Here is a 72089-nt window from a genome sequence, read left to right on the forward strand (position 1 = left end):
CATTAAACAAAATAGTTTAATTTGAGCAGTTAAAATTAAATTAAAAATACGTATCATTTAATCAAATGTGTATATGAAAGAACATATATCTTGCATTCATTCTTTGGTTTAAATACTGTAACGGCAAAATGTGGATTATATATATTTACCGGTTCAAATTCTGCTATAGATAAAAGTTTAGTATTTAAGTTGAGATGTTAAATTTTTATTTTTATTTTTTGGTGCGCGCCTGAAGTGGACTTTGTATAGCTTGAATCAAGATTGTACCCTCATTTGGATCAATTATTCCTCAAACTAGGATTACAAGATCAAAACTTCTCCTTCATAAAGTGCCAATAAATATTACTTCAAATAACACAAGAGATGTAATTTCTATGTGAGAAACAAATAGCCAATGAGTTTCTTTCTTTTTATTTTTTCCTCAATAGAGTGGATAGCTAAAATAGCAGATTAGTTTTCCTCCAAAGTGCCAACAAATGTTACTTCAAAGTTTCATAGTCCTCTAGTTCAATTTCTCTGAAGTTAAAGGGGTTAACCATGAATAAATAAAGATCAAATCCAGAATTTTTATGCATTTATTGTTAAAATATGGCCCTTGACAGGGAATTATGGAGGTCGAGCATTAAAGTTGTAGGTTAAGGGGAAAGTTGTGAATATTTCTACAGCACAATAGAGTGAGACTAGCCAGTTAGGGGTTAGACTAAGAATGTCATTGGTCGGCTATTGATGCAGGGTTTTACCTGCTAGTTTTACTATACCAGCTATCTATTTCGTATTTTGTATTCTGTATTTCATATCTCTTATATTGCTGTTATTTTATTATGCATTTTTATGGCACTAATATATCGGCTCCTGTTGCTTTTTTGAGCCGAGGGTCTCCTGGAAACAGCCTCTCTACCCTTCGGGGTAGGGGTAAGGTCTGCGTACATATTACCCTCCCCAGACCCCACTTGTGGGATTATACTGGGTTGTTGTTGTTGTTGTTGTTGTTGTTGTTGTTGTTGTTGTTGTTAAAATAAGAGAAAATACATAAGTTGCCCGTCAAACTTGTTCGGAAAAATCATTTACACACCTTAACTTTACGGGCGACCTATGCCCCCCTATTCTTGTTTGGAGTGAATTTAATACTCCATTGGTAACACATAGTCAGTCTTGTGGTGGGATGTGTAGTACACGCGCGCCACGTGTCAAAAGCTGCTTTATTTTTTTCCCACTTATTTCGTTACTTTTTCTTGAACTCTTTTTTTCCATGTCATCTTCATCATCGCCTACACTACCATGGAAGATCTAACACTTTCAGCTTTAAAAAGTAGGGGAAAATTCCTCGTCGAAAAACTGAAGCCGGCAAATCCCAAACTTTTTAGCCAGTTAAAATCCCGCAAGCTTCGGCAAAATTTATGTCCAAACAGAAAAGCACTTTCAAATTTCAATAAATTGTAACTTATCGATGGCTTCAAGGCGAGCTATTGATCCGTAGGCCATTCTATGCTCTTCCCTCTTTCAAAAGACCTTTTTGTGGGAAATATTTTACAAAAATCTCAAGCTCTTAATTTGACGCTAAGTAAACTAATCTGTATCATCTGATTTCAACATCTGCACTATTACTCCTTTAAGAAAAAAACCACAACAATATTTTAAAGAGGCCAGATTACACTATTTATTCAATTTTTTCAACGAAATATTACAAAAAATAAATTAGAAATACAGGATTGTTTGTAGCTAGTACAAGTATATATGTGTATGTATATACATATAGGGGTGTGGAAAGTACACATGGTATTGCTATTGTTGAAAGATGGTGGAGAGTATTTCTACTCGGGTAAAGAAAAAGTAGAAGAGAAAAAGAAGAAAAAAAGAAAAAAAGTAGAGGGGATGGAGGCAGATACAATGGCGGAAAATGGAGATACAGTAGTATCTTGGATGGGAAAAGGGAAATGGTGACAGGAAGAAGAAAAGGTAGAGAGAGAAAAAAAATAAGAAAAGAAGAATTAAAAGAAAAATGGACGCAGACAGTAAAAATATATGTCTATTTTTAATCATTTCCCTCTTACACGCGAGTTTTGGAGAGTGAAACTACTGCCTTTGTCATGTCACCATTTAGGGTGGTATTAAATTCACCTCAAACAAAAATAAGGGGGACATAGATCGCCCGTAAAATTAAGGCGTGTAAATAATTTTTCCGGATAAATTTGATGGGTAACTTATGTATTTTCTCTTAAAATAAAATTGAATTTTATTAAACATTGGGGAGCATTAGTTGTGACGTAAAAGGGATCATCAATTAGTCTCCAAAAGAAGATGAAAGTATAGAATTTTGGGCAGGAAATCATTCACGCATCTTCATTTGCACATAGAGAGACTTTGCGTGAAGGCAAAAGCCATTGTAAGAAAAAAGGATGTCTCCTTTTTCTTCTCTCTATTTTCCCCTTCCATTTCCTTTTTTTTAAATAATGAAATAACAACTAATTAAAAAGTTTTTGGATGATTTCAAATTAATTGCCTGAAGAAAAAGCCCTGGCGCAACTGCTCCCTATGACTAGGATCTCACGTAGGCTTGTACATTCAGATCGGATATCCGAAATCCGAACCAATCCATTCAATTTTGAATTTCGGATTTCGGATTGGATCGGATTTCGGATTATGTTTATTAAAATTTTGGATTTCGGATCGGATTTCGGATTGGTATATTTTAATCCAATCCAACCGAAATCCGAAATTACTAGGACATGTATAAATACTACACTTTAATTTACATCAACCTCCAAGTTATTACCTTTACAATTGCTAGATTTAGCTATATTGGCACCATACTACTCTCATAATTGCATAAACATGATTTTTTCTTAATGTATTGCCTCCTTTACGAAGAAAATATACATATTAGTTTAACTTTGAGGCATAATAATACGATCCGATATCCGATCCGATCCAAACTTTAAAATCCGATCCGATCCGATATAATTCGGATCGGATTCGGATTACATTTTCTAGAATCCGAAATCCGAAATTCGAATCCGAAATATGTTAAATCCGATCCGATCCGTGCACAGCCCTAATCTCACGGATTCAAATTAATTGTCTGAAGAAAAGCCTTGGCGCAACTGCTCCCTATGACTAGGATGTCACGGCTTCAAACAGTGAAAATGACAGATCTAACGCAGTTCAGCCAAGCCTGTAGCATGTTTGGCCAAGCTTTTCCAAGGCCAAAACAATTTTTTTTTTCTTTCATATTTTTTAAGTTAAGGTTTTTGGTCAAGCTTTTAGAATAAAACAATGTGCTTTTGAGTAGAAGCAAAAGCAATTTTTAAGAAGCAGAAAAAAATAACTTCTCCTAAAAAGTACTTTTGAGAAAAATACACTTAGAAACATTTTTTAAAAGCTTGGCCAAATACTAGTTGCTGGTGAAAAGTGCTTTTCCAGAGTAATTAGCCAAACACAAACTACTTCTCACTAAAAGTACTTTTTTTTAAAGCATTTCTCAAAATAAGCTAAATTTAGACGCTTCGCCAAAGAAGCCAAATAAGCAGGTTTTAAGGACAGTCTTTCATGCTTCACCTACTCATTTCATGTTTCTACACCTCATGTAGTAGGGCATGAGCTACAATTTACTGTCCACACAAGTACATGCCGCAACTCCACCAAATCGCAATTGATTTACAACAACAAACTACACCTCAGTCCCAGACTAGTTAGAATCGGCTATATGAATACTCACGGTCCACATCATTTAATTAAGCCTGTCTCAGTCTAATATTATAAAAACTGAAATCAATTTGATGCCACATAAAAAGAAGTATCAATGTATTTGTCTTTAGATTGCCTAAACTCAATGCACTCGCAACATGCAAAAGTGTTTCCAGCTAATGGAAAATGTTACATTGTATTCCACTATCATATATTAACTGAGATAACCAAGTTTTGTCTCAAAAAGAAAATGTTCTCATAGCTTTTAAAAGTACCATAATCGCGTTCAGGTCATCGACTACACAGTGGACATGGCATCCCACGTACAAGAATCGCGTCCACAAGCTTGCCCTGATGATGTGGCAACATTCTCTTGCTTTACTTTGCATCCTTCAACATCAAGAAATAATCCAATTATATTAAGTATAACCACACTACACTTAACCATGAATATAAGGAGAAGCCAAAAAATTCACCATTCTCACCTGGCATTGTGGCTAACGACGGGAACTCATGTAATGAGCTTCCGTCGATAGGGGCATATTCGCTAAACACTGATGCAGAGAAATGACTCAAAGGAGAGATTGGATCGGCATAAGAATTGTCGACTGCATCACCAAACGTCTCCTTCTCTTGGTGTGAGTTATCGGTTGAAGCTTTCATAGTATGTGATCCGTAAAGCATAGCGTCCAATAAACCACTGTTCCTAGGCGACAGATCGCTACCCGATTCGCTGTGTCCAGCCGGAGGGGAATGAATCAGAGTATCAATGGACTCTAGTGAAGGAAGAGGGGAAGATGGTGGGCCCCAATTCGCCGTCTGATTTTGGAGTGAAGGGAGCTCCTCCGAAGAAGAGGAATTGCCATTTAAAGGGGCATGGCTGCCTGGAATTACAATACTCGAGAATGGTAGGTGATCATCATATGTTACATTATGATTATTATATGAAGAAAACCCCAAGGGCTGACCAAGCAAAGAACCACCATTTGAACCGAACATGGATTCTGATCCTCGTATACGCTTAGATGGATGCATTGTCGAAAGGAAAGACGTACTATTGTAGGGAGGACTATGACCCTGGGCGAGAAAGCTACTTACCGTAATATCGAGCAGGCTATTAGAAGGAATTTCAAAGAGTGGTGGTGGATATAATGGCCGATTGAGTTCCAAATTTTTGAACTCTACAGCAGGAATATCAAAATCATTAGTTCCCGAGACATCAGGATTTTGTGCATCTGCAGAGGAGAATGCACTCAACTCCTCATTTTGTTTGTTCTGACTTGCCAAGAAACAAATATCTGGAGGGTAAACTGGCAAGCCGGCACGCTGATGTCGCTTTATCCTGGTGTTCCAGTAGTTCTTTATCTCATTATCTGTGCGGCCAGGCAACTGAAAAGGTAAAAAAGAGCATAACGAAAGCTAATTAATGAATCATATACCACCAATCATCCAATTGAAGTTGAAGAAACCATACTCCTGATTATTTAATTAGTACTACCTCCTGTCAAATATCCTGATTCTTTAAAAGTTATCGCAATAAGAGTTGAAATTTCTATGGTAATTATATAGATGTGGATCTAAATGTGGAAATAGATAGATGGTTTAAAGAAATTGAACAGCTAATCTGGGGCCAAATAAGCATTAAACTTCATACAATGTCATGAAAGTTACAGAAATAGGTATTAAAAGGGATGAAATTCCACATTTGCTAATCTGTAAATTTATAAGTTCTAACAAACACAAAAGCACTATTCATTATCGCAACGAAATATACTGCATATATTATCCAAATCAAAATCATGTGTACCTAGATAATGGAAGAATGAACTTTTGACTATTATAAAAAATAGCAGATAGTATAGAGAAAATCATCATCGGGAGGAAGTGGCTCGGACAATGTGGTGTTCATTATTAGTAACTTCACTTCTCACCTTTTTACCAGGCAAAAACTTTTGTTCACCCAAAGGAAAACAAAAGATAGAATTTGAGATATTATTGTTACAAACAGGGGATACAGGAAAGAAAAGCTAAATCTGATTCAAAATGATTTGCACAAATCAAGATTCCCCGACACAACTGAAAATATATAGCAGAAACTCACAATTAGAGGACGAACAGATCAAAATGATACTAATTACTTGGTCAAAATTAAATACTTATATAAGGAATACTTATCCAAGACTACTCGACATTGTTTGGAAAGAGTTAGGAATAAGTATTAATAAGATATGGACTGCGTCCGTAGGATTAGCAGTGACCTTGAATTTATTGTTGGCTGGACGCCAACTTAAATAGGAATTAATATGAAATAAAATCATCAAATGAAGGATGCCAGTTATTTCCTAGTAGTGTAACAATAAACTAATGCTTAATCATTTTACCTGAGAAAAATCAGTTTGACGATTTCCGCCAACTTAACAATAAACAATGATGCTTTTAACCAAAACCAAATCTTGAACAGTCATTTTTAACAAATTCTAGATAATAGTTTAATAAAGACGGGGAAGGCAGCAGGCATTTATGCCTTATTATTAACTAAGCAAAGATATGGAGCAAAATAAGACAGCTGCAAATAGTTGTCAGTAACCATTAGTGACAGAAAAAAGATTGAGAGATAAAATGAACCTCAGCAGCCATTCGTGCCCATTTGTTTCCCATCTTAGCATGCAACTCAACTATTCGCCGCTCTTCCTCTGGAGTAAATGCACCTTTCTTTAAATCTGGTCTCAGGTGATTTGCCCACCGCAGACGACAACTTTTACCACAACGAGCAAGTCCTGATTGCTTCTGGACGGCATTCCAATTCCCCTCACCATGTTTCATGACGTAATCCATTAAAATTGCATCTTCCGCGGAAGTCCAGGGACCTTTTTTAAGTGGTTCACTTCCACCGGCATTTACTCCACCAGTAGCTTCGTCGGGCGAATCCACGTCTACTTTGGATGTCATCATGTCATCGGTTTCAACAGTGATGCTCATATCCTAAAATGTTAAAAAGTCCGTCCCAATAGTTTAGCCTGAAAAGATAATAAATAAAAAATAGCATGTAACTGCCAATGAAAGGAGATGTGAAATTGTTTGTTATAAAAGTCAAGGGAGAAATAAAGGCGACATGTCCAAAAGGAGTGACATAATTCATGACGAGCCAATCGAGGTTACTAAAGAAACAGCCAACCTTTTTTATTTCTTTATTTTCCTTTTTGGCTTTAAGTAAGATTTTTATTCAAAATAAAAGCAACAAGCAAGTGCTGAAATTACAGAATGCGATGGATATAGATGAACCGCCAACTTCAGAAAGCAAGATTGACATACCTTCTCACACAGTACCAGAAAAGGTAAAAAGATAAATGATGAAAAAGGATAATCTATTCTGAATTCCCTGACCACATTATCTCATCTAACTACCAAAATAACATGACACAACCAAATCTTAGGGGTAAAATGAAGTAAATAGAAAGAAGGAAAAGGGTATATGCAAGTCCACAGAGAAATTCACTGAGCTCAATCCTAGGTGTATAAAACAACTTAAAAAATTTGACCAATGCAAATAAACATATACGTCATAGTTGTCAAATAGAACAAAGAAGACGCGAATAATAAATAAAACAAAGAAGCCGCCAACAGTATTGACCAATCATTTAGCTTCGAAATCAGCATATAACAAACGCGACGATTTAGCTGCTAAGGAAAAATGCAAAAAAAATGTCCAGTTTATTGCATTGCACAGCATGACCTCAGCCTAAAAATCATTAAAAAGACTTACTTGATGTTTACACCATATAACTAATAAATGCAAAGCTCAAAAATGAATGTGATAGGAGCTCCTAACTTGAAATTACAGACTTCACTAACAGTCTAACACCAATAAGCACCCATTCATACCCCCTCCCCCACCCTCACATGTTAAACCCCCACCCCCCACCCCAAAAAAAAAAATTAATCTATTAATATTTCATAATGTAGAAACCAATTAATGCTAGACTTCACTAACAGTCTAACACCAATAAGCACCCATTCACACCCCCCCCCCCGCCCCACCCACCCCACCCCCCCCCTACCCCCCCCCCCCCTCAAAAAAAAAAAAAAAAAAAGATAATCTATTAATATTTCATAATGAAGAAACCAATTAAATCATGCTAGTGTAAACTACTTCAACAAATACAAAATTACTCAAATAGAGTATGCTGAGCAATTAACAGTTCTAACATAAAATCTAAGAAAACCAATAAATACAACAAGCTCAAACTAAAAATTTTGTAACACAAAAATTATCATTAAATGATACCTGAATAATGAAAGCTAGTGAAGCAGCCCACAGAGTCTCGGAGCAAGTGGTCCCACTAATCAATTTCTCAAAAAAAAAAACTCAAATAAATAAATGAAGAAATAACAGAATCCAATTGAATTTAACACATAAAAAGGCTGAAAATAAGCTTAAAACCCCAGTATACAGAAACAACCCCAGAAAATAAATCACATAAATTAACAAGATCAAACCTTTTAAAATTTAACTCCAACCCCTAAATATGTATCATACAAAATCCAAGATTACAACTTTAAGAACCATAAAAAAGCTAGAAAAATGAAATGGGAATGCAAAAAATTTTAACTTCAATTTTTTTTTTTTTTTTTGGTAAATGAACAAAAAAAGATTAAATCTTTGAGAAACACAAAATATGAGGATTATACAAAATTCAAGATTACAACTTTAAGAACCATAAAAAGCTAGAAAATGAAATGGGAATGCAAAAAATTATAACTTTAATTTTTATTTTTTTTTGGTAAATGAACAAAAAAAAGATTAAATCTTTGAGAAACACAAAATATGAGGATTATACAAAATCCAAGAAAAGAACTTTAAGATTCATAAAACAAAGTTAGAAGCTGAAATGGGAATGCAAAAATTCTAACTTTAAGGAAAAAAATTTATTAAATGAACAATAAAAGATTAAATTTTTAAGAAACCCAATTGTGTTTAGTGAAGAAAGAAATCAAGAACAGTGAGATCCACTTATTATTGAAAGAGTTTGACAAAAAAGAAACACTGAGAGAAATAGCTAAGGTGTCAGCTGCTTAAGTAATTTCATTTTTAAAAAAGAAGCCAAAAGGAAATAAAGAGAGAGAGAAAGAGAGGGAGAGAGATCTGGGATAGATAACACCAAATATCATTAAATTAAGGGGAAAAAAGCAAGCTTTTTTATGCAATCATTTGCTTGTTTAATTGGGTTTATTAAATCTTTTAGGGGTTGTTTGGTTGGAAAAATTATGAATTATTTAGGGATAAGTTATATCGTGAGTTTTATTCACACTTTCATAAGGATAAAAATAACACTACAATTTCGGGATAAGTTATTTCAGAATTGGTTGTACTGTTAGGGCTCGTTTGGTATGAGAGATAAGGAATAATTAATCTCAGAATTAAATTTAAGAAGAGTTTATCCCATGTTTGGTTGGCAAAAAATTACAGTATAACTAATCACGGGATTGTAGTATTTTTTATCCACGTGAAAAGGTGAAATAACTAATCCGCAATAATTAATCCTAGGATAACTTCTTTCCAACCAAGCGATCCCTAATTTTATCCTAACAAAACATATGATAAACTCGTCTCAAATATAATTTCAGAATTAATTATTCTTTATCCCTCATACCAAACGAGTAGTTAATTTGCTCCCTTTATTTTTCGGTAAAAGTTTATCCGCCACCAAACTATTGAATACATGACGTATGTCTTCACATATAATATTATCACTAAACCGTAGTTAATGGATACATATTCTCACTTTAATTTATCTTTTAATCATAATAAATTAATATCAGTTAGTAGATGATAAATACGAGTAGATTTTTATATATTTTCTCTTTACTTTTTTCTAACAACAACAACAACGATCCAGTGAAATTTCACTAATGGGGTCTGGGGAGGGTAGTGTGTACGCAAATCTTACCCATATTCCGAAGGAGTAGAGAGGCTGTTTCCGAAGGACCCTCGGCTCTAGAAGACTCTCTTTACTTTTATCCATTAAAAAAAAAGAGGGGGGCTTCTAACATATGAAGATTTAGAAATAAAGAATCATTTATCTCTTATTTATGTGATGTTTGGAGTTAATCATTAAGAAATGATTAAATAATTAAACAATAAGAAGAAATTTGTAGGGTATTCTATAGGACCACAAGAAGGAATCTCAAGAAGGTTTATGATCAAGATTTAGTAAGTTTCAAATAAAAATTACTACATATGTCAAAACCTGAGTTTGATTAAAAAGGAAGGAAATTTTGGCATTACATGTTTTAAAGGAGATATTTAAAAAGTATAATTAATTAGTACGAGAAATTAAATGTATTAAGCAATAATTACTATAATAAGGAATTTACATTAGGAGTTTGGTGAATTAAAAATGGAATTTTTTCTCATAATTCTCCCGTGGGACCCCAGCCCCCCCCCCCCACCCCCCACCCCCATTATGGAGAAAACATAGGCAGAAGAATAATTATAAAGTAGTGTACAATTTAAGTCAGTGACATTAATTAAGAAGTATACTGTATATTTTTGTAAGATTGTACTTCCTATTATTCCCCACATATCTTTTAATGCATACAAGGGATTTGTACTCTCTGAATGAGGACTTTTTTATTTTATTTTTACCGGTGTTCGGTACTTACTTTGGGACCCACTTATTGAAAGATCTCATTTTCGGAGTAAACACACTTAGAGCTCGTTTGGATGAGTTTGTTTTAAGTGACTTTTAAGTCAAAATCCATAAGTTAGGAATTTTAGATTTTAGCTTTTGAATTATTTTTATAATTTTAGCTTAAAAATAAGTATTTAAAAATAATTTTTTACTTTATTCAAATATTACAAAATAATTTAAAAGCTATTTTCACTTAAAAACACTTAAATAAGCCAATCCAAATGGGCTCTTAGTTGGCTCGAAGTGAATAACAACTTCTTTTGCTAGTTGAGAAATTTCATACTAGCTACTTCCACTACTGTTTGGGAAATCCTTCAAGAAGTTATGCAGGGACATCCTGTATTGCTGAATAGAGCACCCACTTTGCATAGATTAGGCATACAGGCATTCCAGCCCGTTTTAGTAGAGGGGCGCGCTATTTGGCCCGTTAGGAATTCTTCAAGCTCTAGCAGATGGGACAAACTAATTCTTTGATTCCAGTTAGTAAGAGGGATCTTGAACTAAGAAATAGACCCTAGAAGCTAAAAAAGGTTATCCTGAGCAATTGCAATAATGATTTGACCGCTTCTCATCGTTAATCCGGGTTCACTTTAGCCCTCGCCCCAGATTTAGTTACGATTAGAAATCAACTTTCTATCTTCATCCATGGATCCTTTATTCATACTTATTCAATTGGAAGTATTGATCCAATTCCAAAATTATGTTTCGCAATTTCATAATCCAATTTTTCAATGTCTTCGCTTCCTCCTCGCTTCTTTCCTGGCCGGTCGGTGTCGGGTCGGCCCCTAGGGCACTATTCGCCTTGGGAGTGGTTCGGCCATCAAGCTACTTTGTGGGGTAGGGGACCAGACTGGTGACTGCTGCGTTATCCGCTCCGCACTTGGCTACCCAGCGTTTACCGTGGGCACGATAACTGGTACACCAGAGGTGCGTCCTTCCCGGTCCTCTCGTACTAGGGAAAGGTCCTCTCAATGCCAATTTCATTACCTTCTCTGAATATGGTTAAGATAAAATAGTTAAAATAGCACGTGCTAGCTAGTTTTCGAACTGGTCATTCAAAAATAGCCAGTGTTTGCCAAGTCATTGAAAAATAGCCATTATTTTACTGCAACAGAGACCGGTCCAACATAATATACTGGAGTTCGATGCACCTGTGTATGAACTTCCAGCATATTATGTTGGACCGATATACTTTGCTGGCCCCAATATAATATACTGGAGTATTTTTCGGATTTTGAACAGTGTTTTCGTTCAGATTTATCTTTACACGAAAAGTGATTAAATTTCGACGACTTTTGAAACTGTGGCTATGTTTGAATGACCACTTGTAAATCTGGCTATTTTTTCCGATAAAATAAACTAGGGGAAAATACCTATCTCTCTCACCTAATTTTAAAATATAATTTCAAAATCTTTTCTTAATACTAACATCAATTGAAAAACAAATGTGCAAATATGTGCAAATTTAAATACCTAATATTATCCAAATATGTGCAAACAAACAAAAGTTCAAATGAAAGCATGTCTTTTATGGTTACTTTAGGAGAACAACAAATGAAAGACACGTGGACTCAACTACTAAAATGAGGGGATTGAAAGTGAAGTGATATATTTTAGAATTAATTTCTTAAATGATCATTCAAGTTGATGAAATTATTAAATAAAGTTATATTTTTTACAATAAATTTAAAATTTAAATCCCTTAGTTTTCTGCCATGTAGGCATCTTAGTGGGAATTTGGACATAAAAATCATAAAATTTCAAAAACAAAGTGGAAAAAAAATTCAAGTGAAAATGGTATTTGAAAATTAGAGTTGTGTTTGGACATGAATATAATTTTGGGTCTTTTTTGAAGTTTTGTGGGTGATCTGACTGAAAATTATGAAAAATAATTTTTTGGAGTTTTTAAAATTTTCAAAAAATTCCAAAAGTCATTTTCAAGTGAAAATTAAAATTTTTATGGCCAAACACTAATTTTAAAAAAAGTGAAAAGTTTTCGAAAAGAAATAAAAAAATTCTTATGTCCAAAAGGGCTCTTAATGTAGCAGAACGTTTTCTTTTTGTGGACCCCGCCTAAATTCAACCAAAATGTGATTATTAGCATCATAAACAAAACTCACCTTCTTTAGGCGATAGTCTATCGGAAACAGTTTCTCTGTCCTTCCAAAATAGGAGTAAGACTGCGTATATCATACCCTCCATAAATTCTACTTGTGAAATTATACTGGGTGGTTGTTGTTATTGGTGTAGCATCATAAACAAAACTATGAAAATTGAGATATGCACAAACGAAAAATATCATGGGTTGTTTAAAAAGAAAACTTATTTATTATGCGGAAGACATGTATTGAAGAATAAAAAATAAAAAATAAAAAAAAAGAATCGACCGTTCAAGTATTTTAAATTTAATGGCAAAATGGCAGGAAAGAGACATATAAAGCCTGTTTGGATTGGCTTAAAAGCTGGTCATTTTTAGATGTTGGGAGTGTTTGGTAAAAAAGAAAATAGCTTAAAAAAAGTTAAAACCGACTTAAAAAAAAGCCAAAAGCCACAAGTTGGCTATCTTTGACCAAGTATTTTACCCTCTTATCCCTAATAATATTTATTATTCCAAAAATGTCCTTCACAAATTTTTTTGAAATAATTATAATATCCAACTCAAACTTTTAAAATTTGTTAGAACGTGAACTTACTTTGAAGTTTAGCTTTGCTTTGAAAGGTGAATACGACATTTACCTAATGAAGTTTTCTTACTAAATAATTAAAACATGAAATAGGAAATAGTACTCCTAACTTAAAAGGAAGGAAAAATAGTCCTAAATATTAATATAAAAATGATTAAATATTTATTAGAATGTGATAGTCATTTCATATGTTTTCCCAGTAAGCTTGGAATTTCAAGAAATAAATAAAAAATTTACATGGTTGAAAGAAGTGAAAAATAAGAGTTCAACAATTATATTTATAAAAATTATCTTAGGTGATCATTTCAAATATTAATTATTTCGTATTTATATCAATAAGTTTAAAATAAAATATTATAGTAATAAGCTTTTTTATAGTATTAACAGATTTAAAGATATTTCAGTCATTTTAATAGAAAAAGTGCTTACCAGCACTTGTTCACCAAACATTTCAACAGTTTTTTTTCAGCTCCAGCACTTTTATCCAAACGCATAAATGCTTATTTATAAAACCAGCTCCAGCACTTAAAAAGTGCTTTTAAGCACTTGTGCTTAAAAGCTACTTTTTAAGCCAATCCAAACGGGCTCATAGTCACGAGTTTTTCAATCTACTTATTTATTTAGCAAATAATTAACAATTCTTTTTATCAATATGTATGGACTTGGATTATCAATAATAATTTTTTTAGACTTCGGATACTTGATCGATCCACTCACTTTTTTTCGTTCATTCTTATAAGTCAATAAAGTACCAGGATTAAATAAAGTACACTACTAGTATAAAGTTTTTTATACTGTTATATGTCAAATCCTTTAAACTTCTCATTTTATCCTTAACAAGAAGTTTTTATATCTATAAATATATAATGGTACTATAAATTTCAAAAGTGTTAAATATAATGGCATATTTATGATTACAATTTTCAAAAATTCTTCCATATCTTTCTTAAACTCCATGCTGGCTCAAAATTATATCAAATGAATTAGAATAGAACAAGTAGTAAAATTTTAAATTATACCGATTATTTAAAAATTTATTTACACTGTCTACTAATATAAGATAATTAAATCCAAAAATAAATTAGTACTATTACTTGACATTTTGGAGCCAAAAATTTATCCAAAATATTTTATGACAGCATTTTATATAAGCCAAATCCTCAACCACATTTTTGTTCTCTAGCAATTTTATCCACAGAATTCATCAAAAAAACAAGAAGGAATTAAGTAAAACATTAAAAAAGAGGAAATTTAATTTCTGTGTACCGACGATGTAAAAATTGTTAAACTATCAAGTCATGCTTAAGGTGACTTTTTATAATATATCTAATATACTACTTAGGTAAGCTTTCCAAATTAATAATTTATATATATTCAATGAAATTTTAAAGATGAATACAGGATTTGGACTAAAGTTACGGGGTTCGAAAAATATCCCGTTTTGCTTTTGCAATTAGATTCTTTTGTTTCATTCCTATTCTCCTTTCTCAAAAAAAAAAAAGGGCCAAACCCACAGGTCCTATATTAGCTCCGCCTTTGGCCGGGGTGGCAGTGGGGTGGGGTGGGGTGGGAGGATAGGTAGAGTAGGGGTGAGTGGGGTGGAGGGTGGACTGTGGAAGTGGAGAGTAGGGTGCGGAAGGTTGGAAAAAACTTTTGAAAAATATTATTATTTCTTTTGACGAGAAGTTATTAGGAAAATAAGTTAATAAGGAAAATATTTGGAGACAAAATTATTCATACCAAACACACCCAAAAAGTAGTATTACTTGACCCTATGGAGCCCAAGATAAGCATTTTATATAAGCCAAGTTCTCAACCACATTTTGGTCTATAGAAATTTTATCCACAGACCATATATATAAATATCATAAAGAGTGAACAAAAAAAAGACAGGAAATTCCGTTTAAAAAAAACAGATGGATTTAACTACAATTTCACAGTCTATTTCCTATGCTAATCTCCCAAAATTACCATCTTTGTTTCATTCAAGAGCTACCCTTTGTTCTTCTAATTCCATTAATATTCTTGGATTTAATTGCATACCCAGAAAGCTAAAATGCAATGCAAGGCAACTGAGGCAATTTGGAGCTATCCATGCTTCTGTGGCTGAGAGCAATTCAACTAATGTTTCAGTTACATGGCTTCTTGAATTTATAGGTATGTGGCAGATTTTTTCTTTTTTTGAGGGTGGGGTGGGGGTGGGTTGGGTTGGGGCGGGGTGGGGTGGGGTGAGGAAGGGGAGTCTTGGATTAATGATAACGTTGTCTTCACGGGTTCAAGTGACCCTTCCCCAGACCCTGCATGAACTACGGATACTTTGTGCACCGGGCTGGCTATAAAAGTTTCTGAATTCTGATCATGAGCTAATAGTGCTGAATTGTAGAATGGGAAACAATTAATGGGGTCAAATTTGCGAGAACTAATAAAAAAATGGCAGCCCGGTACACGAAGCATCTTGCATTCACGCAGGGTCCAGGGCCGCACTCCAAGAGGATGAGCCGTAGATGGTCTACCCTGATGCAAGCATTAGTGGCTGATTGCGCGGCTCGAACCCGTGACCTATTGCGAGAACTAATACTTGAATAAAGAAAAGGGGAAATGAAAAAATTCCAGTAGAGAAAAAAAGTTAGGTGATTTCTTCTTATATGCCTAAATTTTGGTGGACATAATTATTCGTACCTACACTCGTAAGAAGTAGCAAGTATCCGAAGAAATGATGTACATAAACTGGTCCGACACTACCATTATAAAACTTCAGGGACCAAACTCTTACACTTTTTAAATTAAGAATTTAACTTATATACACGTGCATTGCTTTTTACGCTGTGAGTGCATTTATAGCTGGTCATTTTCTTTATTCTCCGTATTTGATATTTACAATTAAGCTTATTATAGAGAATTATCTGTCGTTGTAGATCATTTTAACATGATGGTGTCTATAAAATTATACTGGAGTGCATAGAGATTAAACTCTTTATAAAGGGTAAATATGCTCAGTCAAAAAAATATGTAGGGATCAAACCAAGGTAATAACTCAAAAGCTAAAATCACTATTTTCTCTTATAATTTGTTGTTTCCTTTGTCTTAACTTAATCACTGTGAACCACATCAGGGGCGGACGCACGTTGAACGAAGCAGTGTCACGCGACACCGCTTCGTCGAAATTTTTGCTAATCATATGTATTAATACTGTGGGAAAATAATAACAAGAGAAAATGCCACCACTTAGACACGGATCATCGTCTAGTACGCTGGTTAAGTGCCTTATTTTGCTGTAAGAGGTCGTCGATTCGAACCTCAAGTAGAAAATATTTTTGGCAAATATTTGAGAGAGCCTCTAGTTAAAAATCATAGGTAAGTAGAATTGGACTCGGAACCTCTTTTAAATTAAGACTCAACAAAATCAATGCACTAACGCTATTTCTTGTATAATTAAAGTTATTTATTCTTCGTTCTTCTATAAATATTGACGCCACTTATAAAAAATCTTGTGTACGCCCCTGAACCACATGCTAGTTGATGCTTTAAAGCAAGGACCTGAATTTTTGTTACTTGCTTTCTTCTTTCATAATGAATGTGTTATAAGCTGCAGAGTATAGCAATCTATATATACTTGTGTGGATGTTTGGAATGGGGCCCAAGAGGCTCGGGTGAGCTTCATATTGGTTTCGGACTGATTTTGCTAGACTTGGCAGATAGTAATCTCTATATATGGTTGAAGACAAAGGAGCTTTAAGCATTTTTGTGATCTTATCTATACATGTTCCCTTTAGCTTAGAACTTTTAATTTAAATATCAATTATTGAATACAACAATCCTGGAAAAAGGTGATGGAGACGCAAGGCACATCGGTTCTCCAACTGCAAAGCCAGGCTCTCTTGAAATACCTTCTGTAAGTATTATGATGTACATTTCTTTTTGCAACATTGGATTCACCATTTAACATACATATGCACATGTATGTTAATTGCACATTCTGCAACACGGTTTAGGGTGCAGTTACTGTCGGACGTGTTGCTGAGAAAGCAGATATGGTCATTCCGGTGCCTACAGGTAATGAAAGCAGTTTTCTGAAATAATTTTACTTATAGAGCTATGGTTACTACTTGTTGTTTCTGCTTCCTTTTTAGTTTTTTCTTCTTGAATCGGGGGTCTATCGGAATCAGTCTCTCTACCTTCGTAAGGTAGGGGTAAGGCCTGCATACACTCTACCCTCCCCAGACTCCACTTTTCTGAGATTTCACTGGGTTTGTTGTTGTAGAATTTGACTTGTAGAAATTGACCGTGTAAGTAATGTTTACTCTATGTAATTTAACATGTCGAAAAAGGTTGCCAATCTTACTTTTCAAGTAACTTGTTCTACTGTTTAATTATCTTTCTTTTAGATGATCTGATGGTATAATTGGTTTTACGTTGTTAGTTTATAGAAGTTAAACTCAATTGAAATGCTTTGTCTTTCCCGCACCAGCTGAATATCTGTTAATGTACAAACAGTATCTGCTGTACATGCTCTGCTACAAAGCATGGAAGAGTATCTCGTAGTGACAGATTTAGACAGCACGAATGGCACGTTCATCGGTGAGAAGAGGCTTAGACCTGGTGTGGCTGCTGCTGCATTACCTGGAAGTCTCTTGACATTTGGTACAGCTTCTGTAATCAATCCTAATTTTACTTTCCGTATCCTACTTTCCTTTGCTGAGGGTCTATCGGAAAAAGTCTCTCTGCCTTCCAGGGTAGGGGTAAGGCTGCGCACATCCTACCCTCCCCAAACCCCACTTGTAGGAATAGACTGGTTGTTGTATCCTGCTTTCCTTTCCCTTTAAACCGTAGTTATAATTTCGTCCGTGTATAATTAAATCAGGGAATATAGTTAATTAGCCCAGAGTCCACAAGATTGACCCGCCTTAATTAGGTACGTATAGTCTGCTTTGGTCCAATGGATCTCATTGATTTGTCCCTTGGACTATGCCAAATCGATGTACTTTATAAACTTGTGCTGTCTTATATAGCACTTCTCTTTTCTCTCACTTTCTGACGTGGGATTTGTTTAAAGCATCATACGTACCTCTTCTTCGGAAGCTTGACAAGTTAGAAGCATGTCAGTCCACTTTTATCTGCCCTCCATCATGACCGACATTAGACCACGTGAGCTTGTTGAGAGGAAAACATGAGTCAATGGCCAATCTCTAGTGTGGATATGGAGTACATATGTAGCATTGACCAAATGAAATGTTTGGTGTACCTTGTCTTTGATGATATGAGACAACAACAACAACAACCCAGTATAATCCCACTTAGTGGGGTCTGGGGAGGGTAGTGTGTACGCAGACCTTACCCCTACCCTAGGGTAGAGAGACTGTTTCCAAATAGACCCCCGACATCCTTCCCTCCAAGAACTTCCCACCTTGCTCTTGGGGAGACTCGAACTCACAACCTCTCGGTTGGAAATGGGGGTTGCTTACCATCTTTGATGATATGAGAAACATTAAAAATTCATTAGATAAGTAAAACGGGAAGAAAAAAGACAAAAGGAAAAAAAAGAATTTTGAGACTATCTAGGGGGAAGTTGGAATGTCATTACTTAGAAAACTGGTATACAAGATTAAAAGAAATGGCAGTCTGATGCACAAAGCATTCCGCATTCGTGAAGGAAACATCTACTCAAATATGCTGAAAAAGCCTTGTTGCATCATCTTTTAGAAATAGCATACTTACAAGTAGATGTTCAAGCTTTTCATTTCCATCATTGAGTTTTTCTCACACTTTCTTATAATTTTTTGGTTGGCAATGTAGAGAGAAAGGATCATTCCTTGTCCATGGGATGGTTGTATTGCTTATGCTATCGTGTCAAGAATTTGATTTATATAGGCTGACAATATAAAGAACTTTTGCGCTATCAATTATTTCAACAAGTTACCTTCCTTATTTTTTCAGGTTACTAATCCCACTTATTATAAACAGTTGCTTGTAATTATCTTTTAGGTGATCTGATTGTTTATACTGTCAGTATATAGAAGTTAAACTCGTATATTAAATGTGTCAACTTTCTCATTTAGGGGACACCAATTTGGCGATATTCCGGGTAGCAAAGCTTGAGAAGATGGAAACTCCATCTGAACCAGAAGAAGCTGAAGCTAATACAGAGGAAGAGAAGCCAAGTAGCAGCTAAAAGTTCAGAGTTCTTATTATCTGCAATAATTTTGTAAATGCGGCCTTGGGGTGCGATCCTTCCCCCGACTCTAGTGAACGCGAGATGCCTTGTGCACCCTACTGCCCTTTTTTTTTTAAATTTTGTAAACAAAGGAAATTTATATATGTGACTTGAGTTTTGTCTCCTTTTCTTTTCTACTAGAAGACTACTGTGTCATTCTGTAACATTTATAGAAAATATGATTTGCCTTTTCTATGCTCACTTTTACCTAAAATGAAAGGGAAAAATTATAGAAAAAGGAAAAGAGTTAGATAATTATCCAGACAGTTTTATATATAAAAGGCTAACTACAAATACTTTACTTAAAGGTTTAGATCTAATAACTTATGGCTTCTCTCTTCTATATTCCAATTGATACGTTTACTTGCCTAATTTCACTTAATTTGTGATCAATTTTTAACCAAACACGAAACCAGGCTTAATCAGGCAATACGGGTAAAGTACATCGGGTGGAAAATGACCAAAAAATTTAACACAATGAATGATGGGATATCTCTGTCCTTTGACCCGAGGATTTATTGAATTGCGTACAAATTACCCTCCTCACTCTACTTGTGGGATTAAACTGGAATTTTTGTTGTTGTTTGTAATGATGAGATATATTGCACAAGAAGGCCAAGTTGTTATCATCTTTTATTTATCTTTTCTTATAAGAATGGCCTTGAAACCAATATAAGGTCTATATCTACTAATCTCTCTCTATCTAAGGACTTCAAATAATGGACTAATCCATGCAATGCCTCTAATTCGTATATATTAAAAACTACAAAATTCAGAAGCTGCCCGTTTTGTGTTTTCATCGATTATCTGACCTTTGCTTAAAATTCACTTCATTCATCCAGCCAGTATTGATCGATAGTGGTTTTCTTGATATTGACCTTGAAACTCTCGCTAATTTGGTTTCAATTAAACTGTTGTTACTACTCATGATTAAGTGATAAATATGTTAACTGATAAATCTTAACGAAAGATGGATGTCATATACTCGTGCACTCCACTATTCCACTGGATACCCGCTACCTTCCACCAATATAGATACCGGATAACTCAACCCCCACGACAAATGGAACAAAAATCACCTAGTGTTTCGTCTCTGATGGGATATATACTAGATAACTTACATTCATAAATCCCTTATAAATTGGAAATACCTTCTTCTGTTTTGGGACGACCGTAACAAAATAATTGGCTAGGGAAAACAAAAGAATCACCAGATCCTATGACCATTCACAATCAAGGTAACTGCTCCATGTTATCAGAAATCTCAACAGCTACATGGTTTTCTTCGATTTAAGTTTATGCAACACCAAAAACAAACTGACAACTCTAGTCCCATTTTTGTCGGATGTCCCCGAAGAAGCAACTGACAACTCTAGTCACAAAATATATTTTACATCAGCATATTTTAGTATTTGTAATTCTCTCATTTCAAATTCTTATCAGCAAAGTTCCTAAATTCACCACATATCAAGTGGGGAGGAGAAAAAAATTGGATATTCTGCGAGCTTAAACGCTAATGCAGAAACTGGAAATAGCTAGCAAGCGGACACTACTGCACCAAGAAAATCTAATAACATCCAGCCCCCACCACATTTTCGCTTTCAACCAAAAGACCAACTATGCATGTCGATGCAGTTGGTTCCTCATAACTTCAAGACGGTGAAGTACCCGCTCTTGCTTCGACATCAACACAGTTGCATGTGCACCAATGCAGGTTGCCTTCTACCCACTTGAAGAAATATTACACCATTCTCCATGTCTACTCTACAAACTCCTGTAGTCTATTACAGTAACTTCATCTTCAGGTGCATCAAGATCTTGATAGCTGCGAAATTGTTGAAATGTAGGTCAGTATAGATTAATAAAGAAAGTATGGATAGGTTTCTTTCCAAAGAAAGCACGTATAGTGTCTGATTATTATATATTAGATCACGAAATGGCATAACATGTATTCAGGTCAGTCCCCTTTTTATTCAAAAACAAAACTACTACTACTACTACATATTAGGGTAGAAATTCCTTGAATGGAACAAAAATTCTACCAAGATATAACCAGGTAATCATTAGCTGCTCGAGCAATATAGATTCTGAAGGTAGATTCAGATGCCTCCAGCATATGTAACACCAACAAAGTGCTGCTATTTCTAAATCCTTGTATATCTAACTCAACTTCCTATTCAACGTCCACAAAATATCCCATATGTTACATGGAAACAGACATGCATTTTAAAAACATTGTAGGAGTGATGCCCTACGCAATCTTAACAGGAGATGTAGGTTACTATATTACATAACACATGACAACTAAATGCATGACACACTGGTACTTAGGCATATTCATTTTTGCGTAGTTACTCTTTTGGGAAAAGGTGTGCAATTGAAACTCTCAAAGAAAAATAGAGCTAGCAGATCAGGAATAACTCAGCTTTGGTACTTATAGCATTCCTCCATCTACTTGAGCAGCAAATAAGTTTTCTTGATTCCGAATCTTGCCTTGAGAACATAAGCAGAAGAGGTGAAAATTTACACAAACTGGACTCCATCTGTCTTATTTTCTGTCTTTTTATCCCTCTCAACATGGAACCCATGATCAAAATTCCACTTCAACCTAGTCTACAGACACAGAAGAACCAGCTTACACCGATTTATCTTGAACATGTGCCCCTCATGTCCAGTAGTCAGTAGTCACAAGAATTGCTTTTTCAAAGTAGTGCATAAACGAGGCAGTAGCTCCAAGTCGTAGCATAAGTATCTTGCAGTCCAAGTATCATGGATTTCTTCTCTTTTTCCTTAATCAAGTAAAGTATAATCTTACTGATAATGGTAAAGTTCCCGTATAGAAGAGGTGCACCACAAAACAGAGAATCTACAGAAACATATGATTCTCTGCAAAGACACCGAATCTTCTATACAAATAGGAACCTCATATTTTCCCTTAAATCAATAAAATTACACTTTACTTGATCAGAAAAAAACAGAAGCTCATTAGATTCAAAAAGACCTCATATTTCTTTCCCTCCATACTACCTACATAAGTGCTAATGGTCCATGGAGAAACATCCCACGCTCAGCATCTTTGCTTTCATCCTCTAAAGGCCCAATTACACGACGCAGCATTTGCAGAACCCAGCAATGTACATTGTATCTCAAATTTTAATTTTTCATATTTTAAAGTAGATACAAAAATTAACTTACAAAACACATCTAAATAAAAATATACCTAAATAACCAGATTCAAGATTACCAAAAAGAACATATCATATAAGTTATAACCACATACCAAAATGAAAATATAAGAAGAAATCTTATTCGGATTAACAGACATCGCAAGGCCTAAAACATGCACAGGATGTTCTAGAGAGTAAGGGGTAGACAGCTAATAGTGTTAAATTACACATCATATTGTCTCAGAATGTTACATAACCAAGAAAATAGGAGATAATCAATATAAAAAACATCAAAAAGAAGAATCTGAGCCACACCATAAATTTAAGATGGTTAATACCTATCAATACGTTGGAGTTGGGACAAAACGTTATGTCAATGTGGGTGAAACCCATACCCATTTATATTTTTAGCACAAAGCACTACCCACTTTCCAGGAGCCATTTATAAGCTGATCCAAGGCCTTACCCACACAACCTACAACTCAGCCCTTCTATTTCCTGGTTGTTTTTAGTGCGTCTACACACCAAACAAGACAATGCAAAGCCTATATTGTAATCTAATATCAAACCCATCCAAAGAGCCATTATCTAGATTTTATTGACATACTTTACAAGTTATCAAAATACAATAGCAACACTTGGAAAAACCATATTATGTCTTCTCGCCAGAGAGAAACCAATTTCCCTGGAGCTATACAAACATAGTGCCAAATTCACAATCGACTATTTCACAGATTTTAGTGAGATGGGACATTTGAATGATGGTAACTAGTAGTTTCACCATTTATCAATCTGAAAATACTAGAAGGCACAAAATACCTTCGCAAACGACGAGGATCCTGCCGAAATCCGGGAGGTAAAGCAATTATCGGGGCCCCCCCACTTATTGCAGGCCCAGACATCCCATTTCTACCACCTTCAAAAGGACCAGGGCCTCCTTGTTCTCGCATCATCCGCATTGCAACATCAGGAGGCGCGGGAATAAAAGGCCCAAGAGGACTGCACTTGCAGTGAAAAGGCATAATCAAAAATTCAAGAGCAATACACTAGTCATAGCTGAGACCTAGTTTTGAAAATATAACAAGTGGGAGAATCATTTTAAGTTACCCAGCTCCAGGAACAGGCATCAACACTGGTGGAGGAGCCATGTCTGAAGGGAAAGGAGCAACTGGGATCCCTTGTCCGCCAAAAGTATCAAACATTTCTTCATCAGGATTTCCCCCACTGGCACCATCATTATTAGATTGAAAATCCCCAGATTTTGGGTTGTCAGACAAATCAAACCTTTCACCACCATTAGCTCGACCATCACGATCTCTACGGCTACCTCTGTCATCCTTCAGTCGGCCATCTAGCCCAGGCCGGCGCCTTAGTGGCTTCTCTATCTGCATAGCATCATGCTGTTAAAATCATCACAGATTGAAAAATATGATAAAAAGAGGACTGGATTATATATGAGATCACAATGCTCGCTTATCGAATCAACATATTAAAACGGACTAGCTCCTTCAGGACACTACGCCAAGATCACATAAGCAAGAATACAAAAAAGAAGATAAACAGCATTGAAACACAGATGACAAATAGCAGAATTTAGCCTTATAATACGGGTGCTAACAACAAAAAGAACAATCTAGCTGGTTTGAATTTATCTCAGTAATAAAGACGTCAGAGACCGAATTACTCAGGTTAAACCAATCATGTTAAACATCTCTAACTGCCATCATGTGGAGGCAATATTGAGGATTCAAACATGCAATCATCAATTTTCTGGCTGGGATGATGTGTGATGGTATTTTTTGCATCCAAACAACTCTTTGCTTACTCTTATGACAAGGACAAATCAAACATTTACTTCACCATTGTTAGAAATTTTCTCAGTGATTTTAAAATACTATGAGGTACTGATGCACACTTGTCCAAACCACCAGGGCGATCAGTATATGGTTTTCCCAATAACCGAGGAATCCATTGTTTCTAGCTTCGAAACCCAGTGGTAAATGAGCCCATTCCTCTGCCCTTCTCCACTTAAATGCCAGACCTGGTTCAACTCATGAGGTGCGCCTACCACCTTTTCCATCATACTACATTTACCATTGAACCAAAGCCCTGGGGACAACAATCAGAATATGTTTCCAATTATTTTGATAGGCTAAATTCAGAACTTTGATTTCAGTTCCATGCTCTTTACCATCAGGACAGAAGAGAACTGAAGAATGTTGAAAAGAACAGGCTAAATTTACTAGCTTTTTATGTAAATAGAGGATCATAGAATCCAGCCTAACAATTCTATAACAAGTTTCTAGAAGACTATCAGTTGCGACTTAAAATATCCAGTATCACAATATCTATCATGTAGAAAAAATGCTTAAATCATTAGCTACGCCTAAATAGAAGGTCATGGATTCCAATCTAAAAGTTCTTTGTCTCTTGGACAAGTTCAAAGGGGTTGTTTCGTTACTCCTGTAAATGAAAATAATCCCGGTATCAAAGTACAATTTAATAATCAGGCATTTGGAAATTTACAACAGCACCCTTCGTGTTATTAATGGAATTTCAACCATCTCTTGTTGTCTCTCATTTGTTTCTTCTAGTAGTGTTTTATGGCATTATTTACTTACAAGAAGGTTTTCCAAAATTATTTTCATGTGCTTAAAAGAGGAATGCAACATTTATAATTCATTTATCTTGTGAAGTTATTATACTTCATTTTAAATTGTAATGGCAGATCTTTATGTAAGCTAATAAAAAATTTGATAATGATACATCTGACTAAGCTCTTTATTGTATTATGCTAATTATATTATTGCGTAAGATAATGGTCAATCAAGAAATAAACTACACCTCAATCTCAGACTAGTCGGAGTGAGCTATATAAATCCTCCATACACACTACACTCTATTTGGGACAAAGGTATTACTAGAGAAAAATCTGTATCTAACTCAAATAAAGCAGCCACTCAGACTATACACCATATACGTCTTTTAATACCATTAACCAAACATCTGATGACACTACACCTAAGCCAGCGGTTGTTATTCACGGCACTAAAATCCTCTATTACAGTCCATGAATAATTTGTCTGGAAACCAATCGACCATAAAATTAACATGACAACACCTTCCAGCTTGTTTTTTCTGAGATTCTTGAACATGAAGATTAAAGAAGAAAAAAGTAGCAAAATTCACAAGACATAATAGCTGGACACCACAGCATTACTTAAGTAACATTATTAGAAAAAAGTATGAGAAGAAGCCTGGAGTAGAGAATTAAAGAGGTTCAAACACTTGTATGCAAAGTAAGAAACACACGAAATGGTGAACAAAATAAAGAAAGGAGGCATAGATGCTTTACCGGCATAGATGGCAGCATTACAGGAGTCCCACCAGGAGCATTTTCATCACTGAGATCATTTAAAGCCTTTAGCCTTGTGACTAAAAATAAGGAAGGTTAAAAAACAAGATACTACTGTGTACTGCACTTACTTCATATAGTTCTGGAAGTACAAATCTTCACGCACTTTAGTAGTAACATCCACTGCCAGATCAGGGTGTTTCAACTTTAAATGTTTATGGACAAATTCGGCAGCATGGAAGAGCTTTGTACAACCCTTGGCTCCACAACCATATTTCCAGCCATACTTCTCATCCCTAATCTTACGTACATACGGATCTAAGGCTTCAGCAGCAGCTGCATCAATTTTTTCTTTTGCAGCCATTAGCTCCAAAGGATCCTGACCCTTCAGCCTGTCTTGCCAATGCGAATCTAGTTTTGTTTCCCATTCTACTCCACTGCTTGTTGCATCAGAAGTCTTGCCGCCATCCACTCTCACGTGCCGAAGACCCTTAGCTTCATTTGTCTCTGTCGTGCCATAATAATCCACCCCGTGAATGCGCCACAGATAGGTTAGAAGCGTATCAAGCAGCTCAGTTCCCTCGAGACCTTTTACTGAAGTTAAGCCCCTTATGATAATAACAGGGCCAGAGGAACCATGCGATTTGTCTCTGCCTCCCCTATCATTATCAGATCGAGATAATATGTTATCCTCTATTCCTTTCTCTGAGTCAAGCTTCCTCACAAGTGCCTGTGCTTGTTCAACATCAATCTGGACTCTTCTGGGATCAGAACTAACTTGGTGAGCCTTTGGAGCAGCTGAAAGTAAATCAGTTTCTTTAGTGGGTCCCCTCCCATGCCGCCTCCTTTTCCCACCTTCATCGGCTTCTTCGTCAGAATTTGGGTCACTTGACTGCCCTGACTTGTTTGCAGAAGCAGGTGTAACACCAGGACCTCTATTTTGTGCAATGAAGAATCACTTCAGTTAGCAGTACATTATTTCATCCTGCATATCGATATACAAAGAACAACAGATCTTACATGTCTACAGTTCCACTCTGCAAATCAAGTAGGAAATCCTTCGCCAATTTCCTTGCGAGCTCATTCCTCCTACAGGACATTAAGACAGAAAGGAAGAGATTAACAGGACCAGAATTATACACTTGGTTAGAAATTAGAACAATAGGTGAAAGGTATAAAAGCAGTAAGTCCAAGTAACAAACAAGAGCATCTCCAAAGCTCTCCCTACAAAAATTCTATACAATGGCATCAAAGCTTACCTTTCAATAACAGAAATTAAGTTTGTGGGATGGTATTTGTCCTTCAACCTGCATAGACAAAAAACTTCTATTAGAGAACTGCAGCAAGTAGAGATAGCAGGGGAAGCTAGCTGAGCTGGAAGTGTACCATTCTTCATTTTTATGTGCATTAAAATAAGCTCTTTTTTGTGCTTCTATATACCCACACTTGTATTCTTGGTACCTGCATACAAGGAGAATTAGCTCAGTTATTTTACAGCGACACATTTACATATACACGCGAAAAAATGTACTCAAATCAAAAGACCTGCAAGTTATACCAGAGGCCAAAAAATTAAGCTTAGCTGAAACATCTAAAGAACAAGACTTTCCCATTCTGACCTGCGCTCAGCTTCAGCTGGCAAAATATCATCTTCAAGCTCCTGAATGAATTGCTTATAAGATTTCAATCCCTCTCTGCGACATATTCAAAAGAGTGCATCAATTATTCAAACCAAATGCTTTGATGTTTTTAAGAAAAACTGATGAAACAATACAAGTGCGATGTCATTTTCATATAACAATTCAACTAAAAGAGGAGGGTCAATATAGCGTGTCCAGGAGACTAGGTGGGTAGGGTCGAGGGCAAAGGATGCGGACGGGTATAAACTTTGGTACTCAAGAGCCCAGAGAGGTAAGAATGGAGTGGGTATCTTGGTGGATAGGGAACTTAGAGAGTCTGTGGTTGAGGTTAGACGAGTGAATGATAGATTGATGGTTATTAAGTTGGTGGTTGGAGAGTACACCCTCAACGTCGTTAGCGCCTATGCGCCGCATGCGGGCCTAGATGAGGAGGCTAAACGACACTTTTGGGAGGGGTTAGATGAGATTGTGCGCCAGGTTCCGCCGGCTGAGAAGCTATTCATAGGAGGGGATTTCAATGGTCATATTGGGGCGTCCGCAGGTGGCTATAGCGAGGTGCATGGAGGCTTTGGTTTTGGGGAGAGGAACGGAGGAGGTACCTCGCTGTTGGACTTCGCTAAGGCTTTTGGGTTGGTGATTGCGAACTCTAGCTTTCCGAAGAGGAAAGAGCATTTGGTTACTTTTCAAAATGCGTTAGTGAAGACTCAGATTGACTATCTCCTCCTCAGGAGGTGTGACAGCGACTTGTGCAAGGACTGCAAGGTGATTCTGAGTAAGACACTCGCGACGCAGCATAGACTCTTGGTGCTAGACGTTGGTATTAGGATAAAGAGAAGGAAAAGGTTTGCTCGGGGAAAACCAAGAATCAGGTGGGGAGCTTTGACTAAGGATAAAGCCCAAGAGTTGGAGTGTCGGTTGTCGGCTATGGGAGCTTGGAGGAGCAGTGGGGATGCGAACACTATGTGATCAGCGACAGCAGACTGTATAAGGGAGTCCGCGAGAGAGGTGTTAGGGGTCTTGACCGGTGTCTCTGGTGCGCACAAAGGAGACCGGTGGTGGAATGAAATGGTTCAAGGTAAAGTGGAAGCGAAGAAGGCAGCATACCTGAAGTTAGTGGGGAGCATAGGTGAGGAGGAGAGGCGAGCGTGCATTGAGAGATATAAGGTAGCTAGGAAGGAAGCTAAACGGTCGGTCACGGAGGCTAAGACAGCGGCTTATGGTCGAATGTACGAGGAACTGGGGAAAAAGGGCTGGGAGAAGAAGTTATTCTGGCTGGCCAAGTTGAGAGCGGAAGGCTCTAGATTTGGACCAAGTGAGATGCATTAAGGACGAAGATGGTAGAGTACTAGTGGAAGATGCCTAGATCAAGAGGAGATGGCAGACTTAATTTCATAAACTTTTGAATGAAAAAGGGGATCGTGATATTGTGCTAGGCGAATTGGAGCATTCCGAAAGTCATTGTGACTTCAGGCACTGCAGGCGTATCGAGGTCGAGGAGGTCGTGAGAGCTATGCGTAAGATGAGTAGGGGCAGAGCGACCGGGCCAGACGAGATTCCAATGGAATTTTGGAAGTGTGTAGGGAGAGCAGGTGTGGAGTGGTTGACTGGGTTGTTTAAAGTTATTTTTAAGGCGAAGAGGATGCCGGATGAGTGGAGGTGGAGTACGGTGGTTCCATTATATAAGAACAAAGGTGATATCCAGAGTTGTAACAACTATAGGGGTATCAAATTACTGAGTCATACCATGAAAGTATGGGAGAGGGTGGTTGAAGCGAGGGTGAAGATGACAGTGTCTGTATCCGACAACCAGTTCGGGTTCATGCCGGGTCGCTCCACCACAGAAGCTATACACCTTGTTAGGAGGTTGGTGGAACTGTACAGAGAGAGAAGGTTTTGCACGTGGTGTTTATTGACCTAGAGAAAGCGTATGACAAGGTTCCTAGAGAAGTTCTCTGGAGATGCTTGGAGGCAAAAGGTGTGTCGGTTCCTTATATTATGGCAATTAAGGACATGTATGATGGGGCTAAGACTCGGGTTAGGATAGTAGGAGGCGACTCTGAGCATTTTTCGGTTGAAATGGGGTTACACCAAGGCTCTGCGCTCAGTCCGTTCTTATTCGCCCTGGTGATGGATGCGATAACAAACCATATTCAAGGGGAGGTGCCATGGTGCATGCTATTCACTGATGACATAGTTCTGATTGATGAGTCACGAGCCGGTGTTAACGAGAGATTGGAAGTCTGGAGACAGACTCTTGAGTCTAAGGGTTTCAAGCTAAGCAGAACAAAGACGGAATACCTCGAGTGTAAGTTCAGCGCTGAGCCGGGGGAAGTGGACGTGGATGTGAGACTTGAGTCACAGGTTATCTCAAGTAGAGGCAGCTTCAAGTACCTTGGTTCGATTATTCACGGGGGAGGGGAGATCGACGAGGATGTCACACACCGTATTGGGTTAGGATGAATGAAGTGGAGGTTAGCATCTGGAGTATTGTGTGACAAGAGAGTGTCAACGATACTTAAAGGTAAGTTCTATAAAGCGATGGTTAGACCGGTCATGATGTATGGGCTGAGTGTTGGCCTGTTAAGAACTCACATATCCAAAAGATGAAAGTAGCAGAAATGAGGATGTTGAGGTGGATGTGCGGGCACACTAGGATGGAGAAGATTACGAATGATGTTATTCGGGAGAATGCTCCAATAAGGAGGTGTGAGCGGCTGGTTGTGGAAGGCACGAGAAGAGGTAGAGGGCCGGCCTAAGAAGTATTGGGGAGAGGTGATCAGGCAGAATATGGCGAGGCTTCAAATTTCCGAGGACATGACACTTGATAGGAAGTTGTGGAGGTCGAGTATTACGGTTGTAGGCTAGGAGGTAGTTGAGTCTTGCGTTACTTTGTGCCTTTGTAAGCCTAGTACGGTAGGGTTTTGTCTAAGATAGCTAGGGCCAATGTCGTGTCTTACTATTTCTATTTTCGACGCAGGATCCATTTACTAGCCATCGTTTTTGCTTTGCACTTTTCTGCATTTTATGTTCCTATGTTTCCTATGATCTCCGTGGTGAATCTAATATTCTCTACTTTTGTCTTTTTATTATCTTAAGCCAAGGGTCTTTCGGAAACAACCTCTCTACCCCCTCGGGATAGGGGTAAGGTCTGCGTACACATTACCCTCCCCAGACCCCACTTGTGAAATTTACTGGGTTGTTGTTGTTGTTGTTGTAATTCAACTAAAAGAAAATCACAAAATCCTTCTTAAGTCTCACACTCTGATGCATAAAGGTACTATTTAGTTGAATGGAAAAGGAAAGAAGGTGCATGAGAGCTTATCGTCCGGCATTTAATGAGGGAGAGGACCACATTTACAAACTGTGTTTTGTTGGAAAAACTACATGCCTCCAAAAAGAGTTCCTTTTTTTGGCGCGCGAGGGAGGGGGGCAATAGACTTTTATAAGTTGTAAAAGAAATTCATTTACCTCAAGAAACACAATTTTCTTGTTACTTTATTGATGCCCAAATAAAAACCAGAGCAAAAAATTTAGTCAGCAAAATGTGACATGACAAAGATAACACGGAGCAAACAATTTCACTCAAGTGAGAATAGCAATCTCCATGCAGCCGAGCTCGCTACTGCAGACTAAACACTCACTATGGAATGTCTAGGACTTAGTTAACTAGATGGGAGTTATGTGGGAAAAAATATGCGCCTTTGCAATTATAGAAGTTACAAGGAACTATAAAGGCAGAAACGAGACTATTGGAAAGAGAAATGCTTAATGACACAAACTCGTACCTTTGACTGCTCCCTGTGCCGAAAGTATCTGCAAAGCCTCCCCGGCCTTTCCCCCAGTCTGGCAAAAAAATATAGGTCAAAAGTCAATACCTAGAAATGCCAAATGCCACAAAAATTTTGGACAAACAACTTGATCATGAATAGTATTTCTGGATTAAAATCTTAGAACGTAAAACTGAATGCACATTAACTAATGTACCTAAAAGAGTGTCAAAAAGGTTCAAATATAAAAATTTCTTCTCCCTCAAGTTTGCTGGAGACATCAGTGGATTATAGGGGAATTCAAACTAAGAGCCTGTTTGATTTTGAATTTAAGTAGTTTTTTAGCACCAAGTGTTGGAAAGCACTTTTATTAAGTGTTGGAGCTAAATTTATGAATAAGCATTTACTTGTTTAGATAAAAGTGTTGAAACTAAAACTAGGCCATTAATGTATTTGGTAAAAGAGCGATGATAAATATTTTTCCTATTAAAATGACTGAAATACCCTTAAAGTTATTTTTTTATGAAGTAAGGTATTTCATTAGAAAGGCATCAAGTGGATGCAATAGTTACAGAATCAGAAGACAAAAATATAGAGAAACAAAAGTTTGTAAGCCCCTTTAGGATGTGCTAACCTATAACTAAGGAGCTAACAAAGTGCAAAAGGTGGTCGGTGCTAATTACAGGGGTTGACTTGACCCAGCTAAAAAGGGTGAGCAAGCAATTAGCTTTAAGAGTGTGATTTGAAGTTGAGATTCCATCAAAGCATATCTTTGGTTCCTTTCATTCCACAAACTCCAAAAAATAATTGTAGGAATCATTAATTCAACCGAAATAATTAATTTGTGTCTCAATTCATAAGTTATAAATTGATTGGATAAGATTATTTAATAAACATAAATTATTTATGTAAATAACATACATTCTATCCATCCCAATTTATGTGACACTCTTTACTTTTAGTCAGTCTAAAAAAGAATGACATCTTTCTATATTTAGTAACAATTTAAAGTTAAAATGCCTATTTTACCCTTAATAAGATGATTTAAAGCCACACAAAGATTTATGGCTAATTTTAGACCACAAGTTTCAATAGTTTTTCATTCTTTACTAAACTCTGTGCCCAATCAAACAACAACAACAAAAAAAAAACGAGTGAGTTCCCACAAGTGGAGCCTGGGAGAGGGTAGTGTGTGTGCATATCTTACCCCTACCCTGGGAGGGTAGAGAAGTTGTTTTCGATAGACCCTCGACTAAAGACAAGATGAAAAGAATCAGTCGCTTCGTGCCCAGTCAAACACCGCAAAAAAATTGGAACAGAGAGAATAGTAATTAATAATTTGACTATAGCTTGTAAGAAAAATTCAAAGACATACTTAAATAGTGCAAAAGAAACTCGTATAGAAAATTAACAGTTCAACATTACAAATATCATTAACAAATAGTTATCACTTTGATTCGCATATTCTCTACATTTACACAGTTAACCCTTGCGAATATGCAATATCAATTTTTCAGTTTTAGATATAACGAATCTCCCATGCAATCATCAAATCCTATTAGTTTAGATTCATCTCATAGTCTTATAGTTGTACTTAAGGCAATTTCTATCTCGACTTACCCATAAAGGAAGGTGGTTCTCTCTTCCAGGCTTTGCACTTGACACTGAAAGTAAGGCTACAAGTTCTCTGATGTATGCTTTTATTTACTTCATTTAATAAATGACTGAGCTACAACTTCAAGGTTGATCAAATTATGTGAATTTCTAAAAAAAAAAAATCAAGATTCAGTAAGTCAACAAGCTACAGTTGTACAGTCTATAGCCAAGTAGTCTACAAAGGACCCATTTGCAGACCAAGAAAAGTATCTGCTATGGCAGAAAGGAACTAGCAATGTGAGACAAAGGAAAAGAAAGAAAGCAGGGTTGAGCTTTTAGTGAGAGAAGGGTGCTTTGGAATTATAAAAACAAGTAAGAGATAATAGGTTTAACTACCACTTTTGCTTGTTTTAGCTTGTTTTGTTTTAAAAGCACTATTGGAGTTTACCAAGCACAAAAATAAGCCAATAAAGTGCTTAAAAGCTAGTTTGACGAGCTTCGGGCTAACCCAAATAGTCAAACACTCTCTAAGATGACAAAGTAAAGGGCAAGACATAACTTGTTTGACTTATCATAATTTATTTGCTACTTACCCGATAAAGCAAGTAGTGCTTTAAACAACATATTAGTCAAAATAAACTTATAAACTTCTAATATCATAAATACTACACATTTAACACGCCCACTGAAAGCCAATACTCCAAGAGGGTAAAATATTAATGAAACTGACCACCTCGATAGCCACCAGCCGAGCGGCCTGCGAATCGTCCGTGACGCCTCTCATCAGGATAACCAGGTCTACCCCCCATCTCACGCTCATAACCGGGTTGATAGTCATAACCAAATCTGCAATAGCAAAAAGATTTTGAGAGAACCATCATAAAAATACTTGCAAGAAAATCGACAACAGGAAATATGAAATATGTAATGCGGAAAAATCGTAAGTTCCTCGGGTATAAAGGACAAGAATTATCCTGAAGGACCTAGTGTTCTTGGCACCTCAATTTATCAATCAATTATCTTGCTATAGCCGCTTATAATCAGTTTGTCCGCTTGAAATGGCCCAACTTAAGGAAAAGTTCCACCGAAGAAATAGTGATTCCACAAGCAGCACCCAAAAAATTAACATGGAAGCCTCTTTTGTCAAAAGAAACCCATTTTTGAAAAGCTTGAAGTCGTGAACCAAGCTAACTGAAATTAGAAAAAATGAACTGAACCTACCAACACGACCTCTACCAACATGACTTTCAAATAGTGGGTATCCCCTTTATTGATCTTTTGTTTCTATTGTGTGTTGTTCCTCGTAATGTCCACATGGATTTCAAGTAGGTCTCTTGAAACTTCTCTAAATTTGATTTTTAGTTTAGCGCGAATTTTTGACACCTTCAACCATCATATTGGCACCTCGGGACATGCGTTTTTGGAGGTCTAAAAGAACATGGACAACCCATCTCTGTGGATCTTGTCTCATTTTATTTTCTTTGTGTGCTACCTGTGCCTTCTATTAGATATGGTTATTTCTATTTTTTGTTAAATATTTTATGCCCACACATTCACCTCAACATCCACATTTTAGCAGCACTCGTATTGTGGATGATACATTGGGCCTTAGAAGCTCAATGATCAACCATTGGCTAAGTTTGCCAATCATTCTAGATCATGCAGTGAGACCAGTGTTTACCACCAAAGTTCACAAACCAAGGTGTCCCAGTGGGTGAATACCAACAAAAGACACAAAGTTCTGATTTCACTAAAAGATTGCGGACTCTTCACCTTCAAATGTCTTCATATTGATATCATTGTTTAGTTACTTCATTCCTCTTACTGATGATCCAACATTCAATCATAAAGATTCAGTCACTTATTTCACCGCTAATTAAATTCCACAAATCCATCACTCTATAGTCAATACTAGAAAAGTTATAGTGTTTACATACTTGGTGCTTATCCAACTACAAAAAAACAGCATCAAACAAACTATTGAATCTAATTGCATATTAGCACATGCGAATAAGAAATGGCTGTTTGCCATCCAAATACAACAGAAAATAAACATGATATCAACTATGGCCAAAGAAAGATTCTTGAACACTGGCAAAAGCAATGAAAGTTTCGTAAAAAGGGGAGGAAGCAACCATGTACAGATGCAGCATTATGACATCCTCAATTGTAATAACAATGACAATGTTAGGAGAATCCACAAATAGAGTCCAATCATGAACTTTCTGGAAATTAAGAGATCTACGCTTAAATTGAAGCAAGTTCTTAGTGATAACCGATAGGTGACTTGTTAACAGTATTTCTATCTATCTTTTTTTGTATTAGCAGTATTAATATCCCTATCCTCCAATCACGTTTATATACATAAAATGATGGCACCTCAACATGTACGCTATGGGCAGACAGACATAAATGAATCAATCTTAAACATGTAACAGTGCATGTGAAACTAAATAAAAGGTCTGTCAGTCTTCAAATAATATTTATCGAGTGTTTGAATGAAATGATCCAAAGAGGGTGGAATGGTACAGAGGATTGATATTACCAACCTGACGTAATTAAGATGAAGTTGTTGTTTGAACAACAGATAATATGAACATTATACTACCAATCAAGACTGGAACCACACAGAAGCTAAACTTTCCAGCTTAACATAGTAACATCTATGTTCTACTAGTAAATCCGCAAAAACCCAACTTAGGCAACCCTTGCCAGTATTTAAACATTTTTATTACGAGTTTTTATCAAAAATGAGCAACGCCCCGGAAAGTATACTATATTGCATCGTTATGCTATCCCACCAAATCCAGCTGAAATACACTAATCTAACATGCTGAAACCAACAATGTGCATCACCATATTAATTTTGGTAAGTGTTCCTTCTACTTTTTTCTTGTTTGTAGCCCGGAAATTTGTTGTTTTCAGCTTAGAAATGCGGTGAATCATTTGGGTCTGCCCCTATACCCAATGGCAGATAGAAGTGTGTTGTTGAATATTTGCAGTAATTGAAATAGAGAAATGCATATTAAATGTACTTATAATGGTGTGCAATTATCATAAACAGAATTTCCAAAAAATTGGTCGAAAGATGGGATTCGGATCTAAGATTTTATTTCCCTTTTGTTTGAAACCTTGGCATACATCTAAACTGTAACCCTCCCGTGGAAAGCTAATGAAAAAGAAAAAACAAAAAGATAATTTTGCTTTTTTAACAGTTTCGGGAACGAAAGTTGAAGTTCACTTTGGATCTCCCCGATAATGCTCTTCCTTTTGTAGCCCATTTTTAAGGGTTTTCGGAGAGATAGGAAATGAAAACTATTGCCCCACATAAAGTTTGTGAATAAGTGATTGTATGATAATGAGCAATTTTCTGTTAAACAAGATGGGTTGAACTCATAATTCATTATATGCTTTTTTCAATAGAATCCACCTTGTGGAAAAGTCACACTATATAAATAGGGTAAAAACAAATATTTTCATTTATAAGGTTTATATGTGAATTGTTAGGCAGTACTAGTACTAGTCTTATTTTACTATTCTTAGTTCCTTGTTGGTACACAGTGTGTCATGTGTCATTCTTACCGGTAATATTAGCACTATTGTATTTTCCTATTCCTAGATCTTTGTTATTACATGGCCAATTGCTTTTTTTGCCCAGATAACTTGTTGATGCTATTGTTTGTTTATTGCTCCCTTCTCTGTTCCTGAGTCGAGGATCTATCGGAAACAGCCTCTCTACCCTCGTAAGGTAGAGGTCTGGAGGTCTTCCAGACCCCACTTGTGGGATTTCACTAAGTTTATTGTTGTTGATGTGAATTGTTAAATCCCCAACATAGTTAGTGTATTCACCATGCAAGTTTGCATTTTTCGAATCCCATTTTAAAATATTTGGTTCCACCACTGTCTCCACTTATTTATTTATGTAATGTAATTCCTACTACTTAGCTACAGCAGCAACAACAACTAAACCTCAAATCCAACCTTCTTTATCACGGTACTATTACAGTTACCAAACAACTTTGTTTTGTCCAGCAAGGCTTAGGTCTTTTTTTTGGCCTCCGCTAAGACATCATAGTTCTCTGCCTACTTCATTAACCACTAGGTACAATTCCTATCGGTTAGCTAATTTGACTAATTATTGAAGATCTAACAGAAGATTTACGAGCATAACCAGAGAAAATGAAACGTTACGGCTTACCTTCGATCACCGTGCCCGAAACCACCTCTAGGGCTTCCACGGCGGCCGCCATCATAGTCATCTCTACGCGAGCGCTTATAAGGTGGAAACGGAGGCGAACGGCGGTGAGGAGGAGAATATCCACCACGGCGGTCTCGATAAGGAGGAAGAGGAGGAGGAGGGCTAGGACTAGGCCGTCCACGTTTGTACTCCCGTTCTCGAAGAGGTGGAGGAGGAGACCGGTTACGGTCATAATAGTCCCCACGACCACCTCGGCGATCAAAATCTCTGTCGTCTCTCCGTTCCCGTGAATCTCTGTCGCGGCCGCGCCTCGGCGGCGGAGGAGGAGGAGGCGGAGAAGATGCCGGCGGATCTTCGACGGAATTGTTCTCTTTACTTCGTTCACGGTCACGGCGGCGCTCTAAGCCGTCTGCCGGAACGTCCATTACTTCGGCCATAGACGGTGGAGGTGGCGGGGAAGCTCGGAAAGTGAAACCCTAGCTAGCTCAGTTTGTACTTTGTAGTGTCTGTATTTGTGTGTTGGTTACTTGGTTTGTAGATGCGGAAATTAGAAGTGAGAAATGGAGAATTGAAGATTGGTGAGGGGTGGAGAGTAAATTTTAGATTTTGGAGTTTGGAGGAGATAAAATGTTTTCATTTACCCCCAAAAGTATTCTTTAATTACTTAAAGTTCCCACATGAAATGAGCTTTTGCTTTTTAACCTCTTTACTCCAAGTCTTATCTCTCCCAAATATATTTGTAGACAATAGTTGCTAAAATTGTCTATTATTTATAATGGAAAAGATACTTATATATCCCTGTACTATAGTAAATTATTTAAAATTATCCCCCGTTATACTATTGGGCCATAAAAGTCCATGCCGTCCAACCATCCTAACAAATTTGCCCTTAGTTAGACGGAGGTGCCACGTGGCATCCATCCTTGCCTCTTTTAAATCTGGGCATATAAGAGACGACCCGGTTCATGAAACCTACCAACCCATAACCCATTTATAAACCAAATAATACCCCAAAGCCATTGTCCAACGATTTATAACCCAAATTAAACCCTCAACCCTAATTTATAATCTTATTGCCATCTCCATCAAACCCTCTATGCTATTAACTCAATCAAGACAGCCCATTTCAACAAATTTCATCATAAATATCAGAGTCTAGTGCTACATCAAAGAGGAGGTACCATTGTGGAGAGATTGCCAACCAATTCCGATCGACCATACCACAAAATCCTGGAAGAAGATTCTATAAATGTGCAAAACCTGAAGTAAGTTTGTTGATTATTTGTACAAAAATTAAATCTTTATTCCTTCTAACCTAATTATTGTTCATTTTTGTTAAAATGAGTCGTGTGGATATTGGGAATGGCAAGACGTACCTTTTACGGACCAAGCTTTGGTAGAAATCAATAAGTTGCAGCGTAAATATTGGAGTCGTGCAAGATAGAAAGAGACAAGTTGTTGGAAAAGGTTGAAGATTTGGAGGTTGCAAAAAATATTAAAATAAACAAAATAAGGAAAATCGAAGATAAAGTGGTTAAGATGAAGATGTTTATTTGGATTTCAGTTGCACTTTTTGTTGATTTTGTTGCGGCAACGTGGATGAAGTAAATTGCGTTTGCTAAAGATGGTCTATGGTCCATATTTCACTTGTTAATGTATGTTCCTAAGTACTAGAGTTTTTTTTTTTTTTTGCCATTGTAAAACAATTACTTTAATTGTTAATGTATGTTTCCAAGTAATAGTATTTTGATGTTCTATGTTTCCAAGTACTAGTGTTTTGATGTTCTATATACTGACTTGAATTAATATCATATATACAAGAGGACGATGGACAACAAGCCAACACTATTTTCCAAACACAAATGCTTACAACACAGTACATCACCAAAAAACAGCACCCAAAAAATTGAAATTACATCACCAAAAACACAGTAATTCGAGTAGTAATTTTTTGAAACAGCACCAAGAAATTGTAATTACATCACCAAAAATGCAGTAATTCTAGTAGTTACATCACTAAAACAGCACCAAAAAATAGCACCAAATAACTGTAATTACATCGCTAAAACAACACCAAATAACTATAATTACATCACCAAAGAAGACAGTGACTCCAGTAGTTACATCACCAAAACAACACCAAAAATCTAAAATTACAGAATACTAAAAGGGATACAACTGTCTATAAGTTTGCAGTAAATACATCCCACACAACAAAAAAATATACTTTTTTCTTTATTGTTTTCTCCGTGATTTCAGCTTCTCAATTCTTTCTTGCCCTTGTTTTTCCAAATAATTTGCACTTACATCAACCTTCCCATTCCACTGTAATGTTGGGGCTGAATATGGTATCTGTTGGTACACTAACACCACTATGATCACCTGTGAAGTTGATTGACCTTATTCCAGCTGGTATTTGTACCTGTTGTCTCATCCTAAGCCTTGTAGTTACTTCTGATATAACTTTTGGCCTAAGAACAACATCTTCTTCATGTCTAACTTTAGACCTAAGCATTCTTCCAGGTGTAGGCATGAACCTAAGCCTACTGTCCTGACTTGGTTGAGTGGCTTGAGGTGCTGAACAGTTGATATCATTTTCAACCTGAGGTTCAATTTCATGTTCTATCAAACAACTTGGCATCTTCCTCTGCAGCTTACCTTTTGATTTTTTTTTGCAGCAGGTGCTGAACTGGTGATAGCCTGCTCAATTGTGGCAGCAGGTGCTGAACTGGTGGAATCCTGCTCAGTTGTGGCAGCAGCCTGCTCAAGTGTGGCATCAACCTGCTCAACTCTTCCTCTCTTACTTTGCTTCTTTTCCTTGATTAAAATAGTTAAAAAGACAAGTTAAAAATATTCATATCTAGTATTTAATACTTTGAAGTTAATGTAAAATAATTATCTGACCACAAGTCCTTGCATTATGAGTTGTTTCTCCACATTTGCTACAAGTCATGATTCTTTCTTTTCTGGGCTGTGACCATACTCCTTGTCTTTTAATTGCCTCATCCTTCTGCCTATCTCTCTTAACCTTAGGTCTACCAGCCAATTTCACAAGCTCTGGAGGCTCCATTGCTTGAGATGGTTCAATCTTTCAAAACTTTTCTCCCCTGACAGGCTGTATTTTGTGCCTATAAGTCAGCAGAAATGCCTCCTTGCTATACCACCAGTTGATTTCAGTCATTGGATCACCAGAGTCATGAAGTATAGCTCTAATAGCATGTGGACATGGGATTCCTGTAAGGTCCCATGACCTGCAAGTGCACTTCTTCACAACCAAATTAACACAATGCTTGTCAGATCCTTCTGTTACTTCATAGTCATTTTGACCATTTGCATTTACTTCACAAGCAGTTTGTGCAATCTGCAGGTACTCATTATACAAGTCCATGCATTTTGGACCGAAATCATATCTCCAGCTCCTAACTTTTTCTTCATGTTCTCTTAACAAGTTCATGGTCTTGATTCTGGTGTCCTCTAGCATCTTGATTATAGGCTAATGCCTTGCATCCACAATCCACTTGTTAAATGATTCAGTCAAGTTATTATCAACCGACTGATTCTTGCATACATTGTCCATATATGCTCTACACCAAGACTGAGGTGGGTACCTCAACAAAGCCTCTGCAGCATCTTTGTTCAAGTCACCTAATTTTTCTAGCTGATCCTTGAAATCTTTTGCATATGTGCACCATGCACACCACCATAAAAGCTTCTTGTTTTCCCCAGTATTGTACTATTTGCACTAGTTAGACTCAATATGTCTAACACAATATTTGTGATGTGCCGGGGGAAGGACTGTTTTGACTGCATCAAGCAGTCCTATCCCTGTAGAACAAACAAAGATGTTCAGAATTGATTATCAATTAAAAAGTAATTAGAAGATTGAATAACAAATCAGAAATCTCATAAAACTTCAACTTTTGCATATCTGACATGCAGGTGATTCCTTCCCCTTCCTTGAGATCCAAAGAACATTGCAGCAGTTGTAGGAATCAATTCCAAGTATTTTTGTTCTCATTGTCAACAACTGCCCATGCCAAAGAGTAAAAATAATTTTGTGAATCCTGTCCAACTGCCACTAATAGTTGGCCTTTGGCTTTGCCCTTCAAAAAGGTACCATCCAAACCAATAAAAGGTCTCAATCCTAGATTGAAACCTATATTCAAAGCATAAAAACACACATACATTATCAAGAACCTTCTTCTTCCTTCTTCAAGTGCACTATTTGAAAGTGTAACAACCACATCACTACCAGAGTTACTTTCCCTCAATTTATTGGCATAAGCCTCTAGTTTATTGTACTCATCCGAAAAACTACCATCTAGTGACTCCAATACCATCCTCTTTGCCCTCTTGCACTTCTCATGACTAACATTTAGCTCAAAGTTTCTCTTCAAATCTAACATCATATCCCTAACATTGTACTTAGGATTATCCTATAACTTCTTCTTGAAATATTGTGCAATGGTACTAAAATCAACAGTCTTGTTATCAAATGCAGTGACACAATCATGTTCAGCAGATAAAATCTTGATTTTAACCCCACCAAACTTTTCTTTTGATATTAAGCACACAAAGGGACAACCAACAATATCACAAGTATACCTAAGCCTTTCTAGGTCACTCTTCTCCAATTTCAATCTTTTCTTATTAGCCGGAGAATATAACTTCATACACTTCCTAGCTTCTGGTATATCCTTAAAGGACACATCTTTGTATAACTCTTTGAAGTCACTAAGTTTTTTATTTATTTTCCTTTTCTTTTTTGCTTTAAGTGCTTCTAATTCTTTATAATTGTATCCTTCAGAATCAGTACTAGAGTTAGATCCTACATCACTTAAGCTACAACCAGTACCAACATCATCCATAATTTTATTATATTCTTCTTTATATTGTTCAATATTGGAAATTGAGTAAATAGGGGGCTCACATTCATCTACACCATATAGGTTCACTACATTGAATTCATTGCATAATAACCTTTATAAATGTCTAATACCATCATCCCCCTCGATCACATAAAATTTACCAGATGGGGCAGCAACTATAAGTTGTTGAACCCCTAAAAATCCTAGCTTATTTGTGAATTCATTGACTATGTCTATGTGTGAAAGTAAGTCGGAGTCATAACATGTCCAAGTCTTCACCAATTTTCCTGTGTAGACAACTTGAGGCTCAAAAACCCAATCACCATCGTAATTGAATATTAAGTCAACTAGCACAATCTCCTACAACCTATAAAACACAACAGAAAATATATAATTAATGTAAAAGTCAGCAGTGGGAATGAATAATTAATGCCAAAAAGAAATAATTTTTTATGACAAGAAGTCCCCCCCCCCCAAAGGAATAATCTAACATACCCGAATACTTTAATCAAATGGCCACACAATTGGGGACCATCGTTGTTAATAAACAAAGGAAAAATTCAGAATATTCAGAAAACATAAATATACTTTACGGGAAAGGACAAACAAACAAACACCACATAATCCCCACAAAATCCCACAAAACAAAGAGTCAGAACTTATTCCCACAAAACCCCAGCAATAAATAAAGAACAAAGGCGTAAACCATGCATGCAAACGCTAAACGCAGACAAGAAATAAGGATATATCAATGAAATTTTAGAAACTTTAGTTAGATGTAGATGAAATCTAAGAAATCGAAACCCTAGAATAAAAACCCTAAAATACAAAAAGAAAACTAAAAAATTGCAATACTAACATGAATAATATAGCAAAGACGAATCATTTTCATGGAGGAAGGTATTACCTTTATGGAATTTCTTCACTTCAAATCGGTTATCAACAAAGTTGTGAGAGTATTTTCATGTTCTAGATAGTTAGTGAGAGAAGAAAATGAAACGGTAAAAATGAAATGGACGAAATGGGTATATTTGGTTTATAAATGACGGGTCGCGGGTTATGGGTTGGTGGGTTTCATGGAGTGGGTCGTCTCTTATGTGTCCAGATTTAAAAGAGGCAAGGATGGATGCCACGTGGCACCTCCGTCTAACTAAGGGCAGATTTGTTAGGATAGTTGGACGGCAGGGACTTTTATGACCCAATAGTATAACGGGGGACAATTTTAAATAATATACCATAATACATGGATATATTAGACCCTTTTCGTATTTATAATTATTCTAAACTCAATGGCCCGATTGAACTCATATTAAATTAAATTTCTACTAAAAGAAAAGAAGTCTTTAGTAGGCAAAAATCGAGACTCAGATTCAAAACTCTAATTCATGATAAAGAAATTTTATCCATATCACTACACTCCTTGATGATAACTTCTAAAAAATATTATAAAGATCTATTTATTTTTACCAAAGAGTTTGTGGAAAATATAAATATAAAAAATTAAAATATGCACAAACTTATTCGGACACCATCATGATTAGTATATGAATAGATAAATAAATAAAATAATGAACATGAAGAAGTGATAAGAGACAATTTTACTAATGTAATATTCTTTTGTTTTGTAAAGGCATGTCAACTAATACATATTATACAAGAAAATTAACAATGCAAAGAAATATTATAAACTATTTAAGAAAATTAATCGAAAATTGAAATGAGTTGGATAAAATGAAATATAATTCCATAAAAGACTTATATCTTGACAATTGGGTCGAGTAAATTTTTAAATGATCTATTTGAAAAAATAATACCATCAAGTGAATGCATCAAAATTAATAAATGTGAGAATAAAAAAGAGTAACAAAATATGTTGGATTTCATATTGTCTTGATACAAATTACTTAGAATTGGAAACATTACATGCTTTCCTTGTTAGTTTTTGTTGTTGTTGTAATATTGTGAATTACCATTAATAACAATTATGAATTATACAAAATAAAGAGCACCTAGCCACCCAACAACAGTGAACTAGGTCTCAGAAAAACAATCTACTAATTACACAAAGAGTCTCTATATGAATCTCCTACTGCAATTCATTTTTCTAGACTTGTTAAGTTTTTCTATTCTTCCTAAAAGTTTCATTTTTAATATGTGCAATTACCATGCTCTTTTTGTACAGTTTGACCTCTAAAATTCTCCAGTTTCTAGCTCTCCGTATATGGTATATAATCGCTTTCCATATTGCAGTTACCACTTCCTTTTTACCTTGCTTCTAGTGCTTCCTTTTTATGTTGGCCAATACCTGCTGATAGTTGCCAATTGAGATATGAACATTAGTCCACTAGAACATGGGATTACGAACTGATGTTGCCCAATTACAATCCACAAACAAGTGTTGATGAGATTCCTCAGCATTATCATCACATAAACAACAATTAGTATCTGTCTCTGGAATATGTAGCTTAAGTAGTCTCTCCTTCAACAATAGTCTACCTTGTTATGCAAGCCAAGCTATGAACCTGTGCTTAGGTTGATGTAACGACCCGACCGGTAGTTTTAAGAGTTATATTCCCGTTCCATCATTTCCTGCTTCTTTTTTGTTCTACATCTGTATTATGACTCATGGAGTTAGTTAGTTTGGGTCTGGAATGGTTTTGGAAGTGAATTGAGATACTTTTTCTCTTAGCTGAAAGCTTAAGATGGATAAGTTGATCGGATATTGACTTATGTATAAGCGATCTTTGATTTGAATTTTGATGATTCTGTTAGTTCCTTTAGGTGATTTTGGACTTAGGAGCACATTTGGAGTGTGATTTGAAGGTATGTAGTAGAATTTGGCTTGAATTGGTGAAAGTTAGAATTTTGGCGATTTTGGTCGGCAGTGGAAATTTTGATATTAGGATCGGATTGGATTTCTGGAAGTTGGAATAGGTTCGTGGTGTTATTTTTGACTTGTGTGCAAAATATGAGGTCATTCGGACGTGATTTGATAGGTTTTAACATCGTTTGTGGAATTTGGAAGTTTAGAGGTTCCTTAGGCTTGAATCCGTGTGTAATTTGTATTTTTGAGGTTGTTCTAGGTGATCTGATGATTTGGCTAAGTTTATATGATGTTTTGGGATGTGTTGGTATATTTGGTTGAGGTCTCGAGGGCCTCGGGTTGATTTCGAGTAATTTATGGAACAAGTTTGGAAATTGGAAGGCTACTGGAGTTGAACTAAGCTGTCATAATCGCACCTCCGGAGTGGAAATCGTAGGTGCGAGCCCGCAGAAGTGGAGAAGGAGCCGCAAAAGTGACCAAGGTTGAGTAGGGCAGAGGACGCAGGTGTGATGGCATTCTCGCACCTGCGGAGGTCGCAGAAGCGGACCCAAGGGCGCAGGTGCGGGGTCGAACTGTAAAAGTGTGATGGTTTCTGCACGTGCAGAAGCACAGATTCGATCTTGAAGTCGCAGGAGCAGGGTAAGGATTTTAAGTGAAATCCGCACTTGCGATAGAATTTTCGCAGGTGCGGCCTCACAGAAGCAACACGTGGACGCGGTATTGCTAGGTAGAAACATATAAAAGCGAGACTTTGAGATTTTTCACCATATTCACATTTTGGAACTCGGATTTTGGAGGATTTTGAAGTGATTGTTGAGGTAAGGTCCTTGTGCTTATTTATTTTTATTAACAGTATTTTTCCATTGATTTTACACCTAGTTGGTGAGTTTCTGAGGTGAAATTTGGGAGATTAGGGCTTGAGAATTGGAAAGTGAATTTTGGGGTTTTGAATGGGATTTTGTTGTCGGATTTGAGTAAATTTGGTATGGCTAGACTCGTGAGTGAATGGACTTTCGGTTTTTGTGACTTTTAGTGGATTTCGAGACGAGGACTCAAGGGTCGGGTTTGAGCCAATTTCGGGATTTGAGTCTAATTTGGTAGTTTTCTTGTGGAATTGATTCCTTTAGCATATATTAATGGTATTGTACTGCTTCTAGCTAGATTCGGGGCGTTTGGAGGCCGATTCGAGAGGCAAAGGCATTGCGGAGTAGGATTTTGCTCGGATTGAGGTAAGTAATAGTTGTAAATCTAGTCCTGAGGGTATAAAACCCCAGATTTTGTGTCGTATGACTATTTTGGAGGTGACGCACATGATAGGTGACAGGCGTGTGGGCGTGCACCGTAGGAATTGTAACTTGGTCCGTCCCGTGAGACTGTAGAATCGATTAGCCTACTATTTTACTACGTGTTCCCTCTATTTTTATGGAAATTGACTGCACTTTATGTTAGAGATCATGTTTAGGCCTTATACTATCAGTGTTGGATTAACTGCTATTTGTTGTTTTGTTCTCAGTCATGATATTACTTGCGTATCTTACCTCCATCCCTTCCTATTCATCATTGACACTTATTATTATCTCTGTTTGGGCTAAATTATATGCTTTCTGAGAGCCCGAGGGACTGGTGAGGTTGGTGACAGAGATAGGGCCTAAGTACCGAGTTGTGAGCTATATGAGTGTATATGGATCGGATTGCACGCCGCAACGAGCCTCAGGGATATATGTATAATGTTGGATCGGGTTGCACGTCGCAACGAGCCTTCGGGCTAATTATCTATATTGGATCGGGTTGCACGCCGCAAATAGCCTTATGGCTGTTTATATGTTGGATCAGGCTGCATACCGTAACGATATAGCGCTTGGGCTGAAGGAGCCCCTCCGAAGTCTGCACACCCCAAGCGAGCGTAGGTACCGATTGAGTATGATTACTGAAGGCTGAGAGTGGAGTGATTGAGCTGTTGAGATGAGCTGAGTGACTGTAATCTTAAGAGACTGTACTTGCTTTTAATTATTTGTTGCACTTAGTTGTTATGTGTCCTTGTTGTTCAAATTTTTGGATGACTTGGTATCTGTTTTACTTGGTCACGAAGCAATTTGGCTTAAGTTACTAAATTTGAAAGCATGATTATTCCTTATTTGAAAGTTATTGAAATAAATTGTTTTGTATAGCTCGTCACTGTTTCTCAGTTCCGTATTTATTTCTATTACTTACTAAGGTGGAAGTACTCACATTACTCCCTGCACCTTGTGTGCAGATTCAGGTGAGATCGGTCGCGGAGGTCGTTGAGTTCGTGCGCAGTTGGCTATTGGAGACATACGAGGTAGCTGCCGGCGTCCGCAACCCTTGTCTCTCCCTCCATTATTATTTATTCTTTCTGTTTTGGCATTAGTGGACTATTATAAATTTTGATTCTATACTGGTTTTAGATGCTCATGACTTAGTGACACCCCGTCATCGGGCTATCTTTTCCGCATTTTTATTTTGAGTTCAACTCTCTTATGAAGTTTCTATTATGAAAACGTTTTGTCTCAACTTTTAATGAAATACCGAAGTATTTTTGAAAGGTGTCGGCTTGCCTAGTACCGCGATAGGCGCCAATACGATAGATTAGAGTTTTGGGTCGTGACAGTTGAGCTACAATAGTCCAAAGAAGTCCTGCTGTCTCCATTCTTCCATGCACCCCAATGATGGCATTATAGCATCTCGAAATATAATACTCACTGGATTTCCTCCTATTCGATCCTCCATATAAGCATAGAATTGAAGTCACCCACAACCATTCAAGGTATAGTACTGTTGCCCAGGAGATTACTCAGACCATCCCATAGCTCCTGCCTCTCTTTCCTTGTTAGTTATAGAACATAATTCAAATAGAACTTTAGTGCTTACGATGACATTAGTAAACCCTTTTTCATAGTCGTTACTTTTGTTAGGTTTTTACATTAGAATCAATTCTTATTATATCATAATGGTCGTTTACAAATAAACTATAAACAAAATACTACTCTTTGTTAATTACAAGAGATATGATAGTTTATTATCTTTAAACGTTGCTCGAATAGTATACAATTTTTAGTTTTTCTTGTAATTATTTTGAGTATAAACATTAGTATTGTCTTCCTAGTTTAACAAATGAATACCAAACTAAGTATAGATTTTTTCGAATGCTAAGAATCTAGTGGATATGATTAACAAGAAAGTGGACACTTTTTGGGAATTCAATGCTATTCGTGAAGATATTTGGAGCTTTATAAAAGGTTTTTACTTGAAACCTATCATGATGGATTTAAGATTTTGAAACAATAAGTACTCTATTATATTTAGCGTAGGTAGGCGCATATAACATATAATTGATGGGTTTAACTAAACTCAATATTTCGGGTACAGATGATACGTCTACATAGAAGATCACCAATATATTAAGTTTTTCATGTCTATATTGCTGGATGCTACTTGCGAGACTACTTTCTCAAGCTGAGTTGTAATTAGTGTTTGATCCTTTCTTTGAATAGTTATATCATTTTATACGCTCTTACCATATTGCTCGTATAACTATTTGAAAACAAATGTGTTCCATAATAGTAGTGGATTGACTCTCCAATCTTCTTGTTTTTCTTTATTCTTGTAACAAAAAGATCAACTGTGTACATACATTGCATCTAGTTTTCACTTCAATACGAGATTAATTTTATTATGCAACGCCCATCAAATGATGGGTGTTTTAGCTTTTAGAAAATAGTGATTTCTTTTGACAATATGTAGATGTATACATGCATGGCGCATATATGTACGAATTTGATTTTTACTTATCAGATTAAGTAAAAATTAAACACACATATCATTGTGATTTTTACTTATCAGATTAATTAAGTTGTTGGGGCGGGGTGTGTGTGGGGGAGGGGAGAGACAACTCGATCAATTTGGCCTTCAAGCCCATTTTCTCATGTGCATAAGACTAAATTCAATATTAAAGAGAAAAAGATAACTCTTCATAATCCATATGGGACTTTAATCTTTCACATAAGGCAAAGAAGCAGCAGGAGAAAGAGACGCACAAAATAATATTTAACTTGTTCCAACATATAACTACTTCAACTAGCACCAATACCCAATTATAAATAATCTCTACGAAAATAAACATAATCCTTGCTCAATACAGAGAATCAACAACTTAGACATTCGTAGCAGTTATTTAAGAACACAACAATTTCACTTTAAGACTCACGGTCATGCTTGACACTAACGTATAGATACTCGTCACCATGCCTATACGTCGTATTCAATAAGTAGCACGTAGCAAATAGGACACAAGTTCTAATCCCTCAAACTAAGGTTAGACCAAACACTTACCTCGAACTTCCACGGCCAACTCAAGCCTTAAACACCGTTTTTCCTTTTGAATTTGGCGCCAAATCAATTGTATCTAGAAATAATCGACTTAATAACATCAATAAACGTTAAACAATTCAATTCCAATGTTTAATTATAGATTTCATATCATTCTTCCCAAAAAGACAAAAATCGACCCCAGGCCCGCTTGGTCAAACACGAGGTTCGGACCAAAACCCGATCACCCATTCACCCACGAGCCTGAATATGTAATTAGTTCCAAAATCCGACTCCAAAACGAGGTCTAAATCCCAATTATGTAAAAAACCCTAACTCTACCCACATCCCTAATTTTCTACCATTAAGAGCATGATTTATGCCTAGAAATCTAATGGGTATTAATGAAAATTGAAGAAAATGAGTCTAAGATTACATAACTATGGATTTGTGGTGAAGTTCTCTTTCAAAAGTCGCCAAATTTGGAGTTTGGAAGAAGAAGTTATGAAATTTTGGTTAAATCCTGTTTTTGCTTTTGTTTTAAAATCATTGGACAGACCTTCATCGCGTTCGCGATGGGTCAGACCCAATTAACCATCGCATTCGCGATTATAGGCTCGTGTTCGCGGAGCTTTGACTCCTCGAGCCTTCGCGTTCGCGGGCCAGTTGCTGCATTCGCATAGGGCAAAATTCCCTTCCCCCTGCCCAGGCCCAAAGGCCTTCGCGTTCACGATAGCAGGTCCGCGTTCGCGTCCTGTGTCTCGCGTTCGCGTAGAAGGAGATTTCCTTCAGCCTGACTAACCCTTCGCATTCGCGAGAGTCCTTCCGCGAACGCGAAGAACAACACACTAGAACACCAGAACTGAAAACCTGCAATTTTTTCCAAGTTCAAAACCTTCCGAAACCCATCCGAAACTCACCCGAGCCCTCGGGGCTCCAAACCAAACATGCATACTAACTCAAAAACATCATATGAACTTATCCATGCGATCAAATCGCTAAAATAACCTCTTAAACAACGAATTTAGCATAGAAATCTAAGAAAAATCTCAAACTTTCAAAATATCAATTTTCACAACTACGGGTCCGAATCACCTCAAACGACTTCCCTTTCTTACCAAATTTTACAGACTAATCTTAATTCGCATATAAGACCTGTACCGAGCTCCGAAACTAAAATACGGGCCCGATACCATCAAATTTTAAATGTATTTCATTTCCAAAACTCATAAATAATACCAGAAAATAATTTTCTTTAAAAATTCATTTCTTGGGCTTGGGACCTCGGAATTCGATTCCGGGCATACGCCCAAGTCCCATATTTTTCCAAGGACCCTCCGGGACCGTCAAATTATGGGTCCGGGTCCGTTTACCCAAAATATTGACCAAAGTCAACTTAAATTCATTTTAAGGTCAAAATTCATCATTTTCACAGATTTCACATAATGGCTTCCCAGCTACGCGCCTGGACTGCGCACGCAAATCGAGGTGATGTTGAAAAAGGTTTTAAGGCCTCAGAACATAGAATTTGTCTTTAAAACAAGTGATGACCTTTTGGATCATCATATTGTAATTCTTCTTATGTAAGTGCTGAGTTTGTGTTTTATTTTCTTCTTATAATTTATTCATTATTTGTAGGACAGAACGGTATTCTTTCCTCTCTTTTGGCGATAGAATAAAAATATACCCAAACATGTTTTCCTTATATCTTTTTATTCTTCTAGAAATATATATTGTGATAAGAATTAGAAACACTCAGTTATGAATATTGTGTTTCATTTACTTCGTTGAATTGGATTACTCATTATTTTTTATTTTTTTTGTTTTGCAGGTATGATACAATTGATCTGGAACAAGCATTTTGAAGAGAAGTATTCTTTCCTCATAAAGTTTGATTTTTTTAGAAGTATTTTGATAATTATAACTTTTTAGGTATTATTTGTTAATTGTTAGTAGGCAAAAGAAATCATAGCTCTTAGTAAATACTACTACTTCTCGAAGTTCGTCTTTTGTTGTAGGCCCTTATATTTTCCTTTTTGATCAATTTTTATGGTGACAATAATAATATTTTCATACCAACTGTTGAGATGATCAACTAATTACAAGAGAATAATGACACCTAAGAATTTATGACTGGTTAATTGATGAACTCTATACATGAGTTCACGTAGAAAACTTTAATATACATTAGAGTTAGTGAAAAGCAAATAAAAAACTTTCTCTACCCTCTAATTTTCATAATTTTAAACTCATCATTATTTTAAATTCGCTTTATAAATTCTCTACCTTATTGTTTGGTCATTTCTCTTTCTATTATTAAATACATTACATATTTTTAATGCAACGGTATCCAAACATTATCGATCATTTCAGTCACACGTAATATAAAAGAAAATGTATCATGCTTAGCAAGTACTTGACATGTGAGATCTCACAACCAAGTCAGACAATATAATAAAATAAAAATCTTTTACACGGGCTAAGCATATAAAAGAAATAATGGCTACAGAAAAATGTCCATCCTTATGTTGTTAGTAGCAACTTCTTAATATATATATATATATATATATATATATATATATATAAAGATCGTTGTATAATATTTTAAATTTATTATTATAATTATAATTATAATTATCATCATCATCATTCTGTGTTTGGAGCCTTATATTCTGTAGATATTTAAAAGTTTTGCTTATTTATCATTGCTTTTTATTGTAGCTAACATGATGTATGGTTTTCACTTAATTATATATTTTTTTTGGTTATGTTATGGACTCAACTAAGAGCCTGATACATGGATAAAGTTTTCATCTTCAGATGAAACATTATTCTGCTCTTAAACAATTTAATTGAATCGCCATTGACTAAAGAAGTCACAATCATGCATTTTTACATCATCTTTCTCTCAAACTGACACTTTATTGGAAGTATTGGAAGTTACTAGTAGTTACACTTAGACTAATTAGTTAGTTAATCTAATTAGTTAGGACCAAAGTGTGAATATTAGAACTTAGAGAGGTCTTAGTTATTATTTTGTATGGTTGTATATATCAGTTAGTTACTACAGTAATAAAGTAGTTGGAAAAATTCCCAAAACACTGTCTTCTTCTTCTTCACGCTAAAGCTCTCTCTAATGGAAAACTTTTGATATGGTATCAGAGCCGTGGAGACTGATTCATGAAGCTTTTTACCATCATATGACCAATTTCCTACTGAACTGAATTGAGCAGTGTTAATTCCAACAATTCTGTGCTTAATCGTGAAAATCGAGATCTGAAACTTGTGCGTCAATGGCGACTGAGAAAATCGACCATACACATCCTCTTTTCCTTCAACCTTTTGATACACATGGATTGATTCTAATTCCAATTCAGCTCACAGGTTCAGAGAACTATGGGATGTGAAGTAGATCGATGCGACTTGCTCTCAAGGCCAAAAGGAAGCTAGGGTTTGTAAAATGAAAATGTGCTAAGGAGATGTACAAGGATGCTCTTCTGGAGGAATGGGAGACTTGTAATGCGATAATACATTCCTGGATAATGAACTCTGTTTCGAAGGACCTGCTTAGTGAAATCATCTATGCATCGGATGCACATGCAGTCTGGGAGGACCTTAAGGAGCGTTTTGATAAGGTGAATCGAGTACGTATTTTTCAATTGCACAGATCGATCTCAAGATTATCACAAGGATCAGACTCTGTATCTGTCTATCCTACTAAGTTGAAGGAGTTATGGGCTGAATATGATGTTCTAGTGCCATTTCTAGACTGTGATTGTCCTAGATCTAAGGAACACATGATTCATTTGCATCAACAAAGGGTGATGCAATTTTTGGATGGGCTAAATGATACCTATGAGCAAGCTCGTCGACAAATTTTAATTAAAACTACTGAACCAACTCTTAATCAAGCATATGCACTAATCATTCAAGATGAAAGTCAGCAATCGATGGGAAGTGTTTCTATGGCTGATAAAGGAGATCCATTAGCTATGCAAGCTGGTAGAGGACAGGGATACAGAGGAAAGAAACAATTTCTACAATGTGACCATTGTTGTATGAAAGGCCATACAAAAGAAAATTATTTTAAAATCATTGGCTATCCTGAAGACTTTAAGGGAAGAAAACCTTTTCAACCTAGAGGAACACTTACTGCAGCTAACCATGCAGAAGGATCAACAACTCAACCTTCACAAGCAACAACACAGTCTAAGGGAGACTACTTCTTCACAGAAACTCAATATCAACAAATTCTGGGATTGCTCAACAACAAAGACTCACCAAGTGAAGTTACAACTCAGGCTAATAATGCAGGTGATGTTACTGCACTATCCTCTAATGTAGAAGCTTTGAATGAACTGAAAGATAGATGGATTGCACTATCCTCTAATGTAGAAGCTTTGAATGAGCTGAAAGATAGATGGATTGTGGATTCAGGAGCCACACACCACATATCCTCTATATTAGACTTGATGAGTGATGTGAGTAAAATAACTGATAAGGGAAGGGAAAAGGTTACACTTCCAAATAGAGGTTGTGCAAAAATAGAACATATTGAGAGCTCTTTTCTGTCAGTTATTGATAAACTGAAAGATGTGCTTCATGTGCCTGATTTTAATTTCAACCTAATGTCAGTGTCCAAACTAACCAGAGATCTGAGTTGTGCTATCATATTTTTACCTGAACTGTGTATGTTTCAAGATCTTTACAATGGCAAGGTGAAGGGGATTGGTAAGGAAGATGAAGGATTATATGTGCTGAAGGGAAGATGAATCAGACAACTAGCAGCTCATGTTGGTATGAAGGTCACAGCTGGAGATATAGGGGATCTATGGCATATAAGGATTGGCCATGCCTCTATTCCTGTAATGCAGCATGTTCCTTTCTTGCAGAATAAAGTAGATAATGAGATACAAAATAAATGTTCTGTTTGCCCCTTGGCAAAACAATGTAGGTTAAGCTTTCCAGATAGTGAAAATAGGAGTAATAGACCTTTTGAACTTGTTCACATGGATGTTTGGGGACCATATAAGAAGGCAACTCATGACAGGAAACACTACTTCCTTACAATTGTTGATGACTTCTCAAAGGGCTACTTGGATTTTTTGATGCAGTTTAAGAATGAAACTATAATTTTCTTGAAGTAATTTTAGTGCATGGTTAAAACACAGTTTGATACTTGTGTTAAGATTTTAAGAACTGATAATGGGACAGAGTTCTTTAATAAACAGTGGACTGATCTTTTGAAATCACAAGGTGTTATTCATCAAAGTAGCTGTGTCTATACCCCTCAACAGAATGGGGTAGTTGAGAGAAAACATAGACACATACTTAACACTGCTAGAGCTTTAAGATTTCAAAGTAATGTTCCAAGTCTCTTTTGGGGGGAATGTGTACAAACAACAGTATACATCATAAACAGACTACCTTCTAAGATCTTAGATGGAAAGAGTCCTTTTGCTATGTTGCATGGTAGAGAAACCTCTATAGTTCATCTAAGAGTCCTTGGGTGTTTATGTTATGCAACTAACTTGGTGAGAGAGGTCAAATTTGCTGCTAGAGCTAGAAAAGTTGTACACATGGGATATTCCACCACCCAAAAAGGATATAGGTTATATGATTTAACCACTAAATGTTTCTTTGTTAGCAGGGATGTATCCTTCAGGGAGTCTGAATTTCCATTCAGGGAAATGCAATTACATTATAACCCACAGGACAATCTAGAGGCCAGGTTTTTGCAGCATGATTTATCAACTTCTGAAGCAATTGGAAGGAAAGTCAAGTCTCACATAAAGGACCAAAAGGTTCTATTCCTGCTGAACAGTCATAGATCATCATGATGCAGATATTGGACATGCCTTAAACATGGACGAGATAGATGAAGATGCTGCCGATAAACCTGATGCAGATGAACCAGTAGTGAATATTCATGATGCAGAAGCACATAATGATCATGTCCAGTTAGAGAACAATGTTGTTCCAGATGCTGTTGTTCCAAATGCTGAATCAACCTCCAATGTATCTGATAGACAGTCTGTGCCTGGAAGACAATCTCAAAGAGTGAAAAATCCTCCTATATGGCAAAAGGATTATGTGGTGCAATTTCAGAAATCATCACATTGCAGTTATCCAATATCTAATTTTTTGTCATATGAAAAAAATGTCTCCTAAGTACAAGAATTATGTCTCTGTCTTCTCGGTGTTAAGAGAACCTTATACCTTTAAGGAAGCTGTCAAAGATGAGAGGTGGATTACTGCTATGCAACAGGAGGTGCAAGCTCTAGAGGACAACAGAACATGGGAAGTAGTAGATTTGCCTCCTGGAAAACTTTCATTGGCTCTAAGTGGGTTTACAAAATAAAGTATAAAGCTGATGGGGAAATAGAGAGGTTCAAAGCTCGATGGATGGCTAAAGGTTACAATCAACATGAGGGATTAGACTATCATGAGACTTTTTTACTAGCAGCAAAAATGGTGACAGTTAGGTCTGTGATAGCCTTGGCAGCCTCAAAAGATTGGACTTTATACTAGATGGATGTGTTTAATGCCTTTCTTCAAGGTGACTTATTTGAAGAAGTGTATATGGACTTGCCATAGGGATTTCAAAGGCAGGGGGAGTAGAAGGTATGCAAACTGCTAAAGTCCCTATATGGCCTCAAACAGGCCTCCAGACAATGGAATCTAAAACTCACAAAAGCCTTGGTGAGTGCAGGTTTTGTACAGAGTACTTTTGATTACTTTATGTTCACAAAGAAGTCAGGAACAAATATTGTGATCATTATTATCTATGTGGATGATCTATTATTGACTGGGAGCAATAAAGAGTTGATTGATGAAGCTAAGGCAGCTCTACACTAGCAGTTCAAACTTAAAGACTTGGGAGAATTGAGATACTTTTTGGGCATTGAAGTTCTGAGGTCCAAACATGAGATTTTACTTAACCAAGAAAATACTCTTTGGAACATATATCTGAGCTAGGATTGAGTGGTGCCAAACCAGCTGTAACACATCTTGAGATTAATTAGAAACTCACAACAGTCGAATATGATGAAGCTGTTGGACTTAAGGAAGCAGACCCCTTGACAGATGTCACTAGCTATCAAAGATTGATAGGGAAACTTCTCTATCTTACTGTCACTAGGCCTGATATCAGCTATTCAGTACAGAGTTTAAGCCAGTTTATGCAACTACCTAAGAAGTCCCATATGGATGTTGCTCTTAGGGTAGTGAGATATCTCAAATCTGCACCAGGCATGGGTATTTTGTTAAAGAGAGGGGAGGTAGATACTCTGACTGCTTTTTGTGACTCGGACTGGGCAGCATGTCCAATGACAAGAAGATCTGTTAGTGGTTATGCAGTCAAGTTTGGTGATTCCTTAATATCATGGAAGTCAAAAAAGCAGCACACTGTGTCAAGGAGTAGTGCAGAGGCAGAGTATCGTAGCATGGCATCAGCAGTTTCTGAAATTGTATGGCTACTAGGTTTGTTCTTAGAATTGGGAGTTTCCATTGTTCGACCAATCTCATTGTTTTGTGATAGCAAGGCAGCAATGCAAATAGCTGCCAATCCTATCTTCCACGAATACACAACACATTGAGATCGATTGCCACTTCATTCGAGAGCACATCAAAAAAGGACTGCTTACTACTCAATATGTCTCGTCTAAGGATCAGCAGGCTGATCTTCTCACCAAAGGCTTACCTTCAGGGCAACATCATTTTTTACTAGGCAAGCTGAGCGTCTTGAACATTCTTCATCCACCCGCTTGAGGGGGAGTATTGGAAGTATTGGAAGTTACAAGTAGTTAGATTTAGACTAATTAGTTAGGACCAAAGTATGAATATTAAAACTTAGAGAGGTTTTAGTTATTATTTTGTGTAGTTGTATATATCAGTTATTACTACAATAATAAAGTAGTTGGAAAATTCCCAAAACATTGTCTTCTTCTTCACGCTAAAGCTCTCTCTAATGGCAGACTTTTGACACACTCTAAAATAGGGTACCAATGACAACTAGAACTTAATATTTTAGATGAAAAAATTAATCATTTTCTTTTTGTTATTTGAAGGCGTTCTCATCTATAGTAAGACTTTATTGAAATATTATTCCGTTAACAACATTTCTTAAGAAGGGTAAATCATCCAAACAAGCATCAATATCGCAAAACGTAATCCTCACATTGCTCAAATACATCAGATGGTCTTGAATGCTCAAATATGTAGTTTTTCGTTTAATTATTTGATTTCGTAAAAATAAGCTGATTTTCTATCAGAAAAATTTATGAAATTCCCGTTTAACTCTTTCTTTATTTTTTTTAAAACCACGCAAAGCGCGGACAAATACACTAGTATCAACATATTATTCCATCCAAGTTTGAGTCTATGTATTATTCGATCGAGTAAATTTGATTTTAGTATCTGTAGACAATAAATTTGCGTCGAAAAAATAAAATCAAGACAGAAAAATATTGCAACAATCGTAGTATTTTATTTCAAATATTTGAGCGTTACAATCTCTATGAATCCTCTCATTCTACTTTTTCACAGTAAATAAAAGAGCTTTTGAGTTTAATCTTGAATTTTATTTTATTTTAATCCAAGTGCTTGAGGCCTGATCTTGATCTTGACGTATTTTAATCCAAGGGCTTACAACTTGTTCTTGAATCTTCGTCTTGATCTTTTAATCCTTAGAACACTTGAATGCTTGTACCTTTTAGAGGAATCTGTAGCGTTTGATCCACGAGCTCTCTCTTGCTTCTTGTTATAACTCCTGGTGTCTTTTCTGGGTTGTGAAGACCCCTATTTATAACTGTGGAAGGGAGGAGTTGTGATAAGAACAAACTCTTTCCGACCAATCAAATTGAAGTGTGACATGGCCACATTTGATTGGCCAGAACATGTCACTTGCACACGTGGCACGCTTTCATTAGCCTTTTAATGTGACTTGGAATGCCTTGTCATTTTAATACGTGGCATGGTCTTATTGGCTCTTCCATTTGACGTGGCGTGCCACGTCATTCGACACGTGGCATTGGGCCTCTAGGAAGATGCCACCTTGGGCCTAATGAAGTGAACTCATCACTTGGAGCCCAATTAAATTGGACTTATATAATTAATCTAATTATATTAAAAATATTTATTTGGACTAATAGATTTAAAAATGGTCCAATTTATTTTAGTGAATTTAGATCCAATAAATTCTATATGCCTACAAATACCACCTGCTTCAAGACTTGTTGAGGTATAGGCTTGTCGTAACCGAATACGGGTCACGAAGTATTGCTAACTTGTCAAATTTGTCGCATGCCAGAGTAGAATACAAAGTACTACCCATGTAATTTGTTATATACATACCCAATCAATTACCTAAACAATGTAATAACCATTTACCTTTGAATAAGGACAAAGACAAAACCATGCAAACTATTATTTTAAAATAAGTTGTAGCGCCAGTGCATCTCCATACCTCAGTAGGAAACTAAAATCAAGACTTATTGTAATGACTGGATCACATTCCTTTTTTTTATTGCAATGATTAGAAACTTCATATAATTTGAATGCATTATAACTACAACAAGTCGTAGCCGCCAGCCATTTCAATTCCAAATAGCAATTTGAGTTGCTTTTGGATTCCTGCTATAGCTTCCGAAACAAGACCAATCCTATTACGAAGTAACAATACAGCAGTCGAATTCTATCCGGAGTGCTAAATATGCAATCCCACATTGGCAATTCACCTCCAAGATGAATAGCTTCCATAATCAAATGTTCTAGCATAAATCCGAATTGATTTTCAAAAATAGACACAAACCTCCTCAACCTAAGCTCCACCACCCTCTCCCATACTTACATAATATGGCTTGGTAACTTGATACCCCGATAGTTATTGCAAACTTGTATATCACCCTTGTTCTTATACAATGGGATCATCATACTCCATCTTCATTCTTTGGGCATCTTTTTCGTCCTAAAAATGACATTAAATAACCCATTGAGCCACTCCAAGTCCGTCCAACCACGCTCTTCCAAATATCTATCGAGTTTTCGTCTGGACCGGCCGCTCTCTCCCTGATCATCTTGCGCATAGACCCCTCAACCTCCTCGACTCTTATACGTCTATAATAACCAAAGTACCGATGACTCTAGAAGTGTTATAAGTCACCTAGCACAGTATTCTTATCCCCCTCTTTGTTCAAGAGTTTACAGAAGTTTTTGTAAATATTTATAAATAATTAAATGCTTTAGGCTTGATAGGAAGGTGATAGAAAAAGTTTTTGTCTTTCATGGCTAAAATCTCATCACAATAAAGGTATCTACTTTATAAATTATTTTCCATTTTACACCTAAATGCTAATAAAAGCTTAAAGCAATTGATCTGTCCAACTTCAATTGAATCTTAGATAAATAATTAGAAATAGCATGTTGAAGAACTCCCCTCACTTTTTTCCACTCAGAGAAAGGGAGAAAAGAGAAAACATGAACACAATAAAATAAAAGAATATTAAATATGAAGATATATTAAGGCAGAGTATATATATTAAGGAAACACAGAAAGGCCATACTTAAAGGTTTTCTAGAAAGAAAGGAAAGTCAGATTAACTAAACCTGTAACGGCTCGAACGGTCGTTTTGAATATTTGTATTCCATTCAGCTATTTGAAGTCTTGAGTAGTTTCATATGATGTATTATGACGTGTGTGAATCATTGCTTTTGGTTTTCAGGTGTTTCAGAATTTGTTCGGAAGGATGAATTTCATCTTTAAAGCTTTAAGTTAGAAGAGTTGACCAAGTTTGACTTTTTAATATTCGACCTCGGATCAAAGTTTTGATGATTTTGTTAGGTCCGAATGGTGATTTCAAACTCAAACGTATGCCCGGAATTTTATTTGGATATTTCTAGAAGGTTTCGATAATAATCGGCAAAAATTGGAAATTTAAAGGTTTGAGATGTTCATATGTTTGACCAGAAGAGGAGTTTGATGATATCGGGTTCGGATTTTGGTTCCGAAAATTTCAATAGTTTGGCTAAGTCATTTATTGTGACGACCTGACCGGTTGTCTTAAGAATTTACGCCCCGATCCCCTAATAACTGCTTTCCCCAAGTTTATTTCTGCTATTTTGATTTGCCGGGATGTTCGGTTTTGAGTTTCGGAGAGTTTTGGGACACTTAGTCCCTAAATGAGTGCTTAAGTATTAGGAAGTTGATCGTAGTCGGAACAATGTGAAGACGGCCTCAGAATGGAAATCTGATGGTTTTGTTAGCTCCGTTAGGTGATTTTGGGCTTAGGAGCGGGGTCGGATGGTGTTTTGGAGGTTCGTAGCTAATTTAGGCTTGAAATGCCGAAAGTTCAATTTTTGAAGTTTCTGGTCTGATAGTGAGATTTTGATCCGAGGCTCGGAATGGAATTTCGAGAGTTATAGTAGTTCCGTTATGTCATTCGGGATGTGTGTGCGAAATTTCAGGTCATTCGGGCGAGGTTTGATAGACTTTTTGATCGAAAGCGTATTTTGAGAAATTTGGAGTTCTTAGGCTTAAATCCATGGTTAATTCGAGGTTTTGATGTTGTTTTAGGTGTTTTAAGGATTAGTACAAGTTTGAATAAGGTTTTAGGATATGTTGATGCCTTTGGTTGAGGTCCCAGGGGCCTCGGGGTGATTTCGGATGGTTAACAAGAAGTTGAGGAAATGTTGCAGTTGCTGTATTTTCTGTTGCTTCTGGTATTTTCTTATTTGCAGTTTGGGGACTGCAGATGCGGCGCCGCAGAAGCGGCTAAGGAGATCGCAGAAGCGAATTTGGTGCTTTTTACAAGTTTCGCAGATGCGGAAGGAATACCGCAAAAGCGGTAGCGCATCTACGAAAGAGTGATCGCAGATGCGGTTTCAGGTCATTTAATGAAAGTCGCAGAAGCAGGATGCGGTCCCAGGGCCGCAAATGCGGAAATCACTGGGCAGAACATATAAATAGTTGCTTTCGCGAATTTGAGGGATTCTTTCACCATTTTCATCCGGGTTTGAAACTTTTAAGAGAGATATTTGAGGAAAACAAAGGGGAATCACTTAGAGGTAATATCATTGACTTCATAACTCGTTTTTATGTGATTAAAGACCTAATTAGTGGTGAAAAATTTAGAAAAAAATGGGTAATTAGGGCTTGAGTTTAAGAGACCTTTGAATGAGGATTTGAGGGGTCATTTGGACTCCGATTTCAGTGTTCTTATTATGTATAGACACGTGAGAGTACGAGGTTTCTGAAAAATGTAAATTTCACCTGATTCCGAGACGTGGACCCGAGGGGCATTTTGGTCATTTTATATAATTTTGCGTATTAACTTAGAATTTAATTGTAGAATCAGTTACTTGAAGTCTTATTTACATTATACGATTGAATTTAACAGATTTGGGCCATTTAGAGTCGAGTACTCGTGGCAAGAGCGTGATTTCGCGTTGACTTTGAGCCGGTTCGAGGTAAGTGGTTTGTCTAACCTTGTGTGGGGGACCTTCCCCTTAGGATATGATATATTTGGTAATTGAAATGCCTTGTATGTGAGGTGACTGGTGCGTACTTGAGCTAATTGTTGAAAATCCGGTTTTACTTTAAGTATTTCAATTAAGTTCCTTTTTCCTGCTTTATTCTACTTGTGAATTTAGCGTGTTGTAGTTTAGAAAAACATGTTTAGTTGATTTAATTGCCTATTTGCTTAAACTACCTTAATTGCATTACGTGAAGCATGTTAGGCTAAAATTAACTGTTTACTTGGTACGAAATTTGCATTTAATTGAGTATTCTTGTGTTGCTTCTATGTGTTTTTAATTTGGGACGACATCCCGGGAGATCCCCTGTACGTATTTATGATCTGGACTGAGGTGCGGGATACCAAGAGATCCCTGGTACATATATAGAGGATACCAAGAGATCATCGGTATACCAAGAGATCTCTAGCATATATTGAGGATACCGAGAGATCCTCGGGATACCAAGAGATCCCTAACATATATTGAGGATACCGAGAGATCCTCGGGATACAAGAGATCCCTAGCATATATTGAGGATACCGAGAGATCCTCGGGATACCAAGAGATCCCTAGCATATATTGAGGATACCGAGAGATCCTCGGGATACTAAGAGATCCCTGGCATATATTGAGGGTACTAAGAGATCCTCGGGATACTGTGAGATCCCCGGTTACTTCCTTGTAGTTTGCCTTCATCTTTGTTTCCGTTATAATACTCTTATTATCCTGTGTAGATTCTTACTGTAGATTCTCAATTGTACTTCTTATCTTATCCTGTCATCTTTATATTTATTTAATCTCAGTAGGGCCCTAAACTTCCTCGTCACTACCCAACCGAGGTTAGGCTTGGCACTTACTGAGTACCGTTGTGGTGTACTCATGCCTCTTCTACGCATGTTTTTCATGTGCAGATCCAGGTACCGCTACTCAGGCCTATCATCTTTGAGGAGGCGACTACTCTAGAGACATCGAGGTACATCTGTCGCGTCCGCAGACCGAGAAGTCCCTTTCTATTCCTGCTTTTAGTATTTAGCCCTTCTGTACTTTTTTTGTTCTTATTAGACATTCCAGAGTTAGAGCTATGTAGTATTGATCTCAACTTGTGATTCGTGGATTTACGGGTCTTGGATTTACGTATTGGTATTAAGAGTTAAACATGATGTATGCCGAGCGGTACATTTAAACACTATTATTACTTTATTCCTGTTTTAAATTGTTTACTTCCATCAATTTTGGTTGTCTTCTGCAATTTAGGCTTACCTAGTCGTAGAGACTAGGTGCCATCATGATGGTTCACGGAGGGCAAACCGGGGTCGTGACAAGTTGGTATCAGAGCTCTAGGTTCATAAGAGTCATGGATCACAAGCCAGTTTATTAGAGTCTCGCTGATCGGTACGGAGACGTGTGTACTTATCGACGAGAGGCTATGTAAATGTTAGGAAAATTCCACTTCATTTGATTTCCTTGTCGTGCGATATTTTGACATCATAATATTAAAATTCTCTCTTTTATTCTCTCACAGATGGTGAGGACACGTGCTACTCGAGATGATCATGCACCTGTGCCCCCTACTGCAACCGTCAGAGGCCGGGGTAGAGGCCGAGGGCGCGCACGTGGTGTAGCCAGAGCACTTGCGCGAGCTGCCGCCGAGGTGTCACCAGTAGTTCTAGCCGGAGTCCAGGCATCTGACACGCCTACGATGACTACTACTCTAGCTCTTCAGGAGACTCTGGCACAGTTCTTGAGCATGTACACCACTCTAGCTAAGGTAGGGTTGCTTCCCCTTGCTGCGGCTACATCTCAGGCCGAGGGAGGAGCACAGACTCTCGCCGCCCGCACTCCTGATCAGCGAGTGCATGTTGAGCAGGTCCCTGAGATTATTCTTGTACCACCTGCAGTGCCAGTTCAGCCCGAGGACAGGGCAACGACTTTCGAGGAGGAGCAGCTGAGGCTTGAGAAGTTCAAAAAGTACAAGCCTCCTATATTCATCGGTCTAGCATCGGAGGATGCTCTGGGATTTCTAGATGAGAGTTACCGCATTCTCCATACCATGGGTATACCAATATCGAGTAGGGTTTCCTTCACTACTTTCCAGCTTCGAGGAGGCACATATGAGTGGTGGCGCACCTATGAGTTAGGTAGTCCGGATGAGGCTGCCTCACTGACTTGGACTCAGTTTTTAGATATGTTCCTAAGAAAGTATGTTCCTCTGAGCCTCAGGGACGCATGGCGCGCAGAGTTTGAGCATTTGCGCCAGGGTACTATGACTGTCTCAGAGTATACTGTCCGTTACACTAGTTTGGCTAGGCATGCACCAGCCTTGGTTTCTACTGTCCGCGAGAGGGTTCGCTGGTTTATTGAGGGCCTTATTCCCAGTATCAGATTTGGCATGGCTCGTGAGTTGGAGATGGATATATCTTATCAACAGGTGGTGAGCATTTCTAGGAGGATTAAGGGTATGCATGCTAGGGAGAGAGAGGAGAGGGAGGCTAAGAGGTCTCGAGAGTCGGGCCACTTCTCTGGTGCCTGTGCCCCAGCTGCAGGACGTCATGGTAGGGGTTATATGAGTCACCCTATTCATTCAGCTCTTGCAATAGATAGTAGTGCTCCAGCTCTTCCTAGGCCTCAGGAGCCTTATTATGCACCACCAGTATCTAGTGTGCCTCCTGCGCGAGATGCTTTCAGAGGTCAGTCCAACAGACCTAGCCCTAGCTAGTCACAGCCACCACGTCCTCCCAAAGCTTGTTTTGAGTGTGGTGACACACGCCACGTGATGAAGGATTGCCCTAGACTTGGGAGGAGTGCACCTCCACAAACTTCTCAGCCACAGCGTGCCCCGTAGAGTTTACAGGCTATGATTACAGCTCCAGTTGCTACCCCATCTGCTCAGCCAACTAGAGGTGGAGGTCGCCCTATAAGGGGAGGCCAGGCCAGATATTATGCCCTTCTTGCCCGTACCGAGGTTGTTGCCTCCGATTCTGTCATCACATGTATTATATTAGTTTGCCATAGAGATTCATCGATTCTAATCGATCCAGGCTCAACTTACTCTTATGTGTCTTCTTATTTTGCTCCGCATTTGGGTGTACCTCGGGATTCTTTGAGTTCCCCTGTTTATGTTTCTACTCCTGTAGGAGATTCACTTGTTGTGGACCGCATTTATTAGTCGTGTTTGGTTACTCTTCGTGGTTTTGAGACCAGAGCCGATTTGTTGTTACTTAGCATGGTAGATTTTGATATTATCTTGGTCATGGACTGGTTGTCACCCCATTATGCTATTCTTGATTGTCATGCCAAGATCGTGACGCTGGCTATGCCAGGTATACCGCGTGTTGAGTGAAGGGGTACCTTAGATCATACTCCCAGTAGAGTTATTTCTTTTCTTAAAGCTCAGCATATGGTTGAGAAGGGGTGTGACACATATTTAGCTTATGTGAGAGACGTCAGTATTGATACCCCTTCAATTGATTCAGTCCCAGTAGTACGGGATTTTCCTGATGTGTTTCCAGCTGATCTCCCAGGTATGTCGCCTGATAGAGATATTTATTTTGGCATTGATCTAATGTCGGGCACTCAGCCCATTGCTATTCCCCCGTATCGTATGGCTCCTCCTGATTTGAAGGAGTTGAAGGATCAGTTATAGGAATTACTTGATAAGGGTTTTATTTGGCCTAGTGTATCACCTTGGGGTGCTCCTGTCTTGTTCATGAAGAAAAAGGATGGTTCTATGTGTATGTTATTGATTATCTCCAGTTGAACAAGGTTATAGTGAAGAACCGTTATCCTTTGCCTCGTATTGATGATCTGTTTGACGAGTTTCAGGGCACACAGGTGTTTTCTAAGATTGATTTGCGCTCAAGTTACCATTAGTTGAAGATTTGGGAGCCAGATATCCCAAAGACTGCTTTCAGGACTCGGTATGGTCATTACGAGTTCCTTGTTATGTCATTTGGGCTGACCAATGCCCCAACAATTTTTATGCATTTGATGCACAGTGTGTTCCGGCCATATCTTGACTCGTTCGCTATTGTCTTGATTGATGATATTCTTATGTATTCCCGGGGTCGGGAAGATCATGAGCATCACTTGAGGACTGTGCTTTAGACTCTGAGAGAGAAGAAGTTATATGCTAAGTTCTCGAAATGTGAGTTGTGGATTAATTCAGTGGCATTCTTAGGCCATGTGGTATCGAGTGAGGGTATTCAGGTGGATTCGAAGAAGATAGAGGCCGTACAGAGTTGGCCCAGACCATCCTCAGCTACTGAGATCCGCAGTTTCCTTGGCTTGGCGGGTTACTACCGTCGTTTTGTGAAGGTTTTTTCATCTATTGCAGCCCCCATGACCAGGTTGACCCAGAAGGGTGCTCCGTTCCAGTGGACGGAGGAATGTAAGGCGAGCTTTCAGAAGCTCAAAACAGCGTTGACCACAGCCCCAATTTTGATATTGCCTATAGGTTCGAGGTCTTATACGGTCTATTGTGACACCTCGAGGGTTGGCCTCGGAGCGGTGATGATGCAGGACGGTAGGGTGCTTGCCTACGCATCCAGACAATTAAAGATACATGAGAAGAACTACCCTATTCACGACCTTGAGTTAGCTGCCATTGTTCACTCTTTGAAGATTTGGCGCCATTATTTATACGGGGTTCCCTGTGAGATTTATACTGACAATCGGAGCTTGCAACACCTGTTCAAGCAAAAGGATCTAAATTTGCGCCAGAGGAGGTGGTTAGAGTTGCTAAAGGACTATGATGTCACTATTTTGTATCACCCGAGCAAGGCCAATGTTGTGGTCGATGCTTTAAGTCGTCGGGTAGAGATTTTGGGGAGTTTGGCTTATTTACCAGCATCGGAGAGGCCTATGGCGATGGATATCCAGGCCTTAGCCAGCCAGTTTGTGAGATTGGATCTTTCAGAGCCCAGTCAGGTTCTAGCTTGCGTGGTTTCTCAGTTTTCCTTATTTGATCGTATTAGGGAGCGACAATATGATGACCCTCATTTTCTTGCCCTCAAGGGCAAGGTTCAGTGCGGTGATGCCAGAGACGTGACTATTGGTGACGATGGGGTATTGAGGATGCAGGGTCGAATTTGTGTACCCAATGTTGATGGGCTACGAGAGTTGGTTCTAGAGGAGGCCCATAGTTCGCGGTATTCCATCCATCCGGGTGCCGCGAAGATGTATCAGGATTTGAGATAACACTATTGGTGGAGGCAGATGAAGAAAGATATAGTTGGATTTGTAGCTTGGTGCCTCAATTATCAACAGGTGAAGTATGAGCACCAGAGACCGGGTGGATTGCTTCACCAGATAGAGATTCCGGAGTGGAAGTGGGAGCGGATCACTATGGACTTTGTAGTTAGGCTCCCACAGACTCTTAGGAAGTTTGATGCTATTTGGGTGATTGTGGATCGGCTAACCAAGTCCGCTCATTTCATTCATGTGTGTACTACTTATTTCTCAGAGCGGTTGGTGGAGATTTATATCCGGGAGATTGTTCGCCTGCATGGTATTCTAGTGTCCATCTTTTCAGATAGAGGTACTCAGTTCACATCATGGTTTTGGAGGGTCGTTCAGCATGAGTTGGGTATCGGGTGGAGTTGAGTACAACATTTCACCCTCAGACGGATGAACAGTTCGAGCGCACTATTCAAATTCTTGAGGATATGCTCCGTGCGTATGTGATTGAGTTTGGAGGGTCCTGGGATCATTTCTTGCCATTGACAGAGTTTGCTTACAACAACAGTTATCAGACCAGCATTCAGATGGCACCGTATGAGGCTTCATATGGTAGGCGATGTAGATTTCCGGTGGGTTGGTTTGACCCAGGTGAGGCTAGACTATTGGGCACAGATTTGGTTCAGGATGCTTTGAAGAAGGTTAAGGTGATTCAGGATAGACACCGTACAACCCAGTTCAGATAGAAGAGTTACGCGGACCGGAAGGTTCGTGATGTTTCCTATATAGTTGGAGAGCGGGTTCTGCTTCGGGTATCGACTATGAAGGGCGTTATGAGATTTGGGAAGAAAGTGAAGTTGAGTCCGAGATTTATTAGCCCTTTTGAGATATTGAGGCGTGTTGGGGAGGTTGCTTATGAGCTTTCCTTACTTCCCAGCTAGGTAGAAGTTTATCCGATATTTCATGTTTCGATGCTCCGGAGGTACCACAACGATCTGTTGCATGTTCTGGATTTCAGTTCAGTCCAATTGGACAAGGATCTATCTTATGTTGAGGAGCCAGTGGCAATACTGGACAGGCAGGTTAGAAAGCTGAGGTCAAAGAACATTGCATCAGTAAAGGTTTAGTGGCGGGGCTAGCCGTTCGAGGAGGTGACCTGGGAGACCAAGCAGGATATGCACAGCCATTACCCTCATCTTTTCACTGCTTCAGGTATGTCTCTATGCTCGTTCGAGGACGAACGAATGTTTAAGTTTAGGAGGATATGACGACCTGGCCTGTCGTCTTAAGAATTAACGCCCTGATCCCCTATTAATTGCTTTTCCCAAGTTTATTTCTGCTATTTTGATTTGTCGGGATGTTCGGTTTTGAGTTTCAGAGAGTTTTGGGACACTTAGTCCCTAAATGAGAGCTTAAGTATTGGAAAGTTAACTGTAGTTGGAACAGTGTGAAGACGGCCTTGGAATGGAAATCCGATGGTTCCGTTAGCTCCGTTAGGTGATTTTGGGCTGGGGAGCGGGTTCGGATGGTGTTTTTGAGGTCCGTAGCTAATTTAGGCTTGAAATACCGAAAGTTGAAATTTTGAAGTTTCTGGTCCGATAGTGAGATTTTGATCCGAGGGTCAGAATGGAATTTCGAGAGTTACAGTAGTTTCAATGTGTCATTCGGGATGTGTGTGCGAAATTTCAGGTCATTCAGACGAGGTTTGATAGGTTTTTTGATCGAAAGTGTATTTTGATAAATTTGGAGTTCTTAGGCTTAAATCCATGGTTAATTCGAGGTTTCGATGTTGTTTTAGGTGTTTTCTTGCCCGTACCGACGTTGTTGCCTCCGATTCTGTCATCACATGTATTATATTGGTTTGCCACAGAGATTCATCTGTTCTATTCGATCCAGGCTCTTCTTACTCTTATGTGTCTTCTTATTTTGCTCCGCATTTGGGTGTACCTCGGGATTCTTTGAGTTCCCCTGTTTATGTTTTTGCTCTTGTAAGAGATTCACTTGTTGTGGACCGCGTTTATCAGTCGTGTTTGGTTACTTTTCATGGTTTTGAGACCAGAGCCGATTTGTTGTTACTCAGCATGGTAAATTTTGATATTATCTTGGGCCTGGACTAGTTGTCGCCCCATTATGCTATTCTTGATTGTCATGCCAAGACCGTGACGCTGGTTATGCCAGGTATACCGCGTGTTGAGTGAAGGGGTAGTTTAGAACACTCCCAATAGAGTTATTTCTTTTCTTAAAGCTCAGTGTATGGTTGAGAAGGGGTGTGACGCATATTTAGCTTATGTGAGAGACGTCAGTAGTGATACCCCTTCAGTTGATTCAGTCCCAGTATTACGGGATTTTCCCTATGTGTTTCCAGCTGATCTCCCAGGCATGTCGCCTGATAGAGATATTGATTTTGGCATTGATCTAATGCCAGGCACTCAGCCCATTTCTATTCCCCCGTATCGTATGGCTCCTCCTGAGTTGAAGGAGTTGAAGGATCAGTTACAGGACTTGCTTGATAAGGGTTTATTCGGCCCAGTGTATCGCCTTGGGGTGCTCCTGTCTTGTTCATGAAGAAAAAGGATGGTTCTATGCGTATGTGTATTTATTATCTCCAGTTGAACAAGGTTATAGTGAAGAACCGTTATCCTTTACCTCGTATTGATGATCAGTTTGACCAGCTTCAGGGCGCACGGGTGTTTTCTAAGATTGATATATATTTAGGTTTTCATTAGTTGAAAATTCGGGAGCTAGATATCCTGAAGACTGCTTTCAGGACTCGGTATGGTCATTACGAGTTCTTTGTTATGTCATTTGGGCTGACCAATGCCCTAGCAACTTTTATGCATTTGATGAACAGTGTGTTCCGGCCATATCTTGACTCGTTCGTCATTATCTCTGTTAATGATATTCTTGTGTATTCCCGGAGTCGGGAAGATCATGAGCACCACCTGAGGACTGTGCTTCAGACTCTGAGAGAGAAGAAGTTATATGCTAAGTTCTCGAAATATGAGTTTTGGTTGGATTCAGTGGCATTCTTAGGCCACGTGGTATCGAGTGAGGGTATTCAGATGGATCCGAAGAAGATAGAGACCCTGCAGAGTTGGCCCAGACCATCCTCAGCTATCGAGATCCGCAGTTTCCTTGGCTTGGCAGGTTACTACCGTCGTTTTCTGGAGGGGTTTTCTTCGATTGCAGCCCCCATGACCAGGTTGACCAAGAAGGGTGCTCCGTTCCAGTGGACGGAGGAATGTGAGGTGATCTTTCAGAAGCTCAAAACAACTTTGACCACAACCCCAATTTTGATATTGCCTACAGGTTCGTGACGCCTCGAAGGTTGGCCTCGGAGCGTTGTTGATACAAGACGGTAGGGTGATTGCCTACGCGTCCAGACAGTTGAAGATACATGAGAACAACTACCCTGTTCACGACCTTGAGTTAGTTGCCATTGTTCACTCTTTGAAGATTTGGCACCATTATTTATATGGGGTTCCCTGTGAGATTTATACTGACAATCGGAGCTTGCAACACCTATTCAAGCAAAAGGATCTAAATTTGCGCCAGAGGAGGTGGTTAGAGTTGCTAAAGGACTATGATATCACTATTTTGTACCACCCGGGAAAGGCCAATGTGGTGGCCGATGCTTTGAGTCGCCGGGCAGAGAGTTTGGGGAGTTTGGCTTATTTAACAACATCGAAGAGGCCTACGGCGATGGATATCCAGGCCTTAGCGAGCCAGTTTGTGAGATTGGATCTTTCAGAGCCCAGTCGGGTTCTAGCTTGCGTGGTTTCTCCGTCTTCCTTATTTGATTGTATCAAGGAGCGACAGTATGATGACCCTCATTTACTTGCCCTCAAGGGCAAGGTTCAGCGCGGTGATGCCAGAGACGTGACTATTGGTGATGATGGGGTATTGAGGATGCATGGTTGGATTTGTGTACCCAATGTTGATGGGCTGCGAGAGTTGGTTCTAGAGGAGACCCATAGTTCACGGTATTCCATCCATTCGGGTGCCGCGAAGATGTATCAAGATTTGAGATAACACTATTGGTAGAGGCAGATGAAGAAGGATATAGTTAATTTGTAGCTCGGTGCCTCAACTGTCAGCAGGTGAAGTATGAGCACCAGAGACCGGGTGGATTGCTTTACCAGATAGAGATTTCGGAGTGGAAGTGGGAGCGGATCACCATGGACTTTGTAGTTAGGCTCCCACGAACTTTGAGGAAGTTTGATGCTATTTGGGTGATTATGGATCGACTGACCAAGTCCGCTCATTTCATTCCTGTGTGTACTACTTATTCCTCGGAGCGGTTGGTGGAGAGATTTATATCCGGGAGATTTTTCACCTGCATGGTATTCCAGTGTCCATCATTTCAGATAGAGGTACTCAGTTCACATCATGGTTCTGGAGGGCCGTTCAGCATGAGTTGGGTACTCGGGTGGAGTTGAGTACAACATTTCACCCTCAGACGGACGGACAATCCGAGCGCACTATTCAGATTCTTGAGGATATGCTCCGTGCGTGTGTGATTGAGTTTGGAGGGTCTTGGGATCATTTCTTGCCATTGGCGGAGTTTGCTTACAACAACAGTTATCAGACCAGCATTTAGATGGCACCGTATGAGGCTTTATATGGTAGGCAGTATAGATCTCCGGTGGATTGGTTTGAGCCGGGTGAGGCTAGACTATTGGGCACAGATTTGGTTTAGGATGCTTTGGAGAAATGTTATTTACATTATACAATTGAATTGAATAGATTTGGGCCATTTGGAGTCGAGTACTCATGGCAAGAGTGTGGTTTCAGGTTGACTTTGAACCGGTTCAAGGTAAGTGGCATGTCTAACCTTTTTCCTGCTTTATTCTACTTGCGAATTTAGCCTGTTGTAGTTTAGAAAAGCATGTTTAGTTGATTTAATTGCCTATTTGCTTAAACTGCATTAATTGCATTACGGGAAGCATGTTAGGCAAACTAGAACTGTTTACTTTGTACGAAATTTGCATTTAATTGAGTATTCTTTTGTTGCTTCTATGTGTTTTCAAGTTGGGACTACGGGACGGCTTCCCGGGAGATCCCCTGTACGTATTTATGATCTGGACTGAAGTGCATGATACCAAGAGATCCCTGGAACGTATATTGAGGAAACCAAGAGATTCTCGGGATACCAAGAGTTCCCTAGCATATATTGAGGATACCGAGAGATCCCTAGCATATATTGAGGATACCAAGAGATCCTCGGGATACCAAGAGATCCCTAGTATATATTGAGGATACCGAGAGATCCTCGGGATACCAAGAGATCCCTAGCATATATTGAGGATACCGAGAGATCCTCGGGATACCAAGAGATCCCTAGCATACATTGAGGATACCGAGAGATCCTCGGGATACCATGAGATCC

At 37.9% G+C, this 72089-nt stretch overlaps 5 protein-coding genes across 8 annotated transcripts; 2 read left to right on the top strand and 3 right to left on the bottom strand.

Moving 5' to 3' along the window:
• Nucleotides 1-3748: 3748 nt before the first annotated feature.
• On the bottom strand, nucleotides 3749-8829 carry LOC107790595 (transcription factor GAMYB). 3 transcript variants are annotated; one of them, XM_016612555.2, is made up of 5 exons: nucleotides 8182-8730; nucleotides 7970-8024; nucleotides 6310-6701; nucleotides 4170-5073; nucleotides 3749-4074 (listed from the first exon to the last, which is right to left on the bottom strand). In XM_016612555.2, exons 3-5 carry the CDS (start codon nucleotides 6661-6663, stop codon nucleotides 3983-3985), a joined length of 1350 nt encoding a protein of 449 aa, XP_016468041.1. In that variant the 5' UTR covers nucleotides 6664-6701; nucleotides 7970-8024; nucleotides 8182-8730; the 3' UTR covers nucleotides 3749-3982. The 3 variants fall into 3 exon arrangements, with proteins under 3 accessions (XP_016468041.1, XP_016468055.1, XP_016468034.1); XM_016612569.2 differs by having other exon boundaries at nucleotides 6310-6666; nucleotides 8182-8292; XM_016612548.2 differs by having other exon boundaries at nucleotides 7970-8829.
• A 6061-nt stretch (nucleotides 8830-14890) lies between these two features.
• Nucleotides 14891-19466, top strand: LOC107790586 (uncharacterized). The gene is made up of 5 exons (XM_075243742.1): nucleotides 14891-15217; nucleotides 16888-16952; nucleotides 17053-17113; nucleotides 17555-17701; nucleotides 19117-19466. The coding sequence occupies exons 1-5, from the start codon at nucleotides 14977-14979 to the stop codon at nucleotides 19227-19229; spliced, it is 627 nt and encodes a 208-aa protein (XP_075099843.1). The 5' UTR covers nucleotides 14891-14976; the 3' UTR covers nucleotides 19230-19466.
• Nucleotides 19467-20523: 1057 nt separating this feature from the next.
• On the bottom strand, nucleotides 20524-37588 carry LOC107790573 (serrate RNA effector molecule). 2 transcript variants are annotated; one of them, XM_016612530.2, is made up of 12 exons: nucleotides 36995-37588; nucleotides 33530-33642; nucleotides 31219-31276; nucleotides 27413-27487; nucleotides 27180-27254; nucleotides 27053-27100; nucleotides 26814-26882; nucleotides 25925-26728; nucleotides 25794-25842; nucleotides 23546-23823; nucleotides 23258-23437; nucleotides 20524-21096 (listed from the first exon to the last, which is right to left on the bottom strand). In XM_016612530.2, the coding sequence occupies exons 1-12, from the start codon at nucleotides 37429-37431 to the stop codon at nucleotides 21036-21038; spliced, it is 2247 nt and encodes a 748-aa protein (XP_016468016.1). In that variant the 5' UTR covers nucleotides 37432-37588; the 3' UTR covers nucleotides 20524-21035. The 2 variants fall into 2 exon arrangements, with proteins under 2 accessions (XP_016468016.1, XP_016468007.1); XM_016612521.2 differs by having other exon boundaries at nucleotides 33527-33642; nucleotides 36995-37574.
• A 2497-nt stretch (nucleotides 37589-40085) lies between these two features.
• LOC142176311 (uncharacterized) lies at nucleotides 40086-40475 on the bottom strand. The gene has a single exon (XM_075243439.1). It carries the CDS (start codon nucleotides 40473-40475, stop codon nucleotides 40086-40088), a length of 390 nt encoding a protein of 129 aa, XP_075099540.1.
• A 12016-nt stretch (nucleotides 40476-52491) lies between these two features.
• On the top strand, nucleotides 52492-53784 carry LOC142176312 (uncharacterized). Its single transcript, XM_075243440.1, has one exon. The coding sequence runs from the start codon at nucleotides 52492-52494 to the stop codon at nucleotides 53782-53784; it is 1293 nt and encodes a 430-aa protein (XP_075099541.1).
• The last annotated feature ends 18305 nt before the right edge of the window (nucleotides 53785-72089 follow it).

Source organism: Nicotiana tabacum, chromosome 22 (assembly GCF_000715075.1).
Source record: "Nicotiana tabacum cultivar K326 chromosome 22, ASM71507v2, whole genome shotgun sequence".
Taxonomy (NCBI): domain Eukaryota; kingdom Viridiplantae; phylum Streptophyta; class Magnoliopsida; order Solanales; family Solanaceae; genus Nicotiana; species Nicotiana tabacum.

Bases quoted from the DNA above. Each gene is read 5' to 3' on its own strand.
- LOC107790595 (XM_016612548.2), bottom strand. From the start codon at position 6,663: ATGAGCATCACTGTTGAAACCGATGACATGATGACATCCAAAGTAGAC. The intron at 5,074-6,309 runs GTTCATTTTATC...TTACCTTTTCAG, and splicing joins GGGCACGAATGGCTGCTGAG to TTGCCTGGCCGCACAGATAA. The intron at 4,075-4,169 runs GTGAGAATGGTG...TTGATGTTGAAG, and splicing joins GTCGTTAGCCACAATGCCAG to GATGCAAAGTAAAGCAAGAG.
- LOC107790586 (XM_075243742.1), top strand. From the start codon at position 14,977: ATGGATTTAACTACAATTTCACAGTCTATTTCCTATGCTAATCTCCCA. The intron at 16,953-17,052 runs GTAAGTATTATG...AACACGGTTTAG, and splicing joins GCTCTCTTGAAATACCTTCT to GGTGCAGTTACTGTCGGACG. The intron at 17,114-17,554 runs GTAATGAAAGCA...ATGTACAAACAG, and splicing joins GGTCATTCCGGTGCCTACAG to TATCTGCTGTACATGCTCTG.
- LOC107790573 (XM_016612521.2), bottom strand. From the start codon at position 37,431: ATGGCCGAAGTAATGGACGTTCCGGCAGACGGCTTAGAGCGCCGCCGT. The intron at 26,883-27,052 runs GTAAGCTTTGAT...AATGTCCTGTAG, and splicing joins TTAATTTCTGTTATTGAAAG to GAGGAATGAGCTCGCAAGGA. The intron at 23,824-25,793 runs GTAAAGCATCTA...GATGCTATGCAG, and splicing joins TAATGCTGCCATCTATGCCG to ATAGAGAAGCCACTAAGGCG.
- LOC142176311 (XM_075243439.1), bottom strand. From the start codon at position 40,475: ATGCTAGAGGACACCAGAATCAAGACCATGAACTTGTTAAGAGAACAT.
- LOC142176312 (XM_075243440.1), top strand. From the start codon at position 52,492: ATGTACAAGGATGCTCTTCTGGAGGAATGGGAGACTTGTAATGCGATA.